The sequence below is a fragment of the Colossoma macropomum genome, unplaced genomic scaffold, assembly GCF_904425465.1.
Source record: "Colossoma macropomum unplaced genomic scaffold, Colossoma_macropomum, whole genome shotgun sequence".
Classification (NCBI taxonomy): Eukaryota; Metazoa; Chordata; class Actinopteri; order Characiformes; family Serrasalmidae; genus Colossoma; species Colossoma macropomum.
Genome location: NW_023494785.1, coordinates 29,508,697 through 29,580,785, shown reverse-complemented (window position 1 = coordinate 29,580,785; position 72,089 = coordinate 29,508,697). Strand labels below are relative to the sequence as shown.

Genomic DNA, 72,089 nt, shown 5'->3' with positions numbered 1-72,089 from the left:
TTCTTCCTCTTGCTCTTAGGGAGTTTTTCCTTGCCACTGTCACCATTGGCTTGCTTATGGGGGCTTGGACCCAGATATTTCTGTAAAGCTGCTTTGTGAAAACGCCTGTTGTAAAAAGCGCTATATAAATAAACTTTGACTTGACTTGACTTTGGTCAGTAGGGGAAGCAGTGCAGTCACTGCTCAACCTCAAACTCCAACTACAAGAACAGCCATTTGCTTCCTGTTGAATCATCTTCATGAATTAGGGTGTACTTGATGTAAATGATACGTAATGAGGTGCTGGTAGGCTGGTGCTTGATTTTACACGCTGAAGCTGATTCATCATTCGCACTTAAATCTCAGTTTCTCATGTCATTACAGGCGAATTTACTTGACTTTGATAAATAAGGGCCGTCGTCACTATCTGTGCAAAACCTCTCCAAAACTTTAAAGGAAATAACATTCTTATTTTGAATGGAAGTTAACTGAAAATGATATTTTTCCAAGTAATTTTGGCTCATTTCTATTGTTTCATTCATTCATCATGAAATATAACACATTGTAAGGGTAAGATGGAGTTAAAAGGTTTTGTCTTGATAGTGAAAGATATGGTTACTAAACATGTAAACAAAGTGCTTTTATATATGACCCTCTGATAAGCACTTTTTCTTCTTGATTTTTTTCATTATTTCAAAACCAACCATTATATCTTCACTTGGGTAGATATCTGGATGGTCACTGTCGCTTTTATTAGGGCAGTTCTCTATTGGTAGGTCTCTATTTTTAACCTGGGCAAAGCTTTTGAGCCCTTTTTTAACCACTGCTATGCTTTTGTCAAGTTTTTCTTTCAATAGCACAAATGAAAATGACATGAAACTAAATTACAAAGTGAACTTGTAACAGCACAGATCAGATGTTTCACTCCCTCTCTCTCTCTTGCCTATGGATAACAGAGGACAGCTTTTTTCTCTCCTTCACCTGCCTTTTTTCTCCTTCAATGGAGCTACGGAGCCTAGTCAGGAGTGCTTTGACAGAATTCTAAAGCAGCAGAATGAACAGATGTCTCTGGATGATTAATGTGCTTCTCTCTCTCGCCTCTCCAGCAGTGTGCCAGTACTTCTCTTCTCCTCCTCCTCCTCCCCATCTCTCCTCCTCACAGTTACTGTGTGGACCTGGAGTCTTCCTCCTTCCTAGACTGTGAACCACCCCCCCAACACACACCTCTTTCATGCTGTCCCTCACTGTGCTGTGAGGTGAAGGGATGATGAGAAAAATTCTGTTGAAACTGAACATTTGAACAGGTGTGTGGCGAGAGAGGCAGCCAGTGAAAGCTCCTATTAGGGATTATTCCTCAGAGATTGCTCTAAAAGTAGAACAAGGTACCAGTGCCCCCTAGTGATGAAGCTAATATCCAGAATAATCAGGCGAAATAAATAATTAATTAAATACTGGGAACTTAAATTGCTGTGCACCATCATTTAACCCTCTAAACACAATCTGACCCATTCAGCACATTATTCTAAAGATGTGGTGACCTTCAGTCTAGAAACCAACAACACAGCTTTCAATGCGTCCTTCAGAGTCTTACAGGTCAGCCTGGTTGGAGTACTGTAGTGGGCAGTGCTCTCCACACGATACAGTGGAGTTTGATTTTATGCTATACTACTAAGAGTCTTCGAGCAAGACTTCTAACCCTGCAATCGCCTCCTTCTGCAATATGATTAAAACTGTAATCAGTCTGGATAAGAACATGTGCCAAATTCTTCTGTGTAAGTGTTAACATCTCTATCAACGAGGGAGCTCGATCACTACTTAAATACAGAGCTGAAGAAAGAAGTTATTATTTTCAGCTTTAGTTTGTTAAATTGTGTAACTGTCTCTGAGAGTTATAGGTCAAAGTACACTTGAGCCCTTGCAATGAAAACAGTATACGTGACATTTTCTGCCGGTGGGCCCTGGCCATTCAAGGAGTTAAAATAAATAGGTCACTAAAATGTAAATAAAGCATAGTTTGGCGTTTTAATGTATAAGCTGTACAAAATGAAATAGAAAGCAAAATAAATGATCATTTAAATAAAGAGTGGAGTGGTTAATATGTTTTTTCGATGGAGAGGCTCACTTGAATAGTGAATTCATTTGGTGAATCTGAAAAAAATAATACTAGCAGTGTGTTATATCTGACAATGCTAATTTTTACTATAAAATGTAGCATTGCTAAGCTCTCCAAAGCTTCATTAACCCTTTAAATGGCCAAATGATCCATTCCTCGCTCTCATAACTTTGCATTGCTTTTCTTATTTTGTAGTTACTGAATAATAAGCCCTAGGACATAATGCACTTGGGAGTTTAAGGATTTAAATCATAGCTAATGTGGACGATGTAAGCATTCAAATGTTGTGTTTTTTAATTATATAGATTTATTATATATATTGTATAGTCATTCAGTTATGGGCAAACTTTTGACTGCATTTTCTTTTGATCACTCTGAATGACCCATATCATGGACGACCAGATTTTCCTCTCTTTTCGGAAATAGAAGAATTTGCTGAAGTATGTAAACATTCAAAATATATCATTCACTTTCTGGTCCATATATAGAAACCAAACTGCAAAAAAAAATACTTTCCTGGTTCATTGTATTTGTGATGCCATAGAAACTAACACATTTACATATATCCACTTACGCAGCCTACATCCACCTTTTGAAACAAAGGTTATAAAGAGTGTTTCAACCTGTACTGCTTTATGAATAATGCACAGGACAGGCAATCAGAACAGACGTTCAATACATATCGGTTATAATGGCACAGTAATTATATTAATTAATTCTACAGTGTAAAGAAAATAGGGATTTGGGGATTTAACTTAAAAAGGTTAGTGTCTAGGCTTCTTTAAAGTTTTGAGTTATTTGAACTTCAAATAACGAGTAACTAGGGCATAAAACACAGATTCTTGTTCCAATAACTCACTATTCATAATCCAATCAATGCAAAACTTAAGGCAGCCCAAACACTAACTTTTCTAAGTTAAAACAACTTTTTTACAGTGTAAGGGATAAAGAGAGGTTGGAAAATCGTCATGTAAATATAAATTCAGGCTTTTTTTTTCCTATGTAGGATAAGGGCCCTTTAATCTCCAACAAACACTGATGGTAACAACAAAACTTGTGTGTCAGCAACTTCTTATCCTAGGGTTTCAGTCACATTTTTCTGTTGTGGCCGCAATATTTGGGAATGAATTTCTGGCTTTGCTGCTCCACACAAACCTAACTAGAGTGAAAGATGGCTAAAATTACTCACCTCACTGTGGAAGAGAAAAAACATTACGTCAACAAAGTCATTTAAATAGGCTCCGATTCTTATACAGTTTCCCTTGAAAGCCTGGTCCTACTTAAACTGGTGGAAAGCTACCAAATTTGTGTTTTCCTGACATATATATTCATCTCATACACAACCTCTCTCCCTATTCTGGAGGGTCTCTCAAAGCAATTATATGCACAGAAGCCCACTGGCTCTTCACATCAGGGTGGGTAAAGGATCCCATGGTGTTGCATAATGAGGAGAAAAACCTCTGTCATCATAGAGAGGGTAAGGCGACATCAGCTAATTAACACTCATGCGAACAATGCTAGCCTTTAGATAACTTTCACTAATGTACAGCCGAGAGATGAACAGTTGTCCCTTAACGGAGCTACAAACGGCCAGGTATTACTTTATTTCTCTGTTTTGGGTGAATCGTTCACAAAGCACAGCAAATTGAAGGCATCGTGCTAGCGCAGTCACTCCCGATTCGACCCTCAAAATGGCAGCGACTACAGTGTGACATCACGCGAAACACGAGAACAGACTGGCATGATTATTAAAAAAATACAAATTGCAATAACATTTTACTTGCTTCTAATTTACTGTAAAATCAGCCACATCAAGAACACATATTCCAGAAAAAAAGTAAAAAGAAATGACATGAGGATTCTTTTGCTAATGGTTTGCTCATTTACAGGACAAATTGACAAACTGAGCAGTGAACAACTAATTTTATGTAAAGACCCATTGAAAAACTGAAACGCAGAAGTAATGACATTACTCAGTATTCTGTAGTAGACTATATTCTCAGCAGTGGGCTATGTGCAGATGTTGAGATGAAGGCTCTTTGGCCCATAAGGTTGCGTGTAAAACTCTCAGATTTTCTCAGATTTGTAGAAGGTTGATGTCCTCACCTCTTATAGACTAGTTGGCTTAAGACGTAACGGTTTTCATCTTTAGGAGAGCTGTATTGACTTTAGATGGAGTGTTCTGCTTCAAGTGGAAGTGCTCAGTGGTTAGAAGGCCTGTTGTATGTTCAGAGGATTACCTGCTAAATCCCGGCATTAGAGAGGGGTACAAAGATGTACACAGGCCAAGAGTGGCTGCTCTCTGAATGAAAGCTGCTGTTATCTCACATGTTTATACAGTGTTATTCTGACCCCTACTGAAAAAGGTAGGCACTACAGCTTCAGCTCTCAAACAAGACATTAGAGGTGTGCATCAATAATAAAGCTATCCCATAAAAGCTGTACTCACTAAAAGGTCCATGTCATGAAAAATTGTTTCAATGTAAATGTAGACATTAGTTTTAAAACAATTCACTCCACAGTCTATGCAGTCATCATATAGTAATTAACCTGCAAAAACAGTTTTGAAGTCATTGTTTTTTGTTCCGTCACGAAAATCACTTTACATTAGCCTACTGCAGTTTAGCCCCTCCCATTCACAGTGAAGTTATAAAAAGTGTTTCAGCCCAGGCTGCTTTTAAAATGAGGCACAGTACAGGGCAGCCAATCAAACCAGAGCTCATTTACATATATCAGTCTTAAAGGCACAATAACAACACAACCCATTTGATTCTATGACTATGTAAAAATGGATTATGACTGTTTTTGTACATAAACCCACAACCCAATGCATGTATACACGGTCATATGCAAAAGTTCAAGCAGCTGGTCAAATTACAAGTCTAAGTGAAAATAAGGCATAACATGTGGCTTGTGCAAAAGTTTTGGTCCAATTTTATATTTTAATACATTAAACTCAAGTAAATAATAATAAATGCTAATAAATAAAAAATGTATGCTAAAAACTGCAAAAAAATTACATATTTTAGTGTGTTCCCTGAAGAGTATGTGTATGAGCTTATTTTTACTTAGAAAACTAACAAACATGTAATTTGACCAGCGGTGCTCAAACATTTGCATGTGACTGTAAAATAGGATATACTTCTTCTAGGTTCAAAGGCTGAAGTGCCTGGGATCCCTGTCTCCATATCCTCTTTTTCTTGCATGCAGTTTGCTGATGTACCGTAATCCTGAGAGCACAGGCAAGAGTTTGTAAAATAGTTTTTGCACCCCCTCTTGGGCATTGTATGAAACTGCAATATAAGCCCACTTATCATTCCCTGGAGAAGAGCCTATTAAAATCCACAGCTGTATGCTAATGAATACCTGTCCACGTTAAAGGGCTCATATTAAATATTTACACGCTTTTTAATATTTTATACAACCAATTTGTATTTAAATTGGATTTAATACTTTATATAAATACATTTCTAAGTGAAGAATACTGCTCTTAAACAATCAATCCAGACATTGTCCTTATGTTAAAAGATTTAGCGAAGTGGGGCTGCTATAAAACAGGTACACAGCATTATTTCTTTCTCACTCTGCTCACTCACATTGTTTCTTATTAGCTCTTATTATAATGCTTCTCCTGCTGACAGCACTAAATAAATTTAGTAGAAAATATGTTAGTACAGCAGGACTGAGAGATGGATTATTTATATCATCAGTTTAAAAACCCAGACTTTGTTATTTATTTAACAAATGTTGTTTGCTTTTTCACGTTCTTCACCTTCAGTTTCTTAACCTAGAAGGTCTCTCTTGTGCTGTAAACACCATTAGTCTGACTTCACGCCAGACCTATTTAACCCTCCTGAATGTATAACCCTGTCAGATTCAATGTGCTCTGAAAAGAAGGCAAAAAAGTATAATCCTAACTATACTAAAGCCTGACTTTAATATGTTGCAAATATATTAAAATATATTGCGAAGCACCTGAAGGTTATAGACCCTGCCATCCTTCTGTTTCTATGAGAGCACAGTTTGGATTCCCAGTGCTGAGAAGAACCTTTAATACTCTCTTAATAATAAACGTCAGAGCCAGAAACTTTGATTTTTGTTTTTTTTATTTTTCATTTATTAGAGCTGGAGATGCTTATCTCTGTCTGTCTCTCTGGCTTTTTTTAACATTTGTATCGTAAGCTATTCGACTCAACCCAATACTTACATTTAAAAGTGTGCTCCTCAACCGTTCACTCCTCTGCTGAAGCCACAACGTCTCAAATCTTGGGATATGTTGGCTGGCGAAGGATCCGTCTGTTGGATCCTTCATTGCAATGAAAAGAAGGACACATTTCTCAGCTACATATGAAGGAGCCTTCGAAATGGGACAGTCTAGCCACGCTGCTGTGACTGTTGGCTTTCAAATGCAGCCTCTGAAGGATTCACCCCCTGAATTGGGACACAGCCATGGTGACCTTAGGCTGTATCTCATAATATTGTCAATGCCTTTCTATGGAGATACAACTCATGTGCCTATATTGAACGCCTGTATCAGCAATGGCTGCACCTTAAAGTAAAGTAAATATGTAATATTGCTCAGCTGACATGTCTATAGACATCATCTCAAGTTTTTCCAAAACCAAAAGGTTTCACAGTGCTAAGTTTTGAGTGACTTCACGAGGCACTGGTGAAGAAAATCAGTCGTGAGAAGAGACAGTCAAGAGTCACATAAAAGTCAGGGATAGAAGTATCTAATAGAGGCTCGTGGATGGGTTTCCTCCCTCACAAAAAGCCTCCTCTGGTCCTCAGTGTGACAGCAGCAGGCCCAAGGCAACAAGCCCAGAGAGCAGATGATGGATAGGGCCTGCCAGGCTTGAATGTCTTCCGCCAAAACGTTTCAGCAGACAGAGGTAATTGATCAGAAGAGTGTGGGTAAAAGAGATGACTTCCAGAGAGATTGCCAGCTTCAGCATCTAATAGGCCTCATTTCTTCTCACATGTGCTGCTTCATTTTTCTTCACTACCTCTTAATCTGCCTTCACCTCACACAAAAGCAACACACAGAGAACCACATCAGTGTCTCTAACTCATTTAAATCAATATCGCGTTGTATTATATAGACTGAAGTGCTAACCCGACTTGCAATTCTTTTCCAATAACTTCGAAGCAAGCTATAGTTGGGGAAGGGTAAAAGGAAAGATTATGAGCATATTCTCTACAGATGAAAATGATAAAGTTGATGAGGCTTACAGTTTTAGTGTTGCAAATGAAGGTTATTATAGTTTTTTAAATATTCATTAGTTTTTATTTTTTAGCTTTTCATTTTGGTTTTAATTTCAGTTTCCTTTTGTTTTAAGGGTGCATTAACAGTTTTAGGTTCTTGTTTATTTTCTAAAAAATAATAGCTTTAGTTTTCAAAAACAAGAGCTCTGAGCTCTGGTCAGCTCCTGCTTTCTTTAAAGACAGCCACACAGAAGAAATCCACTTCTAAACTCTCTTTAACACTGAAAAAAACATAATCTGAACATGATCTAAATCACAGACCGGTTGGTTTATACTCTGGAATGCTGATGTTGTTAACAGTGTAGTTGTGTCTATTAGAGTAATTGTGTCCGAGGACAGTGGGCCTCCTACAACTAGCATGTTGGAAGTGTCTACCCCCCTTGTGTGTTGTGTCCTCCCACGTTACCCTCTCCCCGAGTTTTGTTGGGGTAGTGCTGCGTTGGGCATTTCTCTGCCTCTGTAGACGTGCCTATTCAAAATACAAAGCATTTGCACAGTGTTGTCCATGTCTAATGTGCCATAGCTGCAATACTTTCAGAGGACCAGCCTGGTGAAGCACATGGGTCACTGACTGAGATGATCTATGTTGGTTCCTTTTTGCTGCTCTTATGAGGTTACCTTTTCAAAGACAAGAGGTTTTCTTACAACAGTGATGAGATATATATATAATATATATATATATATATATATATATATATATAGACATGGTCTTTCACAAAGCAGATCGAGGAAGGCAGGTCCAGAGGAGTGTAAGGAGGCTGTGGAGAGGCTGTCCAGCACTGAGCACACCCAGCATCCCAATGTCAACCAGACAGGAGAGGACACTGCCTTCATTAAGGCCGGGGGGGTTGGTGGTTGGAGGGTGGCTTATATTTACATAAGAAATGTGGAGGAGAAAAGGGGAGTGAAGCCCCAGCATTCGCATCCTGATCACTCATGCAGTTATCTCATTCAGACAGCATCAGAAGGAGCTATGATGGTGCCAGGGCCACAATTAGAATGCATTAAGTATTTATTTGGAGAGGCCAGGGACAAGAGATGAGCATGAACCAAGCCTCAGATTTCTCCCTATTTGGGATTCAGGACAGGCTAATGATACAGGAACTATAGCTTACTCTCGTATGCCTTGACTGCCTCCACGTTTGCATCTTTATCTTAAATTTATCAGTAGGCTCCTGTTATATACATTACGCTTTGTTTATATGAACAGACCGTAACCATGTTTTGTTGATCTCACTCTCATACTGTGCATGGCCTAATGTTCACTATGTCATTGCTTACATGTTTATTTAACACTTCTGTCTGTCACTATAATGAGCCAGAAAAAGTGGAGGTCACCAATGAAGAATCATTTGTGAAACAACACTGCCCCCAAGGGAACTCACCACGAAAAAGCTCCAAAAGCATTTCTAAATCTAATGCTCTGTTAATAACAGTATATGCAATGTAGATGGAACTTGGCCTTCATGTCAACAATCCTGTCTGTGTATGTTTGTTTTGCTATGAATTAGTAGCACAAAGATTTCAGAATTGATCTGTATGACTTCCCTTTCCATTTCTATCAGTTTCACACGTGACAGCATAAGATAACAGTAACTTATCAGACACACATTTTGAAATGTAAGGAAAACGTAAAAGGAACAAGGCTGTATACGTGAACACCTTATTAGGACTACACTGGTTGGTAAAGGACTACAAATTCCACAGTGCACCGTGTTTGGCTCAGGCAGTAACCTGCAGAGCCAGTACGCATTTTAAAAGTATTTTAGCTAATTGCACCTCTTCGGTATATAGTTTGCGTTTTTCACGATATATTTTTGTAACAGTAGAATCTCTCCTCTGCGTTAAAGGCAGTAAGGCGTACCAGCCTCGGGGGTGACTGGGTCCAATTTCTACATAGTCTACTATCAATACTATCAACGATATCAATGTCACTCTGTTCCCCAGGTCAGATAACGTTGGGTACTTTTAGATGAACATGACGTTTAGCCGTAACTGGCTAAATTTGTTGACACAATGTGGTGGAATTTTTCGTGATTAATTTTTTAGTTTATTCGTATCTTATTTTTTCTGTTCATTGGTTAAGCTAACTGGTGTTAGCTAACCTAGTTCGCTCAGAGTCTTGCTAAGCAATAGCTTCAGCAGACCGATTTCCGTTAACAAGACACTTTCCGCGTCCCAAACCACACACATCTGTACTTCACCTACACTAATGAGTGCACTTCTAATGGTATACGCGCTATTTTTACCCACTATTTAGTGTGCTGTGGTGCGGTTTGGGACGGAGCAACTGATTAGTTAGTTAGCTAGCTAGCAAGCTATCGTTAATATCGACCACCCTTTGGACTCATCCAGTCGTAATTCAGCAGTTTGGCCGCTTGTTTTCCAGCCTTTATAAAATAAATATTATTTATTTACTGTGTACACTGGTGCATTTTGGGCTAAGAACGAAACTGGTTTCAGATAAACATGCAAAGTAACTTAACTTTATGAATACAGTAATGTGGGTTATATCCAGGTATTGCTTCATCTTTTCAATTCCGTTCAAATTCCAATCATTTTTCTTTATATAGCTCTTTTTATAAAACGTCTTAACAGACATCTGTGTCTAGATAGCGGTATATTTCAGGCTGTCAAAATAAAAGCACGACGCATTCATCTTGTTTTTATTTTTGTGCTTAGATGCGTATAAAAAACTTTGTTAAACTATGAAAACGATGTTTCAACTATGTTTAAACTATGTTTAACAAATCGTTTGCTAAACGATTGTACGCTAATGTAAAACACAAGTTAAGTGAAGAGAAGTATCTACTGCTATTTTACAGCTCTGTTGTCGATTGGTCACAAAATAATTTTGCTTTTATGAAACCGAAGGACACTTTTGAGAACTAACTCTTTTATCCCGTCTGTCTCACATACTCATAAGTCTGAAAGTGCAGTTGAATGTTTAGTTTGGTCTGTCTGACATAAGTTCTCATTCTTTGCCATATTACTGGCCTCTTAAACTTCCTCAAATCTGTAGTTCAAACAACTTGTCCATTGTTCTGACAAATCAAACCTGTGCTTCTTGAGCTTTTTGAGATATCTGTTGCCCTTCAACGTTCTATAACTGGGCTATTTATTAAAATCATGACAACTTGGCTTAGTAATGCTACATAAACCATGTAACCTATTTAATAACCTTTCAACACTCATATCTTTGAAATATATTATAGTGCAAAAATTTTGTAATATCTGTTCCTTTGTTAAACTCAACAGGTAGGTATTTAAGAATGTGTCTCAACTGTTTCTTTAGGACGATACCGTGTGGGCCTTCCATCTGAATGCTGTTCATCCTGTTCATCGGCTGTCCATGAGGTGGTCCCCAGAGATGAATCTTGTACCTCATATCGGTACTCTCTGGCTTCCACAATCAGCTAATAGATCTGGTTAAGTTGATGTGATCAGCATGTGACGATCGTAGCTCCAGTATTGTAATTAGAGGTTTTTGTCAAAATTCTAGAACATTTATCAATCTTTAAAATTTGAAAAGTTCAGCAAGGTCTCTTTGCCACTACCATGTCCATGTTAATGCTGTTTAGCTGACACAGGTTTGTCACATATTGCAAAGAATGCGTTTACATGCACTCAATAATCCGATAACTGCAGAAAATCAGATTTCGTCAGTAATCCAATCAATACGTTTACATGCACTTGAGTAGTCAGATAATGGGAAGCCCCGGGTTTTCATGAGTCAGGCGATAATTGGATTCTTTGCAACCAGCCAGTAGACTCATAGAAGAAGACGTGACGTAAACATAATGTAAAACTCAAACTTCATACCACAGCTTTTTTTAAACATTGCGCCACTTTACTTGAAAATATGAACGTACTTCATCTAGAAGATGAAGAATATGGTTTCAGCACCGCTCCAACAGTGTTTTGCTGCCATCTCACGACATCCACCATCTGTTCTTGCACATGCGCAGACTGAGAAATCAGATAGAAATCAGAGTATGAGTGTACATGCACCGAGAAATCTGAATACTGAGTTAAAATCCAGCTCTCTTTATCAGATTTCTTAATCGGATTTCTAGATCAGAGTATGGTGTTTACATGACCATTTGAATAATCGGATAACTGCAGAAATCCGATTATGATTGGTTTATTGAGTGCATGCATACGCACTCAGTGTCACTGCTAGGTTGAAAGTGGTCCAGCACCCCAAAATATCTGGCCAAGAGCTCTGTGGTCAGAAACTGACCATTGATGAAGAGCTAGAGCGCATGTGTCGAGCTCCTGTCCTCAGAGGCCAAAACACTGCAGACTTTAGCACGTTGCCTCATTAAACACACCTGATTCAACTCACCAGATAATTAGCAAGGTCATCATGAACTCAATTCAGAGCGTTAAATGAGGGGAAAGGTTAATATTCACAGTATTTTGGCCAGGAAGGTCCCGAGTTTGACATGCCTGAATTAGAGGATGCTTAATACAATTTATGCATCAGCAGATTTGCTACAATCACTGACTAACTTAGCAATGACACTGACCTGTATAAAAACATAGCACCACACACATGACCATGTAGTGTCACTGCTGTACTGAGAGTAGTTGTCCACCCAAATAATATCTGGTTAACAGCAGTCCTGTGGCCAGTGATGACCGTGTAGAGGAGGGCTGACTAATTGTGCATGCAGTTATTAATTGCATATACTGGACATTCAAAATAGGCAAACCTAATAATAGAGTAAAATGAAAGTAATAATAAGGATTATTTGGCTGATTTTTTGAATATGAAACTCGCATTGCGTGGGATAAATGAAGAAATGAAACGCACTTCCACAGTTCCTGTACATTTTATTTGCCAAACTTGCATTATAAACAACATTATTTGCTCTTTAAGGGATGAAACTGACATTTTTACAGCTTTAAATAAGTTGCCTAGTTAAATAACACAAATCAAATGAAGCGATACATCGAAAAGTAAGAGGCAATGAAATATTTAGCACAATGAGTCATTGTGTACAGGAGTAGCAGCAGCATACAAATACAGCACAAGTGCACTTACCTCCCTCACGTTGTTTACCAAATAAAACTGCAACACAGATCAGTCAAAAACAATAAATTGTCCAGTTAACGATTTAGTGTTTTGAGTAAGAATCTGCCAATTACGATCCTGGCTGATTCAGATTGTTTTAGTGTTTGAATCTCTAGTAATTGCTGGTAATTACTTCTTATTTTTCATTCCAATTCTTCCCTTTTCTAGAAAATGGTGACCAGAGGAGGAGAGAAGAAACTGAGAGGTCAGCAATGAGCATAAAGTGGTGAATACAACATTTCTACAGTTAGACAGCTAACACTGCAGGAACATTTTGGGTTTTCCCGAATATTCTGTTGAGCGTGTAGTCCATGATTGATTTTTGCAGTCATTCGTTTGGTTGTGTACAATGTGCTTTAATTATATTGGTATGATTCTGATTTATTTTTAAAAAATAAACAAATGTGACCAAAGAAAGTACTTACACAGTAGTAGAAAATAATTTGACATATTTATTTCTGTCAATAATTAGTGTATATTATGATTGAATATTACTATAATTGATTGCAATCATCAAAAAACATTATAAAAATTTAAGTTCCTGCACAAAGAAACAAGATGGCAACAAGAGACTTTGCAAGAGAAAATATGTGAGGAAAAAGGAAGCTGGTTGTTGGTAAATAAAAGTACAATAAAATTTTAGAAGAATTTCAGCAGTTTGTCTAAGTACAAATCAGCTTTCTACTTGACCAATAGTGGTATGTTTGTGAAGTACACAGAAGTGAATTCCCCTTACTTTCCCCTTAATCCAAAGCTGATTCCTGTGTAACTTCACTTTAATTACTAAGTTAGAACTAACTGAGAACTAGTTACACAGTGATGTAATATGCTTATTGCTGCAAGTCTTGAAATAGTTTTGTTTGATGTATTTAAGGATCTGTGAGGTTCACCAGGAGAAAGATGCATGACAAGATGGGCCAGTGTAAGGAATTTGTAAGAAATTGCAGCAGCACTGGGGAGCCCCAACACATCGAATGTCACTGAGGTGTTTAAAAACTCCAGCAGCACTGCTGTGTCTGATCCATTCAGACCAGCGCAACACAGACTGGCACACCACCACCACATCAGTGTTACTGCAGTGCTGAGAATAATCCCCCACCCAAATAATGTCTGCTCTATGGTGATCCCGTGCGGGTCCTGACCAGTGAAGAACAGGACAAAAGAGGGCTGTGTAGTTACATGGGGTAATGAAAGCAACATTGCTAAATTTCCTTTGCGATCTGTAAAGTATGTATCAGGCTGCAGGGATGTCAGGTGATGATAATGTTGATGATTTTTATAATAAATGAGCAAAAATAACCAGTAGCTGGGATGGTTTGTTTGGGCATAAGAGTTTATGCACCAGGTAATAGTAACTGAGTCTGTGTTAGACAACTGTTCTTATAGTATTTAAAATATTTGCGGAGGCTTTTTCCTCTCTGGTCAGCACTAAGTATCCATTCAGCAATTATTGAAGGCTTGGTTGGTTGGTGCTGTGTTAAAGTGGGGCTCAGCTGTAGGTTCCTGTTTCAGGGCACTGTATCTTGCCAGTCTTAAAGATAATTGTTGACACATCTGGAAATGCCACTAAAAAATCATGGGACAGCTTATTAAATTGGACCCAAGGTTATTCAGTCTAGACTTGTGCTCAGTGCTATTTAATTCATTTTTTATTAATTGTACTCAATTTGAATAAAATTAAGCAGTGTTATTTTGGCTGTTTAGACCTATCAATGTAACTATGAGCATCGCACAGAGGTCTTGTCGACGTGCCTGTGCTTTCTGAGTAGTTGTCATTTTTGCTTCACTGGATAAATGTAAAATCTTGGAAGACTGAAAGATGTTTTTAATTTTATAATCTACAAAGTATTTATTTGAAATTAGCCATGCCAAAGCATCTCAAACAGCAACAACACATGTTGATCTGCAACGTTGCAGGTGCTGCAATTAAGTTGTATATGAAAATATTTTTTGTGAGACTGGGTTGGAATGATCCACCACCCAAGTAATACCTGCTCTGTGGTGGTCCTCTTGGGGGGGGTGTCCTGACCACTGAAGAACAGGGTAAAAAGGGGCTAACAAAGTATGCAGAGAAACAGATGGACTACAGTCTGTAATTGTAGAACTACAAAGTGCACCTATATAGTAAGTTGAGCTGATAAAATGGACAATGAGTGTAGAAACAAGGAGGTGGTTTAATGTTATGGATGATCAGTGTGATTATGCAGGAGTTGTGAAGAGAACAGTATTTTGGGTTTTGAGAGGAATATTTATTTATTTGTTTGTTTATTTATTTATTTATTTAGATGTTTAAAATGAGTCTATGCCTCTGTAGGTGGGTTTAGTGGTTGCATTTGTATGATAGCCACCATACGTCCTTCCTAAGTCCTAATGTGTGGGTTCAGCAAGCCAGAAAACATACACATCTATAAGGCACAGCATTATCATAAAAATACAGTGTATAAGATGTCATGTAGATCATCAGATGCTCGGAGTGTCTGATAACATTCTCTGTTGTTTGTGGGCATTGTTCTGATTTGTCTTCACTGTACACAATTAAGAATAGTGCTAAAACTCCATGTTCATGTTATCACTTATTCACATTCATGTGTCCAGATGTTTTAGCAGGCAGGCACTACAAGAAGAGTAAATCAGTGGCTCTTAAGTACCACAAAAGCAAATCGGAAATCAATCTGATAGTAAATGGCTTTTCATCGATTTCTATCTTTGAAAGCTTCAGCACCTGCTGAGCTCCTGCAGACATTTCCTTGATCCTCATGTAATCAAGCACTGTTAGATGCCATAAGGAAAAGCAAAAGCAAAACCAATTAAGACTCTTATGAATGCACAGTGATGGCAAATGAACACTCCTGAATGGGCATGCTTAATAATAAACAGTTTTAAAGCCAACGGCCCAGATACTTGGTTTCCTAATAGAACAGTATTGCAGTTATTAAATTGTGGGTCCCATGATCTCCTGACCTACTATTTACTCCTATTAACAAACAACACTGAATTCTATTCAGTTCACTTCAGTATGGATTCAGAATGATCATATTAAAGGGGAATTACACTGATTTTTTTTCAAAATTTCTGCATAATTGTTTAGATGCAAACAAAGTCATTCATGTTTGATGTGGCTTTCTGATTTATCTTAGCTAAGGCTAAACCTGTCCAAACAGAGAAGAGGACAGGGATATTTATGGAGTACATCATCACCACTAAGAAATCCAACTTTGTAAAATGCTCTCCTTGTAAAGACAGTTAGTCACATTTTGTTGATATGTGAAAGAATTTGCCAAAACCTCAGTGTTTGTTCATAATGTTGATGAAAAGTATTGTTCATTGTGGAAACATATTATTTGGTCTTTTGTAAAATCACAGAGCCAATTGTGCACACATACTCTTAAACTTTTAAGTTTTATATTTACAGTTGTAAATTCTCAGGCAAAAGACCAGTTTTTGTTGCCTTCAAAAAGGAGATGGATCATTTATATTGAATTAATCCAAAACAAAAAGCTATAAAACTGTTAAAGCATGTATGTACTTCAGTACTTTTGTGTAGTTATGTATATCCCCCCAGCAAGTTTATGTACACTATATGGACAAAAGTATTGGGACACACCTCTTAATCATTGAGTTCAGGTGTTTCATTCAGTCTCATTGTCACAGGTGTATAAGATCAAGCGCCTAGCCATGCAGTCTGCCTTTACAACGTTTGTGAAAGAATAGGTTGTTCTAAAGAGCTCACTGAATTCAAGCGTGGTGCTGTAATAGGACGCCACCATTGCAACAAGTCAGTTTGCTTAATTTCTTCCCTCCCAGAAATCAACTGTGAGTGGTATTATTAAAAAATAGAAGTGTTTAGAAACCACAGCAACTCAGCCATGAAGTGTCAGACCACATAAAGTGACAGAGCAGGGTCCCCTAGTGCTGAGGCACATAGTGCATGAAAGTTCCAAACCTACTCTGGCTTTAACATCAGCACAAAAACTGTGCACCAGGAGCTTCATGATTTCCATGGCCAAGCAGCTGCATGCAAGCCTAACATCACCAAACACAATGCCAAGCATCAGATGAAGTGGTGTAAAGCACAACTGCCGCTGTACTCTGGAGCAGTGGAAACGTGTTCTGTGGAGTGATGAATCACACTTCTCTATCTGGCAGTCTGATGGACGAGTCTAGGTTTGGCAAATGCCAGGAGAACATTACCTGCCTGACTACATTGTGCCAGGTGTAAAGTTTGGTGGAGGAGGGATAATGCTGTGGGGTTGTTTTTCAGGGGTTGGCCTAGACCCCTTAGTTCCAGAAAAGGGAAATCTACCAAGACATTTTGGACAATTGTATACTTCTGACTTTGTGGGAACAGTTTTGGGAAGACTCTTTTCTGTTCCAGCATGTGCCCCAGTCCACAAAGCAAGGTCCATAAGGGCATGGCTGGGTGAGTTTGGTGTGGAAGAACATGACTTGTCTGCACAGAGCTCTGACCTCAACCCCATCAAACACCTTTGGGATAAACTAGAATGTTGATTGCGAGCCAGTCCCTCTCATCCAACATCTGACCTCACAAATGCTCGTCTGGATGACTGTACAAAAATAGACACGCTTCAAAATCTTGTAGAAAGCTTCCCAGAAGAGTGGAAGCTGTTATAGCTGCAAAGGGGTGACCAACTCCATATTAACGCCTATGGATTTAGAATGGGATGTCGTAAAAATTCCTGTAGGTGTAATGTCCCAATACTTTTGTTTGTATAGTGTATGTGTACACTGTTATATGTATATTTTATATGCATCGGATGTTGTGTGCTGTGCCTTGCTTTCAATGAAGAATCACCCTCCTCCTCCCCGCTAAACCGCTGTAAAGTTCCAGAGTTGTACAGTAGGGGGCGTAATATGACCGTTGATAACAAAAAAGCAGCCGAAGAAGAAGAAGCTCCAACGAGCCCCGCTATGTTCCGCGGGAATCACCATAGCGTTAACAAACACAAAACAATAACGTTACAGCCCCTATCAGAGTACAGGCGCCTTATTCGCTTTACAGAAACATTTATTTATAAGTTAACCTTATAAGTAAGGGTATAAAAACACAACACCGGCTTAGGTACTGAGTTGACTGTTGGTCTGTGCAGTAAAATGAGTAGCTGAACTTTATCTGCAGTTGGAGTGGACAGTGAACCAAGTTCAGCCCCAGCAAGTCCGCAGAAGCTGTATAATTAGTTCAGCAGACCTCTATTCTGTATAATTACAACCAAGTAAGTATGTTTTAGATTATTTAGATAGCTAGTTACCGAATTAGTTAGCTACTGTAATGAGTGTGTCTGTTTTTTAGCATATAATGTTAGGCTAATGTCACTGTTTGGAGTTTGTTTGTTTGTTATAACTCGACAGTCATTTGAGCTGGCTGTCTAACTCAACTGAAAGGTATAAAAAAGTAAAGAAGTTAACTAAAGAACTAAACCAGGGCCCATATCGTAGTCTGTGAAGCTGGTTGCTGGTTGAAAACTACGCTGTAGATTGAGCTTAAATGACACTAAGCTCATTAAAGATTTGTGCTAATGTGCTCTCTGCTACTTTCAGCATGTGTACGAAGTAACAACGTTGGCTAACGAGTGCTGGAAAAATGGCCTACCGAATGACAAAAGAGGAGCTGGACCAACAGTTTGAACAGTTTTTGAGAGAGGTGAGCTCATTTGTTAAAGTTTAAAACGTATGAAAGTGTTTGCTCGGTTGTAGCCCCAGGTGACATTTGCATTTTGTGTTTTGGCAGAGTAAAAAGATGTTTCAGTTCAAGAGAAACTAAGGCTGCGTCTAAAACCCGCATGCTGCCACACTAGCTAAATAGTATGTTGAATATAGTACACCACCAATAGAAGTCCATTCATTAGTGTAGTATGTGTAACGTTAGTAGAGTAGTATCTGATTTTGGACGCAGACTTAGTCTATACTAAAAGGATCGAGTACAATACAGGTAGTCATTACAAGGTGTCCTATCAGAATAGGTGAGCCATATGTATGAGGGACAGAACTGTCTTCTGGAAAATATTTGGGTAATTCCACGATTGTGGTGGCATTTGTGTCCCACTGATATTTACAAATGTGTATGAAATGGAAAGGTAATAGACTTTTTGAAAATAGGTTAAATGTCCTTCACAACAGCCTATGTTTTAGATAATTGTATTAATACCATTAATAAAAGCTATATACTGTCATCCAACATTCCCTCAACCCTGATACTTGAACACTTTCACCCCTGTCAGATATCCCAAAGTATTCCACAATATTCCACAAGTCACACATTCAACAGGAATTTGCATCATCCAATGTTAACTCAACTCTGTTGCTTTAAATCCTGTAATTAATCTAAGCCATTTTCAGCAAAGAAACCTTGTATAAAAAAAATGTTAAACGCATGCTTTCTTAGATTCAATTCAAAATAATTTAAATCACTGCCTGAAACCAAACAGCAGACTTGCACACAAATATTATAACCATTCCTTTCTCAGTTTTCCCACACTGAAATGTGGGCATAGTCATTGGCTCAGTCTATTCAGTGTAAATACATGACCTGTGCACATATGCATGATTACAGAATCATTACAGCAACACGTTCCCCCCCCTGTAAATATGGGAGTATCCATATGATTTCCTTTCACAGTTTCTGACTTTCATGTTGCACTCCTCTCCACAGTCAGTCTCTGATGACTCGGTTGAACTGGGCAGTAGCTCTACACGCCCCAGTGTCTTGGATCAATTGGGAAAGGTACCACAGAAGCAGGTGAAGAAAAGTCATGTGCCTGTTCCCTGGTGGCAGGATGATGAAGACAGTGAGGAGGCCATGGGAAAAGGTTGGTTGTACTGCTAGCCATAGTAGTATAAAATGTACTATAATTTTAGATATTCGGCCTGAGTATTGACCAAAGTATGTTTTTGCTTGGCAGACATTCATATTGATCTAGAGTTGCAGTACCGATACTGGTATTGGGTATCAGGCCGATACCACGCTCATTTACTTGTACTCATATAAATGCAGCAATATCAACACTCAGAAACCTGCTGTGATGTAAGCCGAGTGTACACTGCCACGCTAATGAACAAACGCAGTGAAGGAGACTCTGGTCACACAAGGAAGTGTTTCTGACCGTCAGGCACAAAGCCATTGGTCATTTCAAACATTCCGCCATGGCAGATTCTCGCCACGAATACGCTGTGATTTTAGCCTGTTTTAAACACACACAACGATAATCACAACTGCTTCCCCAATATGGATGGAGAGACACAGGACAACTAAACAGACAAAAAAAGTTGATGTTTCCTACCAAAGTCTTTCTATACATTAGTCTGTTTGACTGAGTAGAGTAGCAATTTATAAACATAAATTTGGTGATTTCTTTGTAAAATAGGCTGTAGAGAGACCGTATTGTCCTACTGTGTACATCATCGCCTGGCTTTAGCTTCAGTGCGCGGTGTTAGCAGCGCTGCCCAGTTTCTCAGCCAGTTTGCTCAGTACTCGACGCACAGTGTGTTAGTTTGAATGAAACTGGAGTTAGTTTGAATGTTTGGAACCGCAGACAGAGCTGTGTGTAGAGGCTGCGTTTCGTGTATAAATCTTTGGCTTTGTCTGTACACGATGGTCTATTCAAACAGACAGTGCAAATTACCAAAGACCAAGATTTCTAAAATCACACAGTGTATGTCTATGACTTGAACTTGACTTACAGCTTTACAGAAGCACTTTTCTGCCCCATCTTCTCCACTGCAGTGCGACTCGATCAAAGGTAACTAATGTAGCATAGCCAGCTGATTTTAATGATTTAATTTTTGTAGTGCATTGCACTCATTTACACCAACAACTACTTCATTCTAAGTAGGTTACTCAGTATGGTGTCGCACTCTGTATCAGCAAGTAAAACAGAAGGTATGTACTAGTGCTCGGTCTTAAAAAAAAAAAAACAGGTCTCGACGCGTCCCTGTTTTAAACCTTCTGAAAGTTAGTTATGCTAAAGATTTTTGTTAAAGTTTTATGCAGATGGACAGACACACCAGTGTGTGGACGCTGCTTCTAATTAGTGGGTTTGACTGTTTCGGCCACACCCATTACTAACATGCATAAAATCGAGTATACAGCCATGCAATCTTCATAGACACACTGGTAGTATGCTTGATCTACTGAAGAGCTCCATGGCCATACAAGCTCATAGAATATGACCAGAACATGAAACAAAGTGCTAAAATGATTAGAGCATGAACATTGACTGACCTCGGCTGCAGCACTCGCTACTAAGTTGGAAGCACCATCAGCGCAAGAACAGTTGATCTAGAGCTTCATGGACTGGGTTTCTGCTGCTGAATAGCTGCACACAAGCCTAAGATCACCATGCATAATGCCAAATGTCAGCTGGAGTGGTGTAACGTACACCACCATTTGAGTGGGCATTATGACAATATTTTATTGTTGTCGAGATATGTCACAATACCCTTTTTTCTAAGCATACCATGGGTATCATCAGTACTTAAGGAACACTGATTTCATTACAAAGTAAGCATAATTAGGCCTCGATTTAGTGCAGTCTAGTTTGCAGAACATTGAAAAAAAAAACTGGTTGTAGATTTATTTTATCCTTTTTTATTATTATATTATTTTTTATGTGTGGCACTATAGGTTCTCTTTTGTCTTTTTCAACTTATTAAGTCTTAAAAGAACTAAACATCACGATACATATTGTATAGCATCTCACCAGTGCTCTTGTGGCTGAATAGAAGCAAACCCCACAGCCAAAATCTAGAGGAAAGCCTTCCACAAAAAACTGGAAGTTCTTACTGCAGCAATAGGACCATCTCTGTATTAATGCCTATGATTTTGGAATGAGTTGTTTGCTGTGCACATGGATGTGATGCTCTGGTGTTCACATACTTTGGGCCTAGTAGATTCACTTGCACTAAAACATCATGGGTTTTTCTCCTTTATAACCACTCTGACAAATGAAATGCTCAGGATCGGCCAGGTGGTGGGGCTAAAATACAAACTTTGTTTATTTGATCTATAACTCCTAAAAGGTTAAGAAATGTAGAGCACATTTCTTTTGTGTTTCTATTCACATGTGTATCTGCTTTAGTGTACTCTCTGCTACTTTCATATTTTACAAACTAACAAGTAATTGGGACATACCACGTAAATAGGACACAACAAGTAAAAAGGACACATCATGGAGCCCAAAAAGCCGGTCATCCTCTAGAAATAAAACAAATCATCATATTATTGTAAGGGTATGGCAGGACATTGATATTGCACATTTAGAATCACTTGCACTCAGGATAAATTACTTTGCATGGTAGGCTAAATTAATGAATAAAGGTATATAGAAAGCATGGAAGCACAGTTAGCCATGCTTTTGTTGGATTGGAAGGGTGAATTAACATTTATTTAATATTTATTGTTAAGATATTGTTCACATTCCAGATCCAACCTACTATAATCAAGAGAAACTTGCTTATGCAGGGAGGCATTTGCAGTTGGAGGTCATTTGATATCAGTGATATATGGTAATCTCTGCTGCACATTAAATGTGTTGTCTCATTTTCAGCGCTGACAGTTAATGGCAGGACATTTGCATTTTGTCATATGAAACTTTTTTTTTTTGAAGTGAGCGAGAGCCCTGACCATGCACTCTAATGAATGGTATATGTTTGTCAGGCTGCATTAACACCTTTGATTTGTCTGTAATGAGTCTTTCATTTGTGCTTCTTGAACCTGCAGACCTGCGACACTAAAAGCAGCTTTGCTGTGCAGCCGCTTATCTACTTTGAGAGACTGATGTATGCTGTTACAGAAAGGGTGTACAGTACAGCTAATTGCGACAGCTAATTTCTGATGTGCGTTAGGATGGTGCAGAAGTTTCAAATGTCAAAGACTATAGCACACAGTGATGTTTAATGCAGCTGAAGCCTGTTGCCCTAGATAATTTCAGATCGTGATTCATTTTAAAAGTGTCAAGTGTTCCATTTATCATTAGTAGCCCAAAATCTAACAGAGATAGATATATAGAACCATCTAAAGCACATTTTCATTAATCTCCTTTCATGATACAAAGAACCGTTTAATCATGCGAAGGGTTCTGCCCTAATGTTAGTCTGTTTGGCCTGGTTTGGTGTTTTAGTCACATTTCAAATAAAAATGGAAGTGCAGTAGTCCCTCATTCACCTCCCGCTGTCTAGTGCATTGCATCTAAATTAGTCCACTTTGTTTTTGAGGCCTCGGAATGGTGCTGGTCTTAGCATAATATGGACATACGGTCTCCTCTCGTAACTGACTCAGTTACATCAGACCAGGCCACAGTTGTGCGCGAAACAAGCCATGGAACATCAGGTACTGAAGAGAGAATGACTAATATTTTCTGGCAGTTTCTTATAGTTGGAGGCAGAAGTATATGGGATGCACACACGAGACAAATGGCTTAAGAAATTCAACAAAGCTGAAGTTAGCTATTCCACCTTAAATGGTGCAGCATTTGTATTCATGTGCCCGTACGGGTGCCAGGATGTAACTGCTGCTCCATTTAAAGTGGAACGTAAAAAAATAAACAATAAGAAGCCAATTTCGCTTTGTAGAAATGAAGAAGTGAAGTAACATTTAGCAAAGTTTTTTGTCAGGCCCACAAGGAGTGTTAGAAAGCACTAATTAAAAAGTGAAGTGGAATCCTAGAATAATAAGCCAGTGTTAACCTGCAAAACAGGCTTGTGTAAGTATCTAAAATGGTTTCATTTGAAAAAACATATATATCATCACATACACTGAAAGAAATTTTAATTTGATATAAATTGTTTTCCATACCAGTTAAATGTCCCTTATTTCTTGTCGAAAAGCAGTATTTAACTCTATAAGGATGTTTAATGGTCTCTTGTTCTGGTATGATAAGTCCAATCTCTTGTTCTGATAACAAGTTTAATCATTTAAAGCACAAGGAAATACGTTCTATGCAAATTATAGGTAACACTTTGTGTTGTGGTCCTTTGTAGATGATTAATAAACTATTAATAGATTATCAGTAACACCTCAACACACATCAGTGAAGTAGCAGTAGTGAAACATCTGAATATATTAAAGTAAATAACTTGATGTTCTGTTGATACATTACTTACATTAAGTAGATGTATTGTTAAAATGTTACTTTCATTAGGCAAAACCTAACCTTACCCAACTTTGCCCAAATATTAACCCTTACCCTGATCCTAATCCTAACCTTAACCTCAACCCAAAACCTAACCTTCACCCTAGCCCTAATCCTAACCCTCATATGTTTTTGACATCCGTTGGGTGTTGTTTCGTCTAAACAGCACACTAAAAAGTGCCACCAAATTATACTCTTTTTAATTCAGTGTTAATAGTACAGATCTATCTGAAAGACATCTGAAAAACATCTGAAAATCATTGCTACATCTGTAAGCATGCCTACTCAGTTCCTACAGTGGTCCGACGGTAGTTCTGAGAGTGAGATTTGCTTGTTTGAAGGCAAGTAAAACCCCTTCTTGATGCAGTATTCTGAAGTTGGGAGGAGCTTCAGAAAAAATTAAAACATGCTACAATAATGTTTTACCAAATATCAGGTCTGTATTTATTAGCCTCCACACCAGCGCAGGCATGTCACAATAATTATTGACTAAAATGTATTTATAATTGCCTATGATACTACAAGGTATACCGGATTACCGAATACTGACACATCAGTAGCTTTCTTTATTGAGATTGGGGGAGTTCCCGTGGTTGTTTGATGTATTTAGGCAATGCATGCTGGGTATTGTAGTAAGAAAATATTGATGGCGGCAGTCACAAAAAAGAGACAAAATCATGAATTCTATCAAACCAATTAGGCTGAGAGATGCAAAGCTGCCCTACAAAATATTACATAACACAACAAATAACATTAAATGCAAGTTTTAGGCCTGAATGCCTCTTTAAATTCAGATCCAGGTGGGTCAGAGGCTGTTAATCCTTTAATATATTATCAGAATACAGTCCCACTGTACTGCTGTACAAACTATACAAGAGGGCTTCCTTCTCTCACAAAAACGTACAACACTTGTGGCCTATTAACCAACTCTAACATTTTCTTTCTGGCCTTCAGCATGTTGTTCACAGCTCAGTTCTGCCAAAAGAAAAACATAATTACACATTCTGTTTTTCTGAAACTGTAGAGTGAGTGTTGCGTGGGCTAAACTTGCTAAGCTTCTGATTGGTGGGATTCTCTATAAACAAGGCTGCCACAGCAGATGTAGATATCACAATTTGTGCAAAATCTGCCAGCGTAAATTGCTCATAGCCTTTTGACAGTCTTTCAGGAACTTTTAGAAAGTAACAAATGAACATGGGAACAAATTTCAAGCACATAATTATAAGCTTTTACAACAAAATGAATGAAGCAAGCTGTCCATACTGTCTCTCTTGTCCATATACTATAGTTTACATAGTTGTGCATTGCAGGTAGGCATGTGAAAGTAAAAATAAAAAAAACATATAATTACCTAACTTTTTTTCACTGTTTAAGATATTGTCGTGATAATGCATGAACAAAAAAGGCATTTTTAAACATGTGCGATAGTATTTACATAAAAACAATCATCCAAAAAAAAAGAAGAAAACTATCCATATTATGGTGCTGACTGTGTATGATTATCATACAGGATTGTTAGCAGTCAGAACTGGAGTTGAGAACCTGCCACAGCACACTGAGACCTTCACCAAGAGCTGTGAAGCTGCTCCAACAAAAGATGCAGCATGGAACACACTACTAATACCTGTACTGTACTAACATACTGCACCGTTATTTTTTTAATCATCATGAACATGCCATAGCAGTCATAACATGAAAGTGCTTAAAGTTGAAGCTTTTATTAGCAGTCTCTGTTTATAAAGAGCACACGTGACTAGAATGCTGATTTCTGTGAGTAGAGAAATGAGGTTCTCCATATGATAGCATCAAGCTAACAATGGTGAAGTTTTTTTCTGTACTGGTTTCAGTACCAACATGGTTCGCATGGATTGTGGACAGACGAAGCTTGTAACAGATATTCAGGTAACAGATTTTCAGGTTTTCATTTGTATTCTGTAGACATACGTTTAATCAGTCAAATATTTAAACTCAACACCGAACTACTGGATTTGCCTGTTGGCTTATGTTAAGTCTGCCAAAATGCTTAGGTTAAGTGAGATGCTTTTGCACCTTTTCTTCATACAAAAGAGCATTTTTTTCTTGTTTAGCTGGACGGGATGTGAGTTTTCACCTTTTTGATGGATGTCTGTCTGCTTATGAATCTTGGGTGAAACTGTGGAGATCCACGAAAGTGTCCATGAAAACATTACAGCATGCAATTAATGTTGTGCTATACTGAATTACTAAATACCAGCACATGTAATTGCAGGTTTGGAGACTTCTTTAAATCATGGGGGAAAAACAAATAATAATAATATTAATAGTGATAGTGATGATGATGATGATGATGATAAAAAAACATTCCATTTTATAATCATATTTTGCAGGTCTATAAAAGGTGTGATCACCTGACTCCTGCGGTCAGCATTTCTGAAGGTTAAGTTCTATGGATCTCGCCATTCCACTGTGTAACAGTTGGGAGCTTTGTCTTAATGCACTGCTCTATTATATATAGCCATGAAAAGCACTTTATTGCATAGCATGAAGTCTGATGTGCTCATGGCAACCGTCCTGCAATGTAAAATTAATATAAAGAGTCAAGTCTCCTTTGTTTGTGGTGCTATGCTGCTGCAAAGCTTTGAAATCATAAAGATTTGTAAAACACAACAAATATACAGTCCTCTGGCATTGTATACATAAAGGATAGATCTAGTTATTGATTTATCTTAAAGTATTTTTGTTCAGTCCGAATTTCTTCAAACACATAGGAAAAGAGACATACAGATTAGGAGGGGGGTAAATATACACATATGTATTTACACACACACACACACACAAAATATAATTTACAGGGGAAGGAAAAAAACGTTGAGAGCCTTTAAGGTAATGTGAAGAGTTTTTTTAACAAGAAATTTTGGACCATTTCTACCAATCATAATGAAATTTTTACACAATGTGAAGAGCAGCTGGTGTTTTCCAATTATGTCAAAAAATGAAAATGAAAACTTACAAAAATGTAGATAAAGTTTTGTTCCAATAGCAATGGCACATACGTATGTGTGTTATGTATGTGTATTGCTTTTACTTTTTTTGAGTGTGTTAGCAAGTGATGCAGAGATTAAAAAAAAAACTGTACCTTTCTTGCATAATCAGTAGCACAGTAAACATAGGGCTGTGTTTCATTAAGGTTTCACTGCCATAATTCCAAGAATCAGCAAATACTTGCGTCATTTGTTTTTCTGCAGGATTTTTCTTCCCTGAGATTTCCTTGCCTTTCGTTGCTCCGGAACATCTTAATAGTCTGCCTCGCCAGTTGTAGACTAATTCGTTATCCCCACTGCTTTCCCATTCTATTTGTGTGTGCAGATCATACACTTTTTTTTTTTTTTAAATAAATTCATATTGATTATTTTCTTCTTTCTTGACTCAGATGAAGCTGCTAAATGCAGGTTCATCAAGGGTAAAAACATTCAAGCTGTGGACATTCAGGAGGAGAGCAGACCGAGACCGAGTTCATCTCAGGGTACAGCTCAGTGATTATTAACCTTAGATATGTTCTGTTGACATCTTCAGAAATACCCCTGTGTAGACTGCATTAGGCCTCTGCTTCCCTTGTTTGTCACTTTTTCCCTAGACCTTTTTTCCTCTATAGCTACAAGTATAAATTGCCATGCCCATATGTAGCTGTAAGTGGTGTGCTGGTCTTTCTACTTAGTGTAAGTGGTGTGCTGGTCTTTCTACTTCGTATGAGTGGTGTGTTTCTATGTGGCACCTCACTGTCAAGGTACAGTCCTGTCGCTATGACTACATTTTTCATTTTGTTATCTAACTTGTTTCTGTTGCTTCTTGTTCTTGTGTCCCTCGCCCTCTCTTTTCCATCAATAGTCCCCACTAAGCCAACTCCTAAACCTCGCAGCAAGGCCCTCGACATGGCCAGCCATCTGGACAAGATGTGCCTGCCTAATCAGGAGACTTCCTTCAACGCAGATAGGCAGGGGGCCTCTGAACAAATTGTTACAAAGCCTAAGAGCCATCCATCCAAGGAGCACAGTTATTCAGAAGAAATAAGTGCCTCAAAAAATGGGTTTCTTACAGAGTCAAGTAGTCCATTCACACCTGAGAACTCCCACTGTGCACCAAGACAGACAAGTGTCATTCTCACAGACTCTGACAACGCTTCCACAGTGAGCAGTGACAGTGATTCATCCAGTAGTGGCAATGGTAAAAGTCTGAGACTGTCACTTCAGTGTTGCCTTTTACAACTCCGTCAGCAGTTTCGTCCATCATGTATTTTTTTTGTTTTGTTTTGTTTTTTTAATATTTGCTTATCCTCATTTCTGTTATTCTGTACTGCTTTTCAACCTTCACAATGTACATGAAGCTTTAGGTCAAGAACATGCAAAATAATAGCTGAAATTCTAGTGCAATATTAACACAGGGAAAAAACAGCTGGTGGTTTGACTTCTTCCCTATCACATCAGAACTGTGCATCACTGCTGCTGAAAGAAATGAACTTGTTTCTTTAGACACCAGGAGCCACTCAAAAGTGACCATGGAAATTACACTGTGCAAAAGTTAGTGACCCTTCATTAATCTTTTTTCTGTCAAAACAGCTATTAAGTACAAGTTTATTTTTTATCATCAGGAAATAAAGCAAGGGAATTATATATACTAATTATATATATATATATATATATATATATATATATATATATATATATATATATATATATATATATATACACATACATACGTGAATATTGTTTTCAGATTTTATTGTGTCCACTCATTGCTTTTATTACAACCTCCATTTTTTTCAAGAGACTTGCTATCTGTTTTGCGAGGGAATCTGTAGTCACATTCTTCCCCACCTCCAAAGTTCAGTCTTAGAAGTTGGTTGCATTTTCTGCCTCTCTTGACCCAAGTAATCCCAAACACATTTAATTATGTTCAGGTCTGGACTCTAAGGTGGTCAGTCCATTCTTCTGAGAACATCAGCAGCTTATTTGTTTTGATTTGCAAATGTTCTTTTTTGGCTGTTTTCTCTTCTCAGTAAGAGCATCTTTACAGGTACACATCTTTTCAGACCCATAGCATTGAGTTGTCTTCTCATAGTTGAGGGATGGACAGAAACACTTTTCCAGATCTGAAGCAAGAGTAGAGCTTGATTTTCCCCTCTCTCTCACAGATGACAGCTTTGCTGTTTATCTGATGTTGACTTTTTTGCTGGTCTCCTAGGTCTTGCACAGTTGTTAGAAGTCATATTTATTCTGTATCTTTTAATCGTTTTTTTCTTTTCAACTCCACTTTTGTAAACTACAGTTTTTCACTTTAATGTTCTACTTCCTTATGCAAGCGGCTTTTCTTATGTCTAATATCCTCTGAACTTCTTCAGAAAAATGAGTAAAGTACTTAACAGCCATTTTTGACAAGAAATGAAAGAAATGAAGGGTGGTCTTTGATTTTGGCAAAGTTCTCTACCTGCTAAGATGAATATATTGGTTTAACCATTTGTATTACTGGAAAATATATATATATATATATATATATATATATATATATATAATGTGTTACTTCATCTTGGTCTTGATTTGATTAAAAAGCGTTTTCATGACAGCTTCTGGTAGGTATCTAAGTCTTAATTGGCCTTTTGTAGGAGCGATGGCACCTGCAAAGACCTTCCGCAAATCGTTAAGGAAGTCTCAGCCCATCCAGGAAGTTGATGAAGAGCAGATGAAGGAGCTCAACTTTGAAAACGAGTCTAAAGGAGACACGCTCATCTTCAGCAGAGATAGTCTAGAGCCTGAAGGTTGGCATCTTATCCGTAGTTCTTGTTGTTGTTGTTCTTCTTCCAAATGTTTTCACCTACAGCAGAGGTATTTAGTTCTGGTCCTAGAAGGCCAATGTCCAGCACGGTTTGCTGAGGGTTTTGTGTTTTTTTTTGTTTTTTGTTTTTTGCTTACACACACAATTAGACTAATCACTTAACTGGCAGATTTAAAGGAGCAGTTCATCAAAAAAAGAAATCTGATTTTCATAATTTTCAACTTGGTGTTAGCGTTGGAGCTACAAGTCTAATATTGCTAACAAACAATAGTTACCCAAATCTTTAACGTAAATATACATCCACAAATCTTCCCTCAACTTGCTTAAACTGCATCCAGATCTGCATTAAAGCCATTCAAGTTTGTTGATGTGGTTTAGGACACAGTATGGCATGCTGTGGACTCTAAAAAGACAAAACTTCACCTTGTAGCTGAACAGCGCTAGCAGTAACTTCAGACGTTAGGTGTGGCAGTTTGGTGTGTTCATGTAAGCAGTGAACTTTTATTGATTTTTATAATTTACAGTAAGTCATGCTTTGGGTATCCGACCGCTAATTGACTACTAGTGGTTGTTAGCAAGCTTATAGACTTGGCTAATAGACTACATCTGGGTTAAGTGGAAAACTGTGTCAATTAGATTTTTCACTGTACCAGTAAAGTATAGTATATATCCAACACACATAGCATGTTATTGTGGACAATTATAGTCATTGCATTTTGGTCAAGGAAGTGGCAGTATTTTTTAGATACACAGAGTAGTTCTTATTTTCACAAGCTCCCGCTGTCCTGTCATTGTGATTTCATGTTTAGTGGAGCTGTTTTCAGTGTTATTGGTCTGACCACTATCACAGCTCAAGGTAAATTAGTGCTATCATTTCATACTTACAGTGTCGAGTAGTAGTGCCGTCAAGGCAGTTTTTTTGACGACAGAAAAAAGTATAATCACCAACACATTAGTGCTATTGCTAACACTATGTACATGTAGTATGTGGGTGGTGTTATTTTATTTTATTTTTATTTTTTTATTTAAATTTTGTATTGTTTTATTTATTATTTTATTTTAAAGATCATGATTTTTGTATTGCCACATGCCTTGTCAGAGAAAAATTGACAAACTGTGCTGGACTCCAAACCTCCAGGACAAGAATAAAATGGCTCTGCATTACAGTCACTGAATTATTAGTTTGTCTCTTCAGTAATCATCTTTTGTTTGCTCACAGGTTCAGTGTTGGTGTCTGAGTCTGCACATAATGCAGCTGGGCTAAGCCTGAATGATGATGAGGAGGAGGAGAAAGCAAGGTTTTTTGCTTACCTGGACAAAGGAACTGAGTCTCAGGGTGATGACCCCAAATTGAACAAAGAGCAAGAATCCAGCAGCTCCACTTTCAACTCACCACAAAGGTGCCATTCTCTACATAGCTGACAATGAACCAAGCAAACATGCCCCCTTATTGGTGTTATGAAGTATTATGGACTCCTGTAGAAGTATTTTTAAGGAAAATAGCTGCAGCATATCCATATCTTCATTTGTGTGGGTGTGTTACAGGGGTGGAGCTGTATCTTTGACAAAGCAAGATCAAAGTGAAGATGGGGAAAGATATTCTGTTAAAAACAACTCAGGTAAAGGAATTATTAAGCCCTACTGAAGTTGCTTAAGTAATTATTTGAAGTCCATACATACACCGGCCCTCTCCAAAATAATTTGTAGGTTTTTCTCCAAGAATAGGCTCTCATCATAGTGAACCAAACTGTTGTGTGAATTACATTGAAGCAACATGAGTTAAGTATTATTTTGAATTAAAAAAGAAATGAAAGTGTGGCTGTTAAACACGTTAATTATTTCCACAGCAGCATCCCCTGCTTACAGTGAAGATTTTGAAGATGAGACAAGTCCAAAGAATTTTGAAGAGAAGGTGAGTACATATTTCACATTTACATTTAGTCATTTAGCTGGTGCTTTTGTCGAATGGGAGTTACATTACATAACTTCAGTGGTCGTACCTCTAGAGCATTGTGGAAGGCCACAAAAAGTTGTGGTTTGAGAGATTTTTTTTTTGTTTTGTTTTTGTTTTATTTTGATGTTTTTGTGAAATGCAAACTGCAGAAGTATGATATGGCACAAGATGACCACTCTTAGGGTTCTACATCTCCTGTAACTTATTTGAGGCTGTTTTGCCTCCCCACACTCATTTGTTAGGAACAATGAGGTATTCCACTTGCCTCCCTCTGATGCTAGCATGTCCAGAATAGTAGTTGTCAAACAAATAGTTAAACAGTTTCATGCTTAAACCTTTTGATGATTACATCGAACTATTCAGTATTCAGTATTCACTCAATAACCTAACGATGTAATGAGGTTAAACTATTTTTGGGTTTGTTAATGTGACTTCTAACACTATAGAAAATACTGTTATACATAATAATGTAAATAATGTAAACAAAACAATTGCACGCATCGTCAGCGATAAAACTCACACATCCAGCTGACAAAATTAATACAGGAGGCACGAGTTTCTGGCTGTAATTTCTATGAACTTGGATGTTTGCGTCACACACAGCTTTACTCTATTCACATGAAAAGTTGATGATATTGTGTGTATAAAGTAATGCTTTGATAGTGTGTAGGTGTATGTGAATGAAAAAAGTGCTATATAGGTGTAACTGCCATCATCACACTATTAATCTGCCTGCAAAATCCTGCTTTTCTAATAGATTTTTTTAAAATGGCGTACCAGTGTAGAGAGGATGGAAAGTTTTACCACCCAATCCAAGAAAATGGTTAAAAGACTTAGTAATCATCCACTGTTTTGCAAGCCAGAAAATGTTTGATATGGAGACACACGCTAAAAGACTAAATATGGCGAGTAGCAGTGGCACAAAACACTTTTTTTCTTTTTGTGGGTTTTTTGGTGTTATTTATTTTTTAATTAATTTATTATTTTTTTGGGTGAATTTGAAACAGTCAAAACTACTGGCACTGCTACTAATACCAGAGGTTGATGTGGCTAACAGTTACTTTTATGGTTTCGGACACTGTATTATATACTGTTATCTATAAAAATGGACAAAAGTGTGTAGTTAATATGTTTAGATAAGTGTGTCGTACAGTATCAGCAACCACAGAAGTAAATGTTAGCTACATAAGCCTCATAGTTCTGCCACAAGTTTAAAGTATGGATGAGTAAATGTTAGAGTCAATCAGTGTCTGTCTGCTTTTACAGTTTTTATTTGTTGTTTGATATGTTAATAATGTTTGCTTGATGTTTCTCTTTGTTTCAGAAACCTGAAAGGCGTGGCATGCTGGCTAAAGGTGAGTGTACATGCAACTTACTAAAACGTATCGAAACATCAAACATATTGAAACAACTTGTTTTTCTTTTTTTTTTTGGTTCCCTCAAGTGTCACTGCATGACTCTCTAAACTCTACGGATGGAGCTCAGGTGCATGCACTTGCAAATAATGCTTCAGAGAGAACAGAATGGCTTCACTCCAGAACGGCAGAGGCAGCAGGAGAAGGTGCTACATGGTCTACACTGTCATTAGCAAGTCACTTTTTTTTTTTAATGTGCTTGCTATTCTGCTGCCTTCTTGCTCTGTCTCTCTCTGTCTCTCTTTCTTACTTTCGTTCTCAACTCTCATTCACGCTCTCTTTTGCTCTCTGTCAATCCCTCTAGGTCAGTCGTATGGTCAGAGTGGCGCAAGTGAGATGGAGGCTTTGCAGGAGGCGTATAGGCAAATCAGTCACTCAGTGGGAGAGTGTGAGGAGGAGAAAGTTCAAGAGCCCAGCAGGAGTCCAGCCTCTCCTGCCACTCCTGAATGCTCCAGAGGAACCTTCAAGCATCTCTCCACAGCAGAGTCAGGTCAGTCTCATTGACGGAAAATCAGCATAGGAACAGTGTTTACTCATAATGAGCTCTTTAGTGAGCTGTGGCGGTGTGATCCAACCACATATGGTCGTATTTCCATTCTTTCAAATGCTTTAAATCTGGTCATCTGGATAGGTCAGTTCATTAAGGTTTGTCGTTGGCTGCCTTAACAAAATCCCTTAAGGCCTTGTTTGTGTGTTGAAGATTTACCCACCGCAGAGGAGCTGATGCGTGCTATCAGACCAGACTCTGGATTCACGTATGGCCTTTCTCTGCAGCCCCTAAGGTGAGCTGCCTAGCACATCTAAGATGATTCAGATATAACATTGTCAAAGATTGTTACACATGAGAGATCACATTTGTATTTCTCATACAGAGATGCAGCAGGAGATGCTGAAAGGATGGCTTCAGAAAGCAGCCCTGTGATAGCTAAAGCTGAAGACTCTGCTGGTGAGATCAGAGGGGCAGTTAAAGAGAGCCCTGCAGTGATGGAGCCACACCAAGCCTCCCCCCATAACAGACACAGCAGTATCGCTGAGGAGGTGAAGAGGCTCATGCAGGAGCAAGGGGACTCTCAGGGACAGCACCCCAGTGTCTCCAGCAATAACAGGAAGCAGAAGGTAAGGCAGAACAGCAGGCTGTCCCTTGGCCTCTCAATTTTGTGTAATTTCGCACCTTGGAGCTAACAGGCATGAAAAGAGACTATAAATTGGTTCACTGAAAGTCAGGGCTGAGGCATTCAGTAAAGGAAATGGTCGTTTTGTTCTTTTCTTTTAGATAGTTGTAACTTCTCTTACCTCATCATTTGCTCATACATTCCTGCAATTGTGATAATGATGATAATGATAATCACTTGTGTAATATTAACTTTTCTTTTAGGTTTCTGGCAGATCTGCCCCTGTAGCTTCTACTTTATTCGCCTCTAGAAAAGCTCCAGTACCATGTGGGAGGACCAAGAGAGCTGAGATTAGACCGTTACCAAAGGCTTCCGTGCCTAACAGGACTGGCCACACAGCTAAACCTCCATCTACACTGGTTCAAAGAAAGAGTCAGAACAAGACCACCACTGAGGCACCTGCTCTAAGTCAGACACACATTGTCAAAGGTATAACCCTTCTGCTTTACAGTATATGAATGTTATTTATGTGATGCACTAGGGTGTTCTGTTTTAAAAGGAAAAGAAACAGATTTGTGGCTTGGATTACTGACTAGTTGTGTGAGAATTTAAAGAAAGGATTTGTTTGCTGAGTGTTCCTATAATAGTGCTACTTCTGAGAGCCTGAGAAAAAGCAGGGTAATTTGCATAGTTGTCAACCCATATAGTTTACTCATAAAAATTTTGGAGGTGTATGGCTGTCAAATGTAGTGTAATTCAGTTTTCCCACAAAAATTGCTGTTGCCCTCAGATTTTGTTTTCCTCGCTGTTTTATTAGACTTGCTACCCTAAGAAGTAATCTAAGTAGTAGTCTAATCCGAACTGCAGATGGTGGTGTGGAAGCATAGGTATAGGTATCATTTATGTGAAATTCTTTTGTTGCACAGACACTGCACATGAACAAAACATGGCAATCATGTGAGAAACAGGCCAGTCAGAGCATTGCTCACCAGAATTTAAAAGTGTTGCGCTGTGAGTGACAATCAGATCGTCATTAGAAGGATTAAAGTTTAGCTGTGTCCCTTGGAGAACAAAAAATTGGCATGTCTTGAGTATAACTTGTACACACATTAGCAAAGATATATTTGCCCTTCACTCTCACCTTGTAGATAACACATCACCAGAGACATTTTATTCAGTATGGATGAAAGAGTAGAGCAGTCATGAAGAGACTAGCAGAGAGTTTGGCCTGTAGCCCTGAACAACATATCATCCATTGACAATAATCTGATCCGTGGAAATGCTAAACTAAAATATCTAATGGGACGAGAGGAACTGTAGGTATAAAGGAGCACAACAAGATATGTATGAGCAAGACCTAAACTTAAAAGTTAGGAGGAGAAGTTCGTGCTTGATACGCAACAATATTGGTGACCAGTTACGTTCATATAGAAGAAGGGTGATGCTCGCGCTTTTCCCAGATTGTTTAGGAAATCTGCAGATGCAATTTGAGTAAACCGGTTTTCCAGTTTAACAAGGAGATCATTAAAAAAGAAAATGCAATAATCACTATGAGAGATAAGAAAGGCATTTTGGAGTTTTGCACTCTTGGTGAGTGACTTAATATAGGGTTCAGATATAAGTGATGAACCGAAAATGACACTGATATTTGCAAATAACTTCAGCTGATCTATGAGCCACACAATCAGTATGAAGAATAAAGGTCTGGAAACCAAGGGGCCCACTAAGCAAACTTCACTTTCATTTGTTTTTTTATTATCACCATTCATTACCCCTGCGTATCAGTAGAGAAATCAACTGATTAACCATTAACCAACAAATATATAAATGTTCAACCGATGCTTTCATTTTATTTCCAATAAACAATCATGTTTTAAATGGGCAAGCTTTTGCATGCAACTTGAGGCTCGGTAAATTGTATGCGTGATTGTTTAAACCACAATCTAAAATTAAACTACCTTTAAGCTTGAAGTTCACATGTATAACTTCTAACTATGCATATGAACTTCAGGTTCCCCCCAGTTAGGCCATATATATTTGCTACATCGGGCTAAAATGTGGTAAATGTAAGTAAGCAGACTGTCACGTTACTATCATTTGTTATGTTAGGCTGCTTTTTTAATTTAGTAATAAGAGAAGCCTAATGCCTTGTTTTATATAAAATGCTGTACTGTGTTTGATATTTTTTATGGGTTGTGTCCGTGAGGTTGTTTGGTTAACTATTTATCACTGACTACTATCAGTCAGTTATTGGTTGAAAGAATTTCAGAGTTGAGCCACTAGATATCCAGGGTCATGCTTTACAGAACAGCTGTTTTCACCCAAAAATTGAACAGTGTCTAAATATAGTACTTATGTTTTTGTTTAGGTTCAGACTCTGGTTTGAGGCTAAGCAATGAGCTAATTGCCTCTGTCCAGTCCTTTGCTGCCTTTTTACAGCACCAGATGAGTGAAATGAACACTGGCTGTGCTGACCGTTCAGACAGCAGCACACAGCAAGCAAACAGAGTGAGTAAATAGATGCTTTATTACTACTTGAATGGAATGAAAGTTTCTTTCCTTCTTTGATCCATCACTGTACAAGTTCTTGTCTCTTCTCCCTGTGGTGTCTCTATTATGATAGACTGAGTTGGTAAAGGATGTACCTCCAGGCAGTGGTCAGGACCTGCCCTCGGAGCACTCCTCCCTGGAGTATCTGCGTCTGCAGCTGGCTCAGAGAGAGAGACAGCTCCTCCTCAGGGAGGAGCGACTACAGCAAGACCACAGCAAGGAGATCAGTGCACTCAGACAGGAGAACTACATGTTACACAGCAAGGTTAGTGCTGATACCTGCTCACTGGTGTTCAATTTGACTCTTTTGTCTTCAAGTGCTAGAATCATCAGTGAATAGCAATGTTTGTTTTTTAAGATGAACAGAAAACAGTTATTTACTGATATTTTGCAAAGCTCAGCTTCATGTTCATCAAAGTGACTTGCTTGATTTGAAGAGTTTATGCCCAAATAATGTGACTATTTATATATAATAATTTATAAACAACCAAATTTTAACTTTTAGTACAGTATTTTAAATGTAGAGCAGTGTTTTCCAGGCTAAAAACCATGGCATTATTAAGAATATTTTTTTTTCTCAATACACAAAGTTTTCTTGAACATTGTTACATTTTTTTTTTTTCCTTATATATTTTTGTCACTGATGTTATCAGAGTGCTTCCGTATATTTTTGATGTATTTGTTCATATTTGATTGATGAGCTACTTTTTGTTTCACAAGGTCAGTGGAGAAGAGTTGAAAATTGATACTTTTAATACCGTTTTTCACAAATGTATTGGTCATTTTCTGTTTCAGACTGCAGTAACATCTGCCACTGTTGTTACACTTTCTAAAACCTTTTAAAAATTCATTACCATTTTAACACTTTAAAGCAAGGTCACTTTTCTTGTGTATGTCAGCCCCTTTGAGATTGTCCTCTGTTTTGATGAAGTGTCACTGGTGTCACGTTCTGTGTCTGTAACATGGTGTTATACAGGGACAGAAGTTCACATGTAGTTAACTCCATTAACCAATATGCACATGAGGGGCCAATAGTCTGATCTGCACATCAGATTATGGTGGACATTTCTGATGGGTATTCGATTATTTAACAGTATTTCCCTTTTGGCTAAAAGGATTTGTGCTCCAAAAAGGGGTTGTGCCGTCGCTGGTGTAGCTGGTGTTTCCTCCATTGAAATATGATTTACCTGAAAGAGATGTCATTAAAAAAATCCTTGGATTTGTCTTATAGCTTTTTCAAATCTAAACCGAGCATTTTTTATCCCTCCCAAGAATGATCATTGAATCACAATGACCATGGATACCCTATGAAAGCATTTAAAATTACATTTTTTTACATAGATTTTTATGTACAATAAAAATGTATCAGTCATCATTATGCATATTTTCATTTAATGTGTTCATATGACAAATTTCAATAACATTTTTGAGAAAACGGCAGCATTCATTTAGATAACACGCTGGAATCTTGATATTTTCAATAAAATTTTTAAAACCACATTAAGCTCTGTTTTCATTAAAAGTGTTAGCAGATGAAAAATATTGTTTAAAGTAGTTCTGAATTTTGGCCATTCCAAATGCCACCCTGTTCAGAGAATGAGCTAGGCCCTGACTAATTAGCACTGCAGTTTAGTCCAGGACTAGGATTAATCCATGTTTGGGAATCTGACCCTTACTGCCATGAATATAGTAACAAATACTTAGACATATAATATTGGTTCCCCCTAGAAAAGCAGAGTAGTCCTTAATATGTTAGCACAAACTGATAAAGCAAAATAATGTAATAGGGCTGGAGGTTAGGGAACCAGCCCTGCGAACAGAAGGTCGCCGGTTCGATCCCCTGAGCTGACTGTATGTGACCGAGGTGCCCTTGGGCAAGGCACTGAACCCCAAACTGCTCCCCAGGCACTGCGGATAGGGCTGCCCACCGCTCCGGGCGAGTGTGCTCACTGCCCCCTAGTGTTCACTAGTGTGTATGTGGTGTTTCACTGCACGGATGGGTTAAATGCGGAGGTGAAATTTTCCCGTTGTGAGACAAATATGGGTCCATCCATCCATCCATAAAATGTTAACAAATCATGGACCTGTGAATGATTTTAAGGTCTTCTTGTGCAGTATTAGAGTGAGAAGCAGTCATTGAATGTCACTTTGGCTTTATGTAAAGGTCAAGCATAAGTGCTGAAGGTAATAGTAGTTGTATTTAGTGAAAAAAGGGAAAAGAAAGGACCATAAGGAGCCGAGTGTCAGACAGGAGGGGTGACTGAGTGAACCTGTATTAGTGTTATGCCCATTAAACATGTTTTTCATTCTCTCTACCCAGTTTATGCTGTCCTTGTAGGAGTAATTTTGCCTCAGTGGTTGTCATGGTGTTCATTTCACCTACTGTGTTTCCATATATGTGAGTATGAGTGGGTTCATATCCCTTGTACCTCAGAGTGAGCCTTAAAATTGAGCGACTGGACTTCTGAGATGAAGCATCATAAAGCTTTCAGTCACTCTGTTCCTTTAGAGCTCAAGGTTTCTCCTACACAGTCCAATGTAACAGCCCAAATTGTGCTATTTTCTGCAGTTATTTGTCTGGTCACAAAGCTTAGATCTGTTTTCCTTTGAGATGGCACCAATCTGGTATAATATCAGGCCAAAATAAGCAGAAAGCAGTGAATTGGATATCAGAAGAATAATATAAATCCAATCCTGTGACAAATCTATCCTGAAATAGCACACACTCACATTGTGTGATGTGATGTTCACGGTGTAATTTTTTCTGTTGGGTAGTGGAGTGGAGTGAGTAATTTGAGCCTGCTTTTAGATGCTCATCTTGAGTGAAGTGCTTCAATAAAAATGATGCACAAGGATATTGGAATCAGATCAGTAGTGGCAGGTGTCTGCTTTAAAAAAAATATGTAACCATTTTTACCAATATTTCAGACCTATATTTGAAAACATGATAGAGCAGAAAGTTTGTGTGATGCTGGGTGGCTGTACTGTTGACATTGGCATCAGCCCACAATTCCAATTTTGATGGATCCCTACTTTTAAAGTGTTGTAGCTTTTAAAGAAGAAATATCAGATTGCTGTTGGTATTGGTATCACATCGGAAAAGAAGTGGTAATATGAAATCTCTTGTCCTGAACTTATTCATCTGTAGAATCTTTTTCTTAACTCCTATCGAGTTAATATGTGAGGCTGCATGTTTACTGGGCATGTGAGTGGTCATGTGACTGCTAACTGTGAATTAAATGTTTTACTTTTGGCTTTATGTAGTAACGGGTTTGGTGTTCTTTGCATGAATGTTTTCAGGCATTTTGGAAACTGCCCTGTAATTTGCTTTCTAAGCATGCTTTTATTACTCTGCAAATACGTATATTAGTAGAGAAACTTCTCAGTTCAGACACCTTTATGCTTCTCTATAAAAGTGTTTTTCTTCCATTAAAATGAAGTGCACTGTGTTTTTGGGTTGTTTACACACAGAGGTGACTGTGAGACTACATTATTATTGAAGCATGATATGCCCTAAAGAATGCTCCATTTTCAGTTGCGCAGCATAGAAGAGGCCAGTAAGAAGCAGCGATGGAGTTTTGGCGAGGCTTCAGACCCAGTAACAGAGGAGAAACTCAGACTGATTGAGAAAGAGATGAAGGAACAGGAAACACTGATTCAGGGCTATCAGCTGGTAGGTTTGTTTCTCTGTTTTGCTCTCTGCACCAGGATAAAACATACAAATTAAAATACGGTATGTACAGTGTATGTGGGTGGACTTGTTTTCTGTCTTTGCTCTTAGTCTAAGGATCAAATGTGTCCTTTTAATACATCCTTGCACTGCTGACCTGTAGCTTTAAAGTAATCTAAGCAGCTTTAAGTACAAAAACATATTTGTTGTTTTACCTTGTTAACCGTTTTTTGTTTTTTTTTGTTTGTTTTTTTGGTTAACCGTACACTCATTCCAAATTTGATATCTGCAAAAAATGTTCAATTTATTGATGTCCAAAAAAAAGTTGGGGGCTAAAGACACCAATCGATCCAGATTTGAAAGTGACAGTTTTTGCCATTCTTATTGCCGTTGCCGGCAATGCAGTGTTGTTTGAGGACTTTAATGTCACGGGCATTATGTTTTGGTTTTTGGCCTTGCTCTTTATGCACAGATTTCTCGGGATTCCCTGCATCTTTTGATGTCATAGACCGTAGAGGGTGATATATCTATATTTACCTGTTTAAGATATGTTTTGAACATTTCACAAAGTTCCTAGTCTTAAATAGCCCCTGTCCCAATTTATTTGGATTGTGTTGCAAAGTAGATTTGCAGATCACTGCTTTCTGTTTTTATTTGCATTTCACATTCTGTCCCTTTTTTGTATTTTGGAATTGCCATTGCGAGAACTGTTTTATACAGTTTAACGGTTGGAATGTGAATGAAGACACACAGTGTCTTGTGATAGCTTCTCATTTATTTTAGCCTTACTGTGAATCATTTCTTTTGTCTCTCAACTGAATTCTTACTGTCAGCAATGTAAATCTGTCCTTTGTGTATTTTTATGTAATTTAACATCTTATGTTTAATCCAAACTGGGTTTGCGAATGTCTCTTTACATTGTGTGGTGAATGATTACTTTATTGCTTGATATTGTGTGGTCTTCATGTGGTACAGTTCTTGGTAAAGTTTACAGTGGTTTAATGGTTTTGACTTTGTAGGAGAATGAAAAATTGTGCATGCAGATGAAGGCCCTCCAGGCGCAAAGTAAACAACATGAAGAGGCCATGTTCACAGAGAACCAGCGGCTGCTCTCTGAATTAGCCTTAACTAAGTGAGTCTTTCAAATCACTCCATTTCACTTCCATTAAGGCTCTCTTCGCACTATGGGCCATCTGGGTCGGCGGTTCGTGGTACAGACACCTTGTACTGTGTCAAGTACATCTCTACCTGCATGGCTGTATTTCTAATTATATTTATGTATGTGTTACGTTACACATCTGCATGTGTTATTTATTGTACAGAAGCTTTATTAGTAATACGAATTACAGAATGAGTGATATGAACTTTCAGTGCTGAGTTTGATCATGAGAAACAGTGTTATGGTCTAAGCATATTACATAACTGAGCTTGCCTCTCCAGAGCATTGTCAAGTCAATAAGTAAGTGTAAATTTTAAAGTAATCATCTTATTCTATTCACATCTTGACATGTGTTCTGTTTGTTAGCATGTTCATTTGTGGTCATAGCAATATCACTTATGTTCTTCCCACAACATCTCCAACATCTGAATAAAAGATATCGCTAGAGGTGACAATTCAAGTGGGTCTTGAAGAACCAACGTTTCTGCACAAGTCAGACTAACTAGAAAATTACCCCATCTAAAGTCAATCAGTCAAGGCACATTTGGTGTCTTCCTTAGTTTCGCACTGGAGTTATGAGGCTAATGTACCATATGTAGGGTAATATAAGGTTATACTCCACCAACAAACATTGTGCAAACTATATCACTAAAAGGGACACAGCAAACTTACTGTTATCTGTAAAAACAGAGGTTCATTGCGTAACTTAATGCACTGTTAGCTAGGGATGCACTGATACCACATTCTCTTTTGATACTGATAACTGTATCATCCAATACTGAGTACTGATACTAGCTCTAACCTGATGTTGAAGTTCTGATATTTGTACAATTCCATCTTTTAAATATTTTATTTAAAACATTTTAGATGCTTGAGAGAACCTGTTTACTAGGTTCTTTATGTATGATATACAGTTAGTTTTATTATTATACGTTTAGTAATAAGAACCATATTTATAATATATATAAAGAAAGTATAAAGAAATATATATATATATATATATATATATATATATATATATATATATATATATATATATATAGAAAGTCTAAACTAAGGCTAAAGGTTATCATTACCCCAAGAATGTTGGGTCTCATTTACCAATATCTTCCTAAGTTTTTTCTTAAATTTATTCTTGAGGTCCTAAGAAAAAGTCTTTGTCATATTCATTTCGTGTTCAAGAATCCACCACACCCGAATCAATAAAGTCAGTCAGATCCAGGCAGAGTGTCAGTCGCTGCAGCCCGTCCCCCAGCATGCTGTCACTCAGTCAAGTTCAGTATCTTCAGTGAGCGACTTCAGGAAATGCAAACACATTGGCGGATAAACAACCACTTGCAAGTAAAAACTGCCCATCCCTCTTTTGCCAATAACAGTGTACACGACAAAGACAAGTAAACAGAAGAAAATAAACTAAGCAAAGCAAACTAGTTCATGTTCTTACCAAGGTGAGCTCCATGCTGTTTACCTGGCCACTTCAGTTGCCATGGTTGTTAGCCTGCGCGTACACGGCAGCCTCCTCTGCAGGGAAGGGCTAAGGATACATTTATGTTGTTTGTACCTTGGAGGACTAAAATTTACCCCGACAGTACCCTTTTTTCTGAGCATGTACTGCATTTAATAAAGAGAGCTGCTATGAACTGTGAAGCTGCAAATATTAACCACCACACCATTAGCTCGATGCTCACATAACTGTGAAATCCCCATTACCTGGACAGTAGTAGCAAAATTTAACAATTTACCACATTTTAAGACAAATGTTTAATGATTTTTTTGCTACTTGGTGGGCTTCCAAAAGCTTTCATTACTTGTTAGGAAGGTTACCCTTGTAGCTACCCTTGTAAAACTGAAGAAACACCAAAGAAGAAGGACACCAAGCATGTCTTGACTGATTGACTACGTTTGAAACCAAACCATTGCTTTAAAATACACTAAACTATCTTTTAGGGAACAGTTAAATAGGAGCAGTAAGCAGAAGACTGTGGGAAGTGCAGCTGCTTCAGACCAAGGATATTGTGTGACCGAGGTAATGGCTCAGGTGCAGGCTGCACAGGTAAGCTGTTCAGATGTAATTCTTGTTTCATTTGAAGAAATATCTGTTTTTGTTTTGATATCATTGTGTGTGTATGTGTGTAGAGGAGGGAAACACAACTGCAGGAGGAAATCCACAAGCTCAAGCAAGAGAAGCAAGCCCTACAGGTGGATCTGCAAGTGATGAAAAAAGAAAGGGACTTGGCAAAAGTACAAGTCATGTATGTTTCAGGTAGGAAAGCTCGTGGAGTTTTGAACTGCTGGTTACGCTTGGTCAAGCGAGTGCTGTTTTGACAGTTAGGCCATGGCTATCTTTTTCAGGCGATAAGGGCTTTGAGCTGAAGCATCTGGAGGAGAGGCATAAGGAGGAGGTTTCTGTGCTGAAAAAGAGGCTGCAGTGGTACGCTGAGAATCAGCAACTGCTGGACAAAGATGCGGACAGACTGAGAGCAGCTAATGCAGAGACACAGAGACTAACTGAGCAGGTAGGATGGCCCACAGTCACATTAACACACTGTGAGCCTGACACAGGTATGTATTAGGAATGCACTGAAATTTTGGCCACTGAAAAATGACGAATATGATCTGAACTGGAGGCTAAAAACTTTGGCTAAAAAAAACAAAACATTTACACAAGTCTTCAGTGAAGTGCCAAAACCTAACGCTTAATGAAAAATTTTTAGGGAGAAACTGCCTTACTGCCTTGGATGACCAACCGAGGATGCGTTATTTCAAAGGCACATACTTTAGCCTACATACTGTAAAAATTTGACTAAGTTTGTTTTATGTAAACCACTTCTAATGTATTCTCAAAGCAGTTTTGCCATATTGAAAGGACAGGTTTTATTAATGATAAAAATCTTTAACAGATTTTAAAAGGTTTTCTGTTTCAGTTTTTCAGCTAAATATGTCCTGTGTTTCAGTTTTAAACATTTTCATTTCAGTGCATCAGTTGTATATCCTTTTTTTATTATTATCAACCTAAATGCTTAATGTGGTAACAAGCAATTGAACTAGTTTTGTTCAACTCAGAAAATTGCTTTGATTAAAAGAATCCTTCATTCAGAGTTTTTTATTTAGGCTGAACAAAACTAGTTAATTTACTTGTTACCACATGAAGTCTGGTTGAACTGACGAGCCCTTTTTTTTTCCGTGTGTAATATGTGTTCAAATTACACCGTCTGTGTCATAGATATACTATGTTATGTTAACACAAATGCATCTTGGTAATTTAGACTCATTTTTAAAGGGTGCACAGTAATAACCTAGCTCACACCTAAGTGCAGGATTTTTTTTTTACATTTTTGTTTTATTTTCCATTGCCACAAAGTTGCAGCAGCTTCATTCATTAAAATTGGGATTAAAAAAACACTCTAGCAAATACAAGGTAAAGTTGATTTGTTAGCAGGCCAAGTTGATTATCGAGCTCAGTGGTTTCCAGACCTGCTTTCATGCACCTCTAGTCAGCCCACATACTTTGTTTTCCTCAAGGACTGGGTTGCTAAGTTCTCGCTGGTTTGATGTTTGTGTGTAGGAGGCATGATAATCTTTTAAATGACCATTTCACATTTTGCCCCTTCCTGGGGAGCTAAAGTCCGCCCTCTCTGCTGCTTCAAAGGCTGCCTTGAAATTCTGCAGTTATTCTGCCAAAGAGAACAACTGCTATGTGTGACTTTGAAATGTCCTTTCTCCAAGTGTCACTGTTTTCAAAGATTTCTTTCTTATAACTGCTTAACCGAGCAACAAGACTTTTTTTTTTAACTTGCATTGTAGCTTTCACTGAGCTCACCACTCGAAATATTATCCAAATATCTATATATATATAGTATTTTTTTCTTTTCCCCTCATTCTCAACAGAGTGAATACTAACTCGCTCTGTTGTACTACTGAAATTCTTACCATGTGTTTTTTTTTTTCTGAAAATAGCCAGTACTGCACTAATGTTTACATATAAACTCGCAAACACACACTCATAAGTACAGTCTTTCAAGGGTTGTGGTGTTTTTTTTTTTAGTATATTACTTTTTATTAGTGAAAGGAATCAGTTTCAGTAAGTTCAGTGTTATAAGTTTACAGTGTTCCTCTTGTGAAGCTTATTAAGACTTGTTTAAAAAGGTTTTTGTTTAAAAAGGTTTTTTTTAAATATTTTTTTTCATAGACCACCCTTTTTTCCCCTGGTCAAACTGACCTTTAAATACAAGTTATTCATTTTTCAGGATAAGGGGGAAAAAGTTGGAAACATTTTACAGAACATTACACAGAAGCCTCAACAAATAAATATAATATCCTTTTTTTGTTTTTAAAGTGTCCACTCTTTGCCTTCCATTGTTTCCAGGTGGCTTTTTTCTATTGTTCCATTCTTTGCAGGGATATTTTTCCACACCTACAAACTTCAGTCTTAGAAGTGGGTTGCATTTTCTGCTTCTCATAATCCAAATAATCCCAATCACAAATTTAATCTCACCAGCCCATAAAAATACACGTCTCAGAGGTCCAGGTTTAGTATTTTATTGCAAATGTTCTTCTTTTTTGTCTGTTTTCTTTTCTTAGTAACAGCTTCTTAACAGCTACACATCCATCCTCTCATAGTAGAAAGATGGACAGAAACACCTGTGGATTTTTTCAGATCTAAAGCAAGAGTGGAGCTTAATTTTCACCTCTCTCTCTAAATGAAAGCTTTAAGGCTTTAAGTGTTGTTTATCTGATTGTGACAGTTTTGGTAGTGTAGCACATACATGGCTGTTAGGAGTCCCATTTTTTTTCTCTATCTTTTTTTTTTCTTTTGGAAATTCAGTTTTTTCAATTATTTTGCTTTGATTTTCCCCTTCATTATCCAAGTGGGTTATATTGTATCTAATCTCTTACAAAGTTTCCGGGAAAATAATGTACTTATTAGCCTTTTTGCTTAGAAAATAAACAAATGGTTTCTGACTTTTGCACAGTACTGTAGCTTTCAGTCAACTACTTTGTGGATACTCTCAATAAAACTTATATTTACCTTGTAAATATACCTGTACCTTGTATATATGCCCATTTTGAATTTGATGCCAACAAGACATTCCAAAAAAGTTGGGACAGGGGCATGTTTACCACTGTGTTTCATCACCTCTTCTTTTAACAACACCCTGTAAGCATTTGGAAACTCAGGAGTCCAGTTGCTGTGGTTTTGAAAGTGAATTGTTTTCCTGTTCTTGTTTGATACAGGATTTCAGGTCTCATTTGCAGTATTTTTCTTTTCATAATGCGCAAAATGTGGGTGACAGATCTGGACTGCAGGCTTTTAATACGGAGCAATGCTGCTGTAATACATGCAGAGTGTGGTTTGGCATTGTCTTGCTGAAATAAGCAGGGCCTTTTCTGAAAAAGACGTCATCTGGATGGCCAGACCACCATGTGCACTAATGCCCCCCATACCATCATGAATACTGGCTTTTAACTGTGCGTTGATAACAAACTGAGGGGTCTTTAGCTCAGAGGATGCAGTGTCCATGATTTCCAAAAAGAATGTCAAACGTTGATTTGTCGGACCGCAGGACACTTTTCCACTTTGCCTCAGTCCAATTTAAATGAGCTTGGGCCCAGAGAAGGCGGCAGTGTTTCTGGATCCTATTTATATACGGTTTCTTCTTTGCATTTTAGAGTTTTAACTTGCATTTGTGGATGCAGTGATGGACTGTTTTCACAGACAGTGGTTTTCAGAAGTGTGTCTGAGCCCATGCAGTGATTTCCACTAGAGAATCGTGTCTGTTTTTACTGCAGTACCGCCTGAGGGCCCAAAAATCATTGCCAGCAAATACTGGTTTTTGGCCTTATGACATTATGTACCATAGATGATAATCCCCAAGTTCTTTGAATCTGAGAAACGTTATTCTTGAATTGTTGCACTATTTGCTTGTGCAGTCACACAGCCTCTCTGAGATGCTCCTTTTATACCCAATCATGTTATTGACCTGTTGCCAAATAACCACCAGGTGTTTTTTTTTAGCATTACACATCTTTACCAGTTTTGTATTGCCCCATCCCAACTTTTTTTGGAATGTGTTGTTGGCATCAAATTCAAAATGGGCATATTTTTCAAAAAACAATACAATTCCTTAGTTTCAACATTTGATATGATGTCTTTGTACTATTTTCATTTAAATATAGGGTTTTTGCACATCATTGCATTTTGTTTTTATTTACATTTTGCACAGCATCCCAACTTTTTTGGAAATGGGGTTGTATTTCTTATTGCAGGAATTATGTTAGTATAACTAGTTAGATGAAACTATACATTTTGACATGTTGTAATCTTTGGTTAACAGTCACTGAATTAAATTGGAAAGATGTCTACAAACTCGTTTATCTAATTTGTTTCCCTAACAAACACGTACTGGCATAAAATACTCTTATGTAATGATTAATTGATTTCTGTGGGAAACACAGTACTTGCTTTGATCCAGTGAGTGGGGTAGCTCTGGCATTCCTTAAGCAAGTTTTTCAATGGCCTCCCACGATTTTGTGTCTGAATACTTCTTTACACAATATTTTTTTAAGTGGCAAGCTCTCATTTGTGTAAGATGGCCATTCTGCTGTGCTTTATGAGCAGTGCACAGATTTAAGATAGATCTCTGGTTCCCATGTAACGCCTACATGCTGACTAGTTTGAATCTGAGTGTGAAAGCATCATTAAATATATTACATAATGCTTTGCATTTTTTTCGGTCTACACTGTATGTTGTATTAGCAGCTTTGATATCTAGGCATCTACATTTTCTGGACAGAAACCAACTCTGCAGTGGAATTTGGAGAAGTGTTAGTTTGGTTCAAAGTCTGTCACTCTCTAATATGGAGGTTACTTGCAGTGCAAGTGCAGCCTTTTTCCTTTGTGTGTTTCCTTTGTGTACTCAGGTTCAAAGTCAAATTGTGTGAAATGGGGCTTGGCAATAGGGCATTGTAATGGATGGATGGATAGATAGATAGAACTGCTCAGTACAAGTACAAAGCAACGAAATGCAGTTAGCATCTACCAGAAGTGCAAATAGTATCAATAGTGCAAAACAGACAGTGCAAATGTACAATAATAGGCATAAATAAAACATAACTATGAAATATATAACTATATGAACAATATATACACAATTACAAATATATATATGAATATGATATAAAATATAGTGTTTTGTGTGCTACATTGTATTAAATATTATGTACATGTAATGTTCTGTTCTCTTTTTTTGTTAAAACAGTGGATTGTTACAGGACATTGAAAAGCTTTTAAGTTGCAGTATAGTAAGTTTCCCACGGCTTCCAGGGGTTTCACAGAGTGCAACATACACTTTGACCTCAGAGGAAAACTCTTCGCCTTTTCAGTACAGATTGAATGTCCCGATGGTTCAGATGAGTTGTAAAAATAGAGTTCTTCTTGTTTCACCATAGACATCTACACATTTTTAAAGTTTATTTATTGTAATGTGCATGCGTATTGGCGTGGCTTTGCAACTCGCTCATGTGGAGCACTTGCAGGAGTCTGACCTCTCTCCTGCAGGATACACAATGATCTATTGAAGATTTCAGTTTTTTGTTAACAAGAAAATGTTGTGTTCATTATTTTTCAATATCGCCCAGGCCTAGAGCCAAATCCAGACTCACTGCAGATTCACTGCAAAACAACTGATAGCTAACGCTTGTCAGTAAATATTAAGGCAATAGAGTAAGCTAAAGTATGTTTTTAACAACACATGAAAATATAACATAGGGGAAAAACTATGCATATACATTAACCAACATGCATAGTACATAAGATTCCCTAAATTTCACAGTACGATAGATTGTCATCTTTGTATCACAATAGGATACAATACAGAATTAAAAAAATAATCTTTCTTATTTATTTATTTATTTATTTATTTATTTATTTATGTATTTATTTAATGTGTCAAGTCATTTTCTTAAAAGACAAAAATGAATAAGTTCAAAATTACATGTTGCACATGTGTGTTTGGCAAACATCTGTTATTATGGTTCATAATAAAAATAAACAAAAAATCCATAGATTGTAAAGCTATATCCCAAAATGAAATGAACTGAACGTTGCAGGTTATTTTACAAGCTGATCTTTTATTGCTATATAAAGTGTGGCTCTTACCTTCTAGAAGCAGACATCCCTATGGTGGAAGTTGTTTAGCCTTCTCAGAATCAACACTTAAAGCAACGTAGGCTAAAAAACCCAAAGTGAGAAATTAATCTTAATGTTATATTAAGTTTAATAGGAAAACTGTATTAGACAAGATTTCCCACATCACAGGCTTAAACAGCCATATACCTCTAAAAACTGAATGTATTCCCAAACAGGAGATGAATGCAAGGATAATTTTGCTTGTTCCAGTTCAAGCTTGTGCTCTGCTTGCCATTTCAACTATTAGCTAGTCAACCATTCAAGACAGGCTTATAAAACCAGTGGTCTAATGTTTTTTTTCCAATGCTGAGAGCTTGAGTTTTTTCTAATGTTTGTGGTTCCGTTAAGTAGAACTACAGAAACCAATTACTGGTATGCTGCATTTTATATTGTTTGTTGTTTTGTTTCTTTGTTTATTTCCCCCCAGGCTCCAAGTTTAGTGTCTTGTGTGCTCCCAGTACATGCTTAACAGTGAAACAGCAAGCGGGCCTAATCTTGTCTTATAAGGCTGTAAAATGGTGAATTAAAAAAAATGATCTGATGCACAATATACACACCTGGCAACAAGACCCTATTAGTATTGGAGAGAAATGATTTTGACCCAGAATAAAGAACGAATGACTGCAATAATTAACATCATTTTGCTCTGTTTACATGACCTCAAAGATAAAATGAGTGAATTTAAAGTATAACCTTTTCACAGCTGTGTCATATGCGCTGTGATTTTGGCAGCCACTTTAAATCAGACCTTAATTTGTTGCTGATTTAACCAGACCTTTTCTGCTGTGCCTTTTCTGAGCTCTTCTTATTGCTGCTCACAAACTCATCATCAGAACACAAAATGATGTTTTGAACAATATTTTGTCACTCTTCGTTGGCCATATGGTGTTTGTTATTGTGATTGTAATGACATTCATGCTGTTGAGTCATTGTAGTGCATGCTTAATGTATGTCTTTCCGTAGGTGGAGAAGCTTAAGATGGAGGTAGCAAAGCGAACCAACCAGCAGCATAAGAAGGCTCAGGAGAGGGCTGGAGAGGCCAAGAGAATTCAGGACCTTCAGCGGCAGGTTAGAAACAAGCTGTGGAGAATCCCTCTGTGTGCTCTGGGCTCCTGACCTGAGGGAGGCAGCTGTCTCATTTTGCAGTTTACTCATTCAGAGCACATCACTCCTTTCTGCTCAATCTCCTCAGTCAGTGCTGCAAAAATTGATCCACACGCCATCTGTCCTGCTCAAATGGTTCTGTTCTTACTGAGTGCCTACCTTTTTGTGGATTGCTACATGGCACATGTTCAAAATGTACTGCACAGTACACTGGCAAACATTTTGGTGCATTGTGTATTCCAACTTTTCAAACCCCCATAAAAACTGCGAATACATATCGTGAAAATGTTATCATGATTTTGCTGAGATGCCAACTCCTAATTTAGAGTGCTCATATCTTGAAATCTCTCAGGTGAAAGAGATGGAGGACATACTGCGCCGTAGGCATCCAAACTCCCTACCAGCTCTGATTTATGCTGCAGCAGCCGCAGGTGGAGAGGAAGGAGGAAGCAGCTGTCAACAGACAGCTCCTCAGCCTTCACGGACAGCAGCCCTGCTGGAGAGACGCATACACAGACTGGAAGCCGAGCTTGAGGGCCGCGATGAGGAAGCAAAGCGCTCTCTCAGAGCCATGGAGCAGCAATTCCAAAGAATCAAGGTATATGATACAAAGTGTACACTAAGTCTTTTATGTTTATTGCATGTGACACTGCAGAAGGCAGCTGAAATTTGTAGTAAATTAAAAGATAAGTACAGTTGATTATCTTGTATTTAAGTCTATACAAAATAGAAAAAAAAACATTGTGAATCAGAGATCTAAGTACCAAGCAAGGAAAGTCATCTCTGCATGCATGTACCCCAAAATAGCACTGCCATGAGGAATCATGCTAAATGAGCTTCTCTGGGTCCCGCAATATGTTAAAATGCACAAAATACATGTCATTTTGTGGGATTTTTTTTTTTTCCAAACTTTGAAAAACGGCAGGAAAATATCGATATGTCATCAAAACATGTATGTGAGTCTGAGAAACTGTAGAAAAGTGGTGACATGCAAACTAACAGTGCCATTTGTTTTACCCACACTGGATTTAATACTGCCTAAGGCAAATTTAACCAAAACACAAGTGAAGTGTTTTCAGACATTTTAGTAAATATTCTTTATTTTCTTATATTGCAGTTTAGAAAGTGAATCATTGAGAAAATACTTTTAATTCGAAGTCTAAACCCTGAATATTTTAGCCAGTTTCGTGTGCTATGTTGCTTAGCCTAGTTTTTAGGTAAGTAAGGTAAGTTGCTAGCCCCTTAGTTTAAATAAAATCGAGTTCTTACTTCATCTGTGAGTAGACTCTGTGAGGTCTCTGTCAATCAAAATTTCTGCCACTGCCAGAACTTTGTTGTAGGCTGCCTTTGGTCACAGAGGCACTAAATTGGCTGCAGAGGAGCATATTACATCAAACATTCAAAGGCCAATGAAAGCCAATAAACTCAGAAAATAGTTCTTTCAATTTGTGAAATCTGCCTGTGATTGCATTATCTTGGCAAAAATCGTTTAGTGTAAGCCTCCTTTAGCTACAAAATGTCAAAGATTAATGAAAAAAAAATGAAATGAAAAAGCAAGGAATGTTCAAGTGTTTCTACTCCGGGGTCAGCATGCTCTCTTTTCTTGGAAAAGTGGAGGGCCACATCATTTGCTTGGCATGCATTCTGTGTAAAGTGAATGTTTAATTTCATACTAAATGCAAATGGTCACTTTACATGTTTTTTTCCTCAGCTATTCACGATTCAAACCTCAGTGATTCTTTAGAGAAGGTTGTTGCCATAGAAACAAAGTTTATTATGTGACACATAACATTTCCTGAATGTGTCCCCAGTCCTGCATATGATCAAACTTGTTTAACATACATATTTTCACTATATAAATGTATTCTCAATGGCATGTTTATACCAAAAACCAAATCAAAGTAACCTAAACAGTACTAGCATATTGTGTTTTCCATATGATAAATAGAGAATCCATATTATCCATGCCATCATAGTATCTTTTTTTTCTCGAAAGGTCTTGTTTCAAGACTGTGCCATGGACAGAACTAACGACCACAATGTTTTGTAGTCATTTGTATGCTACGTACAGTTGACAACCTTGTGTTTTTGTGAATACAAAACAGAAAGGAACTTTGTGAATAAGAAATTTAATAACTGAACCCAGCAAGGACATTCATCTCTTCATGCCTTTACCCCAAAATAGCACTGTCATGAGTAATCATGTTAGATGCACTTTTCAGGGTCCCACTGTATGTTAAGCCATGCACAAATAACCTTTTTTTTTCTCAGAATTTTAAAAAGAAGTTTTTATAGATTAAAGATGCCTACTGCTTACAGCTTTATGTGTGTGTGTGCATGTATGTATCATTACTCCTTCATTCTCCATTTTTGCCCTTTTTTTATATGAAAAAATATTTATTTGTAAGTGTAATATATAAATATAAAATACAACCCTGTTTCCAAAGAAGTTGGGATGCTGTGTAGAATGTAAATAAAAATAGGATGCAATGACGTGCAAATCATGTAAACCGTAATTTTAAAGGAAAATACTACAGACAACAAATCAAATGTTGAAACTGAAAGATTTTGTTTTTTTTATAAAATATATGCCCATTTTGAATTTGATACCAACAACACGTTCCAAAAAAGTTGGGACTATTTGTACTATTTTCAATGAAATATAAAGTTTAATTTATTTGCAAATCATTGCATTTTGTTTTTGCTTACATTTTGCACAGCGTCCCAACTTTTTTGGAAATGGGGTTGTAGTTATATATGTTCTATAATATATAATGTGTATATGTGTAATATGTATTAAATATATAATTATATTTTGTGTGTGTGTGTGTGTGTGTGTGTGTGTGTGTGTGTGTGTGTTCATAATGACTTAATTAGTAGAGAAAAAAATTAAATAATATTTGTGGCATGTACAGAAGTTCAGACACCCAGCTGTAGAACTGAATTAACTCATTAGGCCTGAATTGACTCGTTAGGCAGGTCAAGATTTGCCATCAGGAATTGTCAACTTATGGCAGTTTCAGAGTGTAATAAATTGTGATGAAGACCTTGTGCCAACAGTCAACACCACAGGCTCTTAAGCAGCTGGCAGAGGATCTGAAAAAATTAAGCTAATTCATGCCTACAAAGCATGAAGTGCTTCCAGCTCCCAATTTCCACTGTCCGAAATGTCATTAAGAGATGAAGCTGAGGGGAACTGTGGAAGTCAAGGCAAGACTGCCTGGAAGACCAAGACATCTCTCAGACAGAACTGCTTATATGCTAGCTAGAAAGGCAAAACAGTGCCAGCTTATGACAGTAGAGGACCTGAAGGAAGGATCAGGAGAGATGGTGCCCCATTCTGCTGTGCAGCATTGTTTGGAAAAACATGATCTGTACGTGTGTAAGAGTCATCAGAAGAATACTCATCACAAAAGTCAATGTCTGAAATAAACAGCATATTTTTAAGACAGAGGGGAAAGAAAGTCTTTGACCACAATCACCAAAAGAATGTTTGGAGGAAAACGAGAAGCATTTGATGAAAAGTACAACTTGCCAGCTGTTAAGTATGGGGCTAGATCTATTACACTTTGGAGTTATGTGGCAGCCAGAGGCACAGGAAACATTGCACGGGTACTTGGAAGAATGGATTTTGCTAAAATTAGCAATTTCTGGAAGTGAATATGACAGTCAAGAAACTCAAACTGAAAAGAGGCTGACTTTTTCAATAGGACAGTGATCAAATCATACATCAAAATTCACTATGAACTACTGCAAAAAACGCAAGCTGAAGCTTTTAGAATAGCCCTCACAGTTCTCTGACTTGAATGTCACTATGGTTAGATACCTAAGAAGCTGCCTACAACTGCTTGTTACCAACTGCTGCCCTAGTAGGGTGTCCAAGCCTTTGCACATGCCACAATTACACAATTATTTTTTAGGTTTTTTCTATGTTAAAAATCTGTTTTTAAAGTTAGACAATGTAAACTAAAAGTGCGTATTTACGAACCAAAAATAAATAAAATGCAGCAGTGTTACAAAGGTTGTAGATTCAGGTTTGTGTTCTTGTTTTGCAGTAATATATTCATTCCTTTGCTTTGTGGTCATCGATTTAATTGCTGCAGGTGTGTCAGACTCATTTGCATGAATCATAGACAGTTGCACAAATCTAAAACTTCATGTCTGTCTCTGTAGCTCCAGTATGAGCAGCAGATCTCAGAGCTGGAGCAGCGGTTAGCTGAGCGAAGCCAGGAGCATCAGGGCGATTTGTCTCAAGAGTCAGGCACCCAGGTTGAGCCATTGCAGGAGGAGATGGAGAAACTAAAGGAGGCCCATCTGTGCGAAGTGAACGCTTTGAAGGCTGAAGTGGCCTCTCTGCGGGAACAGGCCCAGCAAGCACATCCTTCAGCAGAGGCGGAGAAGCCGCCCCGCAGCCCATCACGACACCAGCGGCAGGCAGAGGCAGCGCAGTCAGCTCGAATAGAGCGCCTGACCCAAGAACTTTCTACCAAAAGCCGCACCATTCAGGAGCTGCACCGTACCGTGGAGCGTCTGCAGAGAGAGAGGAGGACCATGCTCTCTGCTCCAAGGGTCGATGGGTCCAGCACTAAGCCTAAGCAACACCACTCAGACCCAGCCAAAGATGCATTTTCTGTTCCTGCTGAGACTTTCCCACCTACCCAGGATGAGAAAGACTATCAGCCCAGGGCTTTCTCAGGGTCACACATTTCTGAGGTGCAGCAGGAAAACGACCGGTTAAGGCTCAGACAGGAGCAGCTGGAGCTGCAATGGGAGCAGGAGAGAATCGCACTGCAGGCTGCTGCTACACAAGCACGCCATGAACTCCACAAGTGCGTGATTAAGGCCCATCTCTAACATGGTGGTACTTTTTGGCCCCTTCTTGATTTCCTATATTGCATATTTGTCAAGTGAATGCTCTTAGGTCTTTAGACAAATGTAAAGGGAACCTGTTCAAGCACAAAACACATTTTTAAATGATTATTTCATTTATTTATCCCGTCAACACTGAGACAAAAAAGTGAATGTTTCATCTGGTGTTTTATCACTCTTAATGACACAATTTTAAATTGTTACACAGATTGTTGCATTAATTTGATATGTAAGGAACTTGATAACAAACCTAATTTTTATTCAGTTTGTCATAAGCTACCTTTTTGAACAAGCAAACACATAAATAGGAATGTAAGTCACACACCAGTCCCACTTCATCATTAGTCTGATGTGCAAATCAATAATTATCACTTACTGATCCAAACTGTGCTCTGAATGAACTCACGTTTGCACTGAAAAAACATAGTGCATCCAACAAGAAGGGAAGCCTTATGCATATTTTATATAGTGATAGAAAACATGGTAGCACATAAAGTTCTCCAGTGCTGAAATTGATAAAATGATTTAACTGTTGATAACAAGAACATGCGTGCAATGTTACTCCCCTGCCAGCAGATTTAAACGAGTGGCTTTAATTTTTTAGGGCCTGGTACTAGGCCTGTCTTTAAGAGGCAGACTTATCCAACATGCAGATCACATTTTTGAATAAAGCAACATTTAAAAAATAATAATAATAATCACATTTAATTGAAAAATGAGATTCAGGTGATTGATGACAGAAAGACTTGAATGCAGGCAGTACTGTTGAAAGTCAACCTCACTCATATTTAAGCTTAACATCAAAGTGATGTAGTCCCCAGAGAAGCATAATAGGCCGTGATCATAAGCAATTTCTAAAGATGTTAATTAAAAAAAACTATTGAAATATATTCATCTGGAAAGGGTTGCAGAAACATATGTAATGTTTTAGGACATCGACCACAGTGAAAGCCATTATCCACAAATTGAAAACCCTAGGAACATTGGTAAATTTTCCCAGGAGTGGCAAGCCTGCCAAGAGTCCCAAGGGCACAGAGCCAGATCATTCCAGAAGTAACCAAAGGTTCATCCATGGAACTGCAGGACTCTCTAGCCTCAGCTAAAGTCAGTGTTCATGACTCCACAGTAAAAACTGGACTAAGCAAAACTGTCAACCATAAAGAAGCAGTAATGTAGGAAACATTTCTAACCAACAGGAGCATCAAAGCTTCCCTAACATTTGCAAAAAAAAACCACCTGGACAATTGCTAAGCCTTTTAGGAATTCTTTATATCTGCCATGAAGCAACTTCTGTATTTCACAATAGGAACATCATAGCAACATTCAAACAGTGGAGGTGGTAGTGGGAAGGTGTGGGATGTTTTTCTGCCTCAGGACCTGAACAACTTGCTGTTATTCAACGAACCATGAATTCTGTTCTTTATCAGAGAATTCTTAAGTAGTCATCTGTCCATGAACTAGTGTCTGTTCATCTGTCCGTGAACTAGAGTGTCTGTTCATCTGTCCGTGAACTAGAGTGTCTGTTCATCTGTCCGTGAACTCAGGATGAAAAATAATGTGGTCATGCAGCGAGACAGTGATCCAAAACAGAGAAGCAAATCCAAATCTGACTCATTGAATATACAGCCTCTCGGTCTGAGCTGCGTACACAGGGAAATAACTACTCAGCAAGTGCCGCCCCGGCTGTCAGGAGATATGAAACATAACCTACCAAAATATCTGAATTAGTTCTACAAATAAGAGAGGAGCTTAAATTCCTCCGCAGCAATGTGAACGGCTGTTCTCCTATAGGAATTGTTGGTTGCAGTTATTGCTACTAAAGGTCAAAAAGTAAGTTACCATGTCAATTTAGGTTCTCCGTCTTGTTTAATATTACATTTTGTTTAAAATCTGAATGCATTCACTGTGATAAATATGCATTAAAAAAGAAAATCGGGAAGGGACAAATACCGTGACAAGTCGTAGGTGGGGAAAAATAACACAAAACTGCCTGTAGATATGAGAAACAACCACATAATGTGCATGTTATAACACAGTCACAACTAACTAGATTCTGCTCCAGCTTTATCCGCTCAAGGAAAGAGTCCAAAGCACAGCTTGCGTTGCAAAATGTTTTTCTACGTGTTACATGCAATTACACATTTCTGCCAAATCCCCCAAACTTATAGAGTGCATAGCTTTAATTTATAGAAAACAATCACAATTTAAATCACAATCACAGATCTGGTCAGCAAACTTAGAATAGATGCTAGATATAAAATTTCTAAACAATCTTTCCCAAATGTTTCAGCCCTAATCATCAGGCAGTGTATTCATAACCATTTCTTGTTACAGTTTTCTGATCATTTCACATTATTTATGTGAGGACAAATTATAGTTTCTGATGATTTATTTATAAGACAGCAGTTGACTTGCTGTTTTTGTTGCTGTGCTGTGATCTCTCTAGGGCTCAGGAGCACAGCATGGAGCAGCTTGCCATACTCAAAGCTGAGCACCAGAGGGAGGTGGAACATCTTGTGGCTCGCCACGCCCTTGAGCACTCCTCCTCCAAAGTGGCCGAACTCACAAATCAGTTAAAGACCCAAGAGGTTAGCGCCTGCATTTGTGTTCTGATTATGCTCAGTTTGCTGTTTAACACCCCAAAAAAATATACTTCTTGTGGTGTTATAACTAGACTTATTAGAAAGGCATGAATAAGAAATTTAAAGTACACTCAAGTGAATTTTGTTTCTGGGGGGGTTGTTCTTTGTTGTTTAGTTTGGTTTGGTTTTTGGAGTACCAAAATGTAGTGACTGGAGAATACGATTACATGGCAAGTAGTGATGTACCAAAATTAACATTTTTGACTGAAGCCATGATTTAGATCACATTCAGACAGAAAATGAAAACAAAAAAAAATTGCTTCTGTGAATGGGGGTTTCTTATGTTTAACCTTAGAGGCTACAGAGAATTTTAGCCTACTGGATGTTCTCCACTTGCAAATATCCAGTATTTATATATACACATCATACACCGATCAGGCATAACATTATGTCCTTGTTTCTACACTCATTGTCCATTTTATCAGCTCCACTTACTATATAGGTGCACTTTGTAGTTCTACAATTACAGACTGTAGTCCATCTGTTTCTCTGCATACTTTGTTAGCCCCCTTTTACCCTGTTCTTCAGTGGTCAGGACCCCCATGGACCCTCACAGAGCAGGTACTATTTGGGTGGTGGATCATTCTCAGCACTGCAGTAACACTGACGTGGTGGTGGTGTGTTAGTGTGTGTTGTGCTGGTACGAGTGGATCAGACACAGCAGTGCTGCTGGAGTTTTTAAACACTGTGTCCACTCACTGTCCACTCTACTAGACACTCCTACCTTGTCAGTCCACCTTGTAGATGTAAAGTCAGAGACGATAGCTCATCTGCTGCTGCACAGTTTGTGTTGGTCATCCTCTAGTCCTTCATCAGTGGTCACAGGGCGCTGCTGGCTGGATATTTTTGGTTAGTGGACTATTCTCAGTCCAGCAGTGACACTGAGGTGTTTAAAAACTCCAGCAGCACTGCTGTGTCTGATCCACTTGTACCAGCACAACACACACTAACACACCACCACCACATCATTGTTACTGCAGTGCTGAGAATGATCCACCACCCAAATAGTACCTGCTCTGTGAGGGTCCATGGTGGTCCTGACCGCTGAAGAACATGGTGAAAGGGGGCTAACAAAGTATGCAGAGAAACAGATGAACTACAGTCTGTAATTGTAGAACTATAAAGTGCACCTATATAGTAAGTGGAGCTGATAAAATGGACAGTGAGCCTAAAAACAAGGAGGTGGTCATAATGTTATGCCTGATTGGTGTATATCATTACTTATACCTTTGTCAGGGTGATTTGTGCAACTAAAGTTAGCCAGTTAGGTAACTACAGCTATTGCTTGCAAGCTAACATTATATATTTATCTGTTCATGTATTTACCTGCCATTGCATTTATGAACCTATTGCATTTTTCCTCAGTAAGGTTGACATTAAAGTTATTTGTTTTGGTTTAGGGTTGTAAGATAATAACATTAAATGCGATGTTCGATAAAGCTGATGGACATCATGATGACGATGACAGTATTCGAAGTGATAAATTATTATTAAAATAGTGTGTCTCTGACTCACTAATGGACCTCTCCTTCAAACAAATAGTACAATGTAAAATTACAAAAGCACCTTTCAGTATTGAGCAAAATAAAAAGAAACGAAATACTGACAGCTACTAACATCAGACCTGCAGTGAACAGAAAAGCTGAGAAACAGTCAGCATTACCTCGACAGCTTTTTCTAAGAAGGCACACAAAAACATACACATTTTTGTTTCATTTTATTTTTGTTTAGTAATGATTTTATGACAGCAGCCGTTACTGCCTTGCACACTTAAAACACAGTACTAGGTGTGATAACAATCCTAATGTTTGAAGCGTTTTACAGGCTTGTAGTTCAGTGGAGTAGTTTTTGAGCTGTGTGTATGTTTTGTGATTGACTGTATAGCTGAATGGTTAGGTTACTCATCTCCTAAGTGGGAGAAGCCCGCGTTAGGCTTCTAACAGTGTGTGCTGGCAATGAAATGATGCTGCGTATATGAGAGAATTTGTTCTGTTCCATCATCCCCGTTTTAACAATGCGTTTATCACAGAAACTTAATGCGACAACAATAAAATTCTGATTTACCGTACAGCCCTATTTTCTACCAGTTTGCTATTAAAAATCACAAAGAAGCTGTAATACTAACCTTGAGCTGAGAAATTCACATTCCGTTGTGTCTTTCTGTTGTGCAGTCTTAATTTCTTTGCTTGGGTATGAAAGTGTGCCAGGGCTTAATACTGACCTGATTATGGTTCATAATAGATTATGAAAATTACCTATTTCATCTGACAGGGATAAAAAAAAAAAATCAATTCCTTTATTAAGACTTCTATCACTAAGTGAAATAAAATGCAGGAACAGATAGTAAAAATGCTCACAAGTCTTGTAAATGATGAACATGTTGCCCTTAATAAGGAACACATGCCTGTCAGTGTTTAGTGTTAGTTTAGGCACTGTTTGCCTTTATTACAGTTTCCATTCTATTCAGAAAACTTGCTTTCAGTTTTTCAAAGAAACTTACAAGGATATTTTTCTGCACCTCCACTGTTTAGTCATAGAAGTTAGTTGCATTTTCTTCTTCTCATTATCCAAATACTCCCAAACACCTTCAGTAATGTTGAGGTCTGGGATGGTCAGTCACTTTAATGTTCTGAGAACACCAGGAGCTTCTTAGTTTGATTTGTATTTGTTAAAATTTAATTATTATTGTTATTATTTGTTTTTCCTTTTCTCAGTAATGGCTTCTTGAAAGGATGGACAAACATCTGTGGATTTTTTTCACATCCGAAGCAGGAGTGGAGCTTTTTCTTATTTTTCAAAGATGAAAGCTTTAAGTACTGTTTATTTGATGATGACAGTTTTGATGGTCTACCACGTCTTGCGCGTTGTTAGGAGTCCAGTTGCCTCACTTTCAATAATTTTGTAACTCTTATTGGTTACTCTTTGTTTTTTTCCCTCACTTATTTTCCTTTGACTTTCCCCTTTCTTATGCAGGTGAAAAATGAATGACTTAATGGTTCTTTTTACTGAAATTAAGTAAACATTTATGCTTATATAGTGATTAATTTTAAGTATATGTGTCTGTGTTACAGATTATGGTGCTGAATTTGCGTGAGCAGGTGAAGGAACTGCAAAGCGCTAAAGACTCTCTTGCTGTGTCTAAAATCAGAGAGGAGACTTTGCAGAACCAGGTATCTATTTTTACTGCACTGCTCTCAGTTTTGGGTATCTGTGCAAGTGAGTAGGTTTCTAGTATACTCTTGCTTTCATATATAATGGCTTTAGGGCATTACATTCACATGGTAAAGTCGAATGCACTCAGTAATGTGTTACCTAAGAAAATAGACACTGATTTCTTTTTGGAACCAATGGCCTATTGCTCAGGTTTCGAGAGACTCTTTTATGCATATTGTGCCTTTTTGCAAAAGGCCAAAACAGGTCAACATTAAGTCGCCAGGCAAAGATGAGCCATCAAGTCTGCAGATTATAAAATTTTAATGATTGTTTTATTAAATTACTGTTGTAAACTGTTTAGCCACAGAACACTGAGCAGTGGTCCATTGTTCTATGCTATAATCATGAGCAGCTGAAGAGGAAAGGGTACAATTTATCGGGTTGCAACAATTCCTAGTAGATAATCAAGCATAAAATATCAGAGTTAAAAATAAAGGCTGTCAATTAGCCAAAAAAAATTTTATGTTTTTCAAAGATCTCAAGGTCTTGGTAAATTAAGTGCTTTGATTGTTTTCAAGTACCATCACCTCCTCTTTGTATTTGGGTGTATGCTAGCTGGCTAAGCTTTTGGAGGAGCTCAAGCAGGCAAAAGAGACCCACAGTCCTGAGCTGAGACACTTTGCCAGCCTTGAGCACAAAATCCACTCCATGGAGCGTCGATACAATCAGCGTGAGCAAGAACTGCAGCAGGTATGTGCATCATACAATACCATTGTTGCAGATATATATACAGTGGTTTTAATACGACTTGGAAAATGCCCTACACTGTCTGAATGGTCAGAAAAAGTGCAAAACAGAACAATGGTCTGTCTGATGGTCATTTCTGAGATCTAATTACAGCTTTTATCTTATGACTTGTAGATCACAGACACGTCTGAGATTTGAATGCTCAGCACTAACATTGTATCTGTAACTTATAGCTAGCTAGCTAACTGCTGGACCGTGCTTCTGAAACTGAGGTCAAACAAACTCCTGTTAGAAGTCAGCATGGTTAGGTTTGAGGACACGATGGAGAAATTTCTTGTGTGCCTTATTGTGTGGCATGCCTGTAAAGTACGATTGCAGGGAAGCACTGTGAGCCTTGATGTTAGGGGGGTAGATAACGTAATCCTCAGCTGATATATCTGCTAGCTATCATACTCTCTCAAATGAAGTTAATCGCTTAGGGTCCTGCAACTGGTGGCTAATGCAAGTAGGAAGCAGCGTCTAGCTATGCTAAAAACAAAAATGTAATAAACCTTCATGACAAGTACCATTAATAAATTTAAAGCTTAAATGACCTACTTGTAGCACTATACGATAATAACGGGATAATGATACAATAGTATTTTGGTGATAGGTTGTAGTAGCCTAAAAATTACATGCTAATTTTCTACTTGTTACTAAATAATGAGTTAGTAATTTTAGTGTTAACAAGTGAGTAATAAAATGGAAAAATAATGGTAACAAACTCTAATTGCCTATAAAATCTTAATAAAATGTATTGTAAAATACAAACTAAATTCTTTCTATCTTCTTTCTCAGTTACTGCATCTCACGTTAGGTGAGAACATAAGTATTTGTTCTGTTACTTTTACATATAGGCCTACCCACAGGCAGGTGTTACCCAAGAACAGATGAGGTACTTATTTTAAGATAGAAAGAACCGGGGCTGGAAAACACATTACATATTCCTCTAGAGCAGAGGTGCTCAATCCTGGTCTTGGTGATCTACCACCCTGCAGAGTTTTGCTCCAGCCATAATGTAGCCCACCTGATCCATGTAATGACAGCCTCCATAGGCATCTGAATATTAGAGCCAGGTTTCTCAGAATTTTCCAGGGTGGTAACAAAATACTCTATTATAAAATACAGGTCTGGCAAAAGGCTCAGAAATGAATTCAGAGATGGAAAATGTCAAACCACACCACATATGTATTTACTTCAGATAAATACAGCTTGTTACCATAATATTACCATATAGTTACCAAGTTATTACTGATCTGTAAAGCAAAGTGCCTAACTTACTTGCTGGGAGTTTTTTCTAGGACTCAGAGCAGCAGGAGAGCAGTCAATTTATGTGAAAGAGAGGAACACGAGCAGCTGATCTATATATGTTGCTAACTCTGATGGGTATTTTGGCAGATCTGATGTCACCTGTGCCAAATTTAGTCCCACCCAATTCAAATCGAATGAAATTAAGCAGAAAACTGTAGGGAAAAAAGTAGTTTCAGAAATCTCTCAACAGCATTCTTTCTCTGCTGGTTCATAGTACAAACACCACATCACAAAATGGTAGATAATAGTTAGAGGAAAATGAGTAGACAGAGGATTTTAAAACAATAATGTTGGAAGCATTTTTTGAACACTTAATTTCTAATCAGTGTTTCAGTCCACACCGGTTGTAATAAAAGCATTTTATTATGTTAAAAAGAGCATTTTCTGATTGAATTTATTTTAGACTACACTTTTTGTGTACATTAGTTTCTGAACATTAAATAGGGAAACGATTACAACATAAACTAATACTCGACTATTCCAGTAACTTCTGCCAGTCCTAATATTCACACTGTTCACTATGCAAGCACAATGCCACTTCTGTTTTTAATGTTTCAGATGATCGCTCAGACACGGTCAGTGGTGGAGCAGGAACAGCAGGCTGAGGTGGCTCGCTGGAAGAAGTTAGCTCAGGGAAAGAGTAGTGAGCTGGAGGCCTTCAGACTAGAGCTGGACTCTATACTGGACGTGCTTCGAGAGCTCCAGAGACAGGGTGTGGTCATCCCTGCCTCACAACACTCCTCTCCTACTGGCATTGTGTTTCGGCCTCTCAGATCCTGACTTACTTTTTTCCCCATTAACCAGCCATTACACTCAGGTATGTTTAGGACACTGTTTGCACTGCAGCTCCTGTATCTGGGAATTGGCCACCTAGTTTTTGTGCTTTGGACAAATACTGGACCACTCCATGCTATGTTAATAGCACTGAGGATGCCTTGCTCAAGATTGATTTATTATTGAATAGACTGTATACAAAGATTAGGCTAAATTAAATAGCATGTCTGAGATTCCATTTGAATTTTTCTTTACATACAGTTGTTACTATGTGTGTGGGCAGGGTGTTTTGGCATGCTCTCACATTGACAGATGTAGCGACTAAGCGTGGCTCTCAGTTTGCCCTGAGTGCCTGCTAGAAAGGTCTAGAATGGCATAAACATAGATAAACTGCAGTGGCACATGGTGATTAGTGATATCATCTAATGTTTGCAGACAGTTTATATAAAAACTTCAAACAAATTGACGAAACTGAAGTAGAATGAAACTCTTACATGTAGCTTCTTTACATACCATCGCTGACTTTGACCAGTGCACATAGCATTCTCAGGTGTTGTGCCTTTTTCTGTATAAAGGAAACCTGTAAGTGACTGTTAAATCCACTTCACTAGTTCTACTGAAAACTCAGGGGAACACTCAATTTTAATGCATATCTAACCTTCACAGAAAACCTTATCACTCAAGTCTCACTAGATTAAAAATTTGAACCTCTGCCGGCCGCACTTAAGGAGATACAGAGAGATACAGATGCAAAGAGACTGATGACTGATTTCATGTTATATTTGCCAGAGCAGGTCAAGGCACACGCTGTTCTCTGCTCTCTTAAGTTTAATTTAATTTCCATCTGACATGTAATAAGTTGCTCTGGATTGCAGATGTGGGCCCACCATTATGATTTAAATGAATTTCCCAGTTATGTCAGTTGCACATGTACTACAGAAAAAGTAATTTAATGTGTTTTTCAAAGTAGAAATAGAAATTTTACTTCATGTATAGTGTGCTATCTTGAATATTTATTGACATTAAAGTGAAAATATAACTGTTGTGAAAAATCTTATTAAATATCTATCTGTAGTAGTGCTTTAAAAACCCCTGCACTTAAAATGTGTTGTTTAAATGTTTAGCTCTTTGGTAGTTTGTGATTATGTAGATAATAGATGTTACTTGCAGTGTTGCCAGATTTGTCATCTTTTCATACCCTTTAGGAATTTTAGTTTTTATTTATTTATTTTTAAAGCAGATTTAACCACAACCAGATGTAAAGGGCTGAGACCATCTGACACTCGGTGGAATGCAAATACAATATGATAATGTCACAAATCTACTAATTCGCACATGGTGTCATTTAAAGATACTTAGCAACTTTTCAAGCAGGCTTTGTCAACTTTCTATTAAAAGCATTTGGCAACACTGGATATTTGTATCACATGCACAATGTTTACCTTTCTCCATTAAAAATTCAGGCTTTCTCAGTACTTACAGAAAAAAACGATTCGATTGGATGTCATGAATGAGCTTGAACTTATTCTTTCCAATATGCTAAAATGTGCTTATAAGAGTATAACAACAATGTGACAAACACATATAGCTACAGAACATGCTTACACTAGCGCAGCTAACTAGCTTGAGTTAGCAGTTATATAAAATAGATGAATGGTGGTATTTAAAATTACAACAATGGCAAATTTATGTTCTACGTCTGTCTAATAAACTGTCAAATATGGTGTGTAGACCTGTTCTAGTTGTAGGTAGTAGTAGAGCTGTAGGCTTAGCTACTCTAGATTCACTACCTTGTTAGCACTAGAAGCTAACATTAGCTAAGTGAGTTGGCTAAAACAGCTTCACATGCCACAGCAAAGATTAAATTTTTGCTCACTTATGCTTCATTGACCCACGTTTAGAGAATAAAGGCTCAAATCTGAGGAACTGAACCTGTGCTGTTGTGTGTGGAGCTGTTAGCTCTCCACTTCTACTCTTGCTACTCTTGCTCCACTACCCCACACATTACAACACAGGTTCGATATCTGCAAGTTTAGAGAATGAAGACGGACTCAAAACTCCAACAGCAAACAGCATAGTGGGCACTGAATATTTATTAAAAATAATTCAGAATAAAAATAAATTGTTTTATGTAGCTTTTGTTTAGCCTATTTGCTTGAACTAGGCACCATCTTTTCTTTTTGTGTAACCACCCATAGATTGTTGCTGGGATAAGGGGGTCAGAACGCACGCTATGTTGCAGTGCATACTGGGGACTGTAGTGCATCTCAGGGCGAAACGGGCTAATAAGAATAGAAAATTTAAATAATTTCGCGGGCCGAATAGGACTGTGTCACGGGCCTGACTTGGCTCACGGCCCTTGTGTTTGACACATGGGGTTAAAAAGATGACTTTAGGAGAACGTTAAACATTTGCAAAATGCCTACATTAACAAAGTTGTATGTCCTTTGAATGTGACTTTTAGGGAAAAGATTTCCAATGAAAGTTTTTTTTTCTTATACCATTTCCCCACTGACACTGTTTTTAGCTGTTGCTAATTAATATCTTGTCTTTGCAATATTTAATGATCTTTGAATCATTACTGCTAATTTAAAATTCATGAAGAGGTTTGAGGAATGCAGTTTTTAATCACAGCTCCTTATTTAAAGTGTTCTAAACACTGCAGGATTTTTTTTTGTTGTTGTTGAAGATGGGAAGATGAAAGAAAAATCTGCTCAGCTCATTGAAGCACACTGAGCAAGGTTAAGTCTTCCACCTTAGCAGGTAAGTGCAGGTGACTAGAAAACTAAATGGCACCCCTCTGTCCTTACATGGCCACGACTCATCTTTGCTCCATCATTTCTGCTTCCTCATTCCCACATAATTACACATTCATTATTCCTCCGGGGTTGTCAGGGTGATCTAGACTCATTTTCAAACAGTCAGTGTTAACAGCTAAACTGATGTTCTGTCTCAACTTGATTAGCATTTAACATTAAGCTGCTTGACATCCAATCATAAACTCATCCACTTGCCTTATATTTGTCTTCATAAATGGCATGATTAATCTGATTTTCATACTACCTAGGGGAACAGATTACTTGGAAAATCAACGTTATAAATACTGATCATACAGTGCTGCTTGAAAGTTTGTGAACCCTTTATGTGCATTTCTGAATAAATTTGTCCTAAAATTAGATCAGATCTTCATTTATCATAACAGTAGATAAAGAGAACCCAATAAAACAAATAACACAAACAATTATATAGGTTTTCATTCATTTATTGAACAAAGTGGTTCAACATTATATATTTTGGTCGGGAAAGGTATGTGAACCTCTAGAATTATTAGTTTGGTACAGGTGATAATTAGAGTCAGAAGATTCGGTCCATTAGATGACAGTCAGGTGTGAGTGTGGCTGACTGTACCCTCTAAAAAAGAACATGTCTTCACCATCACAAGTCGTCAGCACACACATTTGTTAGTGCATGCTACGTCTCAGTTAAGAGATTTGTAAAAACTTCAAACAAAATCTGCCAATGCTCACCAGACTGGAGGAGGCTCTAAAACATTTTCTCTATGGACTTCTCTGATCTACTGTCAGACAGATAGCATACATTTGGAGGAAATTCAATACCATTGTTACCCTTCCCAGGAGTGGTCATCCAACAAAAATCCAAGAGTAAGGGTGCCTACACACTAGAGGCTGATGCAGCGTCAGAAACGCAGACTTCTAATGTGTTTAAGTTAGGACGCTACATTAGCTCTGTTGGACTAGAAACGTGTCTGTATGCAGTGAAAAGACCATTTCAACTTTTGCTGCAACGCATTCTGACGTGAAGGAATGTCAACCAATAGGAACGCGCAGGCAGAAGACGGATGAAAATCCAAGATGGAGAACAGTAGCGATGCCGTGTACTCTTTTCCTGTTCTATATGAATTCTTTGCCTTCGTGCCTGAACCCCAGAGTAACATCTGAGGACCTTGATCCTCTCCTACCCTGGCTAATATCAGTGCTCTTGGGTCCACCATCAGGCAAACACTGAACAAGAAAAGTATGCATGAAATGACAACATGGAGACATTCCCTACCCTCCAGGTGGAACACTGCTGCCTGTTTAAAGTTTTCTAAAGAACATCTGGATGAACCTGGAGAGTAATATTATGTAGATCAATATAAGGTAAAAATAGATTTTTTTATGACTTGAGATGTTGTTTGGCAAAAACTAAACTTCCAACATAAGAACCTCATCCCAACTTGATGGTGGCAGTATCATGATTTGGGGCTGTTTTGCTGCTACTGGAACAGGACAGCTTGCCATTATTTGATGGAGCCATGAATTCTGGATTGTATCAAAAAATACTACAGCAGAATTTAAGAAAATCTATGCAGGTAGTGGGTAGTTGCTCTGGGTAGTTTTGCCAATATCTCCACATTACGACAGCTGACATAGACGTACATATAAGCCCTTAATGACAGCTGACATAGACGTACATAAACATTTATGCCATTGTGGCACCGTTGTGACATCAGCCATCTTTTATGGAGTGGTCTGCTGGGGCGGCAGCATCTCAACTGCGGCCAGGAAGAGACTTGGCAGACTCATTAAGAGGGCCAGCTCTGTCCCGGGAAGCCCCATAGACCCAGTGCAGATGGTCCTCAAATAAAGTGAGTTTTACCATTTATAAGGTTTAGGCTATGTTGCTTCAATATTACCTCACTGTGATGTACACAAAGCTACCAAGTCAAATATAACATGCTATGTTAAAAGCAGCCTTTATAACAGGCAATGCCTAATGGAATAACCTTTTATAAATATTTAGGTTTATGTCGGTTGTCTTGACAAGCTTGAAGTGTCATGCTCTTGGTCTTATGAACACAAGTGTTAACAGAACTTCATAGCTTAACATCATTCCAAAGTAGCTGAAGTCTTTTTTACACCCATTGAAATTGCTATATTTATTATAATTTGTACAAATTCTTTGTGAGTTCAGGTTGGAGATCCATAGCTTTACTGCAGTAAAGAAAATCACCTCACACTGGAAGAGAACGAGACTGGAACAGGCAAGAACAAAGATATAAGCAAGACAACCTGTCATGTATGTACATCAGTATTGTTTGTTTATCGAACAAAGCCAAGTCTACAGATTTACACAAAACCTTGACACAGGCTAGATTCAGGTTTGAGGTGGCCAGAGAGCTGTGGAAAAAGCTGCTCAGGAAAAATCACAGCACAATACAGGACAGTATATTTTTCAAATGACAGGACAGAACAGATAGATCCAACTAAAATCATTTAAATAAATTTGGACAATGCCATATAGAAAAGATCTCATCATTGTCAATTGTAAGAAAGATGCCACATTGGGCAATATCTAAAACACTGATTAGATGACAGCTAGTCACATTTGATAAGCACTATATATGCATGTAATTGGTTCTGAAAATCATAAATGTACAGCTTAGCGTGAACAAGGTGCTTATGCTCACAAGCAAGACAAAGAACAGGTTTAAACAATTCAATACTGGTGTTCAGTGCAGACATGGTACTGAATAAGATCATTAAAAATGTTAACTGGGCAAATTAGCTGCTTCTTATAAACACAAGCAGTGATATCAAACAAGAGAGACCACCAGTTTAGTCACAAATCACAGAACTACAATTACATCCATAACTGCTCTGTTACATTGTTTCTAAGTGCCAAAGGCTGCACTTCAAGCATGGATAATGAGGCCCAATACGGTCAGCAAGTTCTAAGAGGATTTTCAGTGACACCACACTGGGTGCATTGCATGTGTTAAATGTTGGGTAAAATAAACCATTTTCAGCATTTCCAGTATTCCAATATGCATGACTTTCAGATCAATCCCCTGCACTAGCATGGTAGGATCTAGCAATGCACAACAGGAATTGTCCAAGATCAGACAATTTTTTGCTCCAAACAAGCATTTGTTCCTAGTAACCATCAATACATGACTCATTGTCCTAAATAACCAGTTGCCTTGATTGACGCATCACTTTATTTGATTGTATGTAACTAAAATAGGGAACTAAATTTCTATTTAAGAATTTTGAATGCCTGTTTAGCCCATCAAAGAGTGAATAGTGTTAATTATATTGCAACTTTGGCTAATAAAATAATAATGATAAAGAAAATTTGAATCAGCTAAAAAAAATTAAAGATCTTTGCACCTCTAGTACAATCCTGTAATATATGAAACACACTTTTATAAACTAAGCAACAAATGAAACTTGTTTATTGTATATAAACAATGCAAACAAGTCAAACCCCTCACTCCTGGTCCAGATAAAGACTAGCATGATTCCAATCAATTTCAAACAAAACCTGACTGGATGTAACATGAAGCCAGCATAATAAATGTGCTACATGGTCCTCACTAAATCATATCCTATTTTTCAACTCAGAATAATACAGTTGTAAAGGCAGTTTTTATGTAGAACAAAAAATAGGATTCTCACATTTAAGTAACTTGGCACAGTTTTTTTAACTGGTCTTGACAAGTGCAAATGTTCACAAGACCAAAATTCAGTTCAGTTCATTCTTGAGACAAAAACCAGCCTCAGATACTATGACCCTAGGCCAGAGACACACCTCCTGAAACAAAGTTGTAATCTACAGTATCATCACACTGATGTGCAGTGTTACGTGATTTTGGTTGTTATTGGAGCATGGCAGTCACTGAGCTGATTAATGTACAGTGGCTTGTAGACACCAATGCTGTCATAAAGAGAAACAACAATAAGTTGTTTCTCTTTCTCTCCCTTCAAGCATTTTGTGTAAAAGTAGAACTTCCAGAGACTGGAAGAATGGTGTTCCCAAGGTGTTGTCCCAACCTGGTCCACAGGTTACAGAAGCAAGATTCTAGGTCCAGAGGTTTTAGCTTGTGGCTTGGGTTGTTCTGATGCTTAAAGGTGAATCTCCCTTTCTTCCACCACCATACTTCACAGTGTGGATCTTTGTGCCATTGTCCTGCCTTCCATTTTGAAAGCTTCCAGTGTAATTCAAGTAATGACTTCCAATAGCCAGTTATATGGACTAATTGGGTCAGATGCTACCTAACCGGTTCCTGCCACAAAGGCCTGTAGCTCCTTTACAGATGCAGACCGCTTGATAGCCTCTCGGATTAGCCCCCTCCATACTTGGTGATCCATTTTGTGATAATTATTCCAGTGTACGAAAGGTGAGTGATTTGGTGAAGCAAATGCTCTTTATAGCCTCTGCAGCATCAAAAGAATAGATGTTATTCTTACAGCACAGTGAGGGCAGATGAGGATAAATGGAAATGTTTTGGTGGTAGCTTGTCAAGAGGCACATCCTTCCGCTCTTATTTAAAATGGGTTCACATACTCTTATTTATGGAGTTCGGTCTTATGTTTAGAGTAGATGTGCCATAGTATTTACTGTCCATGTATGCGTCTTAGTTCCACTCAGACTAATTTTTATGTCCATTTGGTCAAAATGATGGTGGTAAATGTTTAGTTTCTAATGTGATGCATGCTACGTGTATGAGACTCGCTGTCCATGATTATCGGCGCCCCGCCCAGCAGTAAGTCATCATCACCCAGTGTGGAACTGAGTTCAGAGTTCACAGAGTTTGGGATGTTGAAGTGAGCCAGAAAAGCTGCCTCGCTGTCATCCCTTGTCTCTACCTGTGTGCTCTGGACAATGAGGCCAACCGTCTCCACCTGCCCACTCGACTCGGTGCTGCTTGACTGTGCATGAGCTCTGCAGGCTCTGTCCAGGGTGCGTTCTCCTGCCTGCTCTTCTTCATTAATATAGCAGTTGAAGAGAAAGCGAGACTCCTCCAGTAAGGGCCGAGACAAACCAGGTCTGGTGTTGTCTGCATCCCGCTGACGGCCTAATTCTTCAACACAGCTGGTCAGATGCACACAGTCATCGCATGGTTCAGCACTCCTGTGTGAGAGATTACATTGGCATGAAGATTTCATTCAGTTGCACAGATGGAGGGCAAAATAAACATTAGAATCTAGATGATCTGCAGGTACCTTCAAC

At 38.0% G+C, this 72,089-nt stretch overlaps 2 protein-coding genes across 4 annotated transcripts in view; one reads left to right on the top strand and one right to left on the bottom strand.

Annotated features, from left to right (window-relative positions):
* The first annotated feature begins 17,337 nt into the window (after nt 1-17,337).
* Nucleotides 17,338-65,490, top strand: cep162 (centrosomal protein 162). 3 transcript variants are annotated; one of them, XM_036590176.1, is made up of 27 exons: nt 17,338-17,668; nt 17,994-18,096; nt 19,105-19,261; nt 29,217-29,369; nt 30,606-30,786; nt 30,932-31,005; nt 31,237-31,298; nt 32,665-32,695; nt 32,785-32,901; nt 33,060-33,245; nt 33,456-33,537; nt 33,628-33,871; nt 34,131-34,356; nt 36,236-36,375; nt 36,491-36,682; nt 39,953-40,090; nt 41,107-41,219; nt 43,194-43,299; nt 43,383-43,509; nt 43,599-43,762; nt 50,398-50,502; nt 50,891-51,136; nt 54,712-55,367; nt 57,854-57,995; nt 61,121-61,219; nt 61,818-61,952; nt 63,858-65,490. In XM_036590176.1, the coding sequence occupies exons 2-27, from the start codon at nt 18,037-18,039 to the stop codon at nt 64,077-64,079; spliced, it is 4,158 nt and encodes a 1,385-aa protein (XP_036446069.1). In that variant the 5' UTR covers nt 17,338-17,668; nt 17,994-18,036; the 3' UTR covers nt 64,080-65,490. The 3 variants fall into 3 exon arrangements, with proteins under 3 accessions (XP_036446069.1, XP_036446075.1, XP_036446060.1); XM_036590182.1 differs by having other exon boundaries at nt 31,234-31,298; nt 43,194-43,272; XM_036590167.1 differs by having other exon boundaries at nt 31,234-31,298.
* A 5,236-nt stretch (nt 65,491-70,726) lies between these two features.
* mrap2a (melanocortin 2 receptor accessory protein 2a) overlaps nt 70,727-72,089 on the bottom strand; it is an 8,342-nt gene continuing 6,979 nt past the window's right edge. Inside the window, exon 3 of the mRNA XM_036579549.1 lies at nt 70,727-71,990. Within this exon, the coding sequence (XP_036435442.1) occupies nt 71,552-71,990 (439 nt within the window). The 3' untranslated portion in view covers nt 70,727-71,551. The remainder of the gene's footprint in view (nt 71,991-72,089) is intronic.

Excerpts from the sequence above, each read along its gene's own strand:
- cep162 (XM_036590167.1), top strand. The coding sequence starts at position 18,037 with ATGGCCTACCGAATGACAAAAGAGGAGCTGGACCAACAGTTTGAACAG. Across the intron at positions 31,006-31,233 it reads TTCTGTTAAAAACAACTCAG|CAGCATCCCCTGCTTACAGT; the intron begins GTAAAGGAATTA and ends TTATTTCCACAG. Across the intron at positions 61,953-63,857 it reads GTGAGCAAGAACTGCAGCAG|ATGATCGCTCAGACACGGTC; the intron begins GTATGTGCATCA and ends TTAATGTTTCAG.